Source organism: Pleurodeles waltl, chromosome 7 (assembly GCF_031143425.1).
Source record: "Pleurodeles waltl isolate 20211129_DDA chromosome 7, aPleWal1.hap1.20221129, whole genome shotgun sequence".
Lineage (NCBI taxonomy): Eukaryota > Metazoa > Chordata > Amphibia > Caudata > Salamandridae > Pleurodeles > Pleurodeles waltl.
This window is the reverse complement of record NC_090446.1, coordinates 477,801,596-477,873,684: the sequence shown is the minus strand read 5'-3', so window position 1 is coordinate 477,873,684 and position 72,089 is coordinate 477,801,596. Positions and strand designations below refer to the sequence as shown.

The 72,089-nt window shown below is 45.3% G+C and overlaps 1 protein-coding gene across 2 annotated transcripts; it reads left to right on the top strand.

The window, feature by feature from the left end:
• Positions 1-15,515: 15,515 nt before the first annotated feature.
• LOC138304223 (FMR1-interacting protein NUFIP2-like) lies at positions 15,516-42,536 on the top strand. 2 transcript variants are annotated; one of them, XM_069244104.1, is made up of 4 exons: positions 15,516-16,293; positions 36,255-37,652; positions 38,574-38,606; positions 39,569-42,536. In XM_069244104.1, the coding sequence occupies exons 1-4, from the start codon at positions 16,164-16,166 to the stop codon at positions 39,616-39,618; spliced, it is 1,611 nt and encodes a 536-aa protein (XP_069100205.1). In that variant the 5' UTR covers positions 15,516-16,163; the 3' UTR covers positions 39,619-42,536. The 2 variants fall into 2 exon arrangements, with proteins under 2 accessions (XP_069100205.1, XP_069100206.1); XM_069244105.1 differs by lacking the exon at positions 15,516-16,293 and adding an exon at positions 17,013-17,309.
• Positions 42,537-72,089: the final 29,553 nt, after the last annotated feature.

The window sequence follows — 72,089 nt, the reverse complement described above, 5'->3', positions numbered from 1 at the left end:
CCTGAGCTCAGTTTTATAGAGCCAGGAACCGGAGGAGGAGCACAGCTCACAATCGGGCTCCTTTGTTTATTTACTTGTTCCTTAACTTTGAGGAACTCCATTTGTTAATTGTAACGCCTTGAGTACCTGAGGTGGATTATGGTCCACAGGGGACAGGGCGACAATGACCCCATTGTGAAGAGTTCCAGATCGTTGAACCGGCCCCAAGCTGAGGCTTTGCTTTCATCAGACTCCTTCTTTGGCAATGAGTCAAAGAGGCCCATCTAGAAGTCTGAGTTTAAACTGAAGACTCGTAATGGGCTTTGACTACTTTTCGTTGCAACGATTAGATCTGGGAAGGACGTATAGTCACTTGGCATGAAGAAAACAGCCCCAGCTTAAACTTTTAGAAAGTCAAATTTGTCTGGGATTTTTGTTGATCTGCCACAGGGGAGATTAGCAGCTGCGTTTCCAGACAGCATTGACCTTCACGCTTGGCGTTGACAGAGAGTGGAATTTCTTCTTTTTAGAGAGCTGGTGCGGAATCCTTTTGTGCCATGATCGCATGCTGCGATACATTCCTTAACGGTATAACACTTTTTGGACTTGGTTAGATACTTTGCTTACCTTAGGCTTTCCTGGAGTACTTCTACTTTTACTAATAGTCTGAGTAGGTTGCAGAGTTGATGGGAGAGTCAGAGTTGTGCATCCAAGACGCAAGAAGCACCCAGCCGAGCTGGGCCGATTCTGCGACTGCGGTTTCAACTTATTTAACTGAACCTAGATCACTCTGCCAGCACCTGGTAGATAATCTGGGCAGGAAGTATGAGCAGGATCTTTATCAGGAAATGCTGTGTAAAAGATCCGTAGGACTTGCATGCAACGTTGTAGCTTGAAGGATGCTGGTTAGCTGGCTTAGCTGGGCAGTAGTGCCGCCTTCTCCTGGATCCCCAAGAAGGGCACAAGCACACCTACTGCTTCCAAGATGCAAGCCGCACCCAGTCACACTGGTCTGCTTCCGCAAACCTAATGCTCACCTTATTTAGCGGAGTCTGAATCCCTTTACCAGCACCTGATAGATGTTCCGGGCTGGAAGTATGGCCTGGGTCTTTGCCCTGAGGGCCATATAGGGGAGCTGTAGCCGAGTGCTTATTTTTTCAGAGTTTTAGATTGAGGGATGCTGGTTAGCTAGCTGAACTGGACAGTAGTGCCTCCTTCTTCTGAGTTCCCCAAGTAGAGCACAAGCACACCCACTGCTTCTGGTCGTCTCCTCTTGAAGTAATTTGCCAGGAAAACAAAAAAGGCATGTGCTTAGATGCCACGTAGAGGGATTTTAATGACGCCTAAAATAGCTGATAGGCTAGGCAGGTGGACTGGGCAGGGGTGTCAATCAGTGGTGCTGCCTTCTCCTGTATCATAGAACTGCACAAGGACAACCACTATGCCCTCAACTGCTGTACTGTTCCATCGCTGGATGTGGGGCCTGGCATGTGGGTGAGGTTATCAGGCAAAGTAGTCGGGCAGCCACAAAGTCAAGAGAGTGGGGTGATAGTCATTTTTCAGCTTGGGCCCAGTGCCTTGAGAAACGAGAGCAAGCGGGAAAGCAGTTTTTGCTCATTCACTGTGACGTTCCCGATGCCCAGAGACTGCCACGATCCGCACATCAGCTGGTTGGTGCTGAACGGTGATGACAGGAGACAACAGGAGTCCAAAGGATGCCGCAAGAACCAAGCAGGCCTCAACACGATACCCAGGACTGTCCCAAAGACCTTACCACGGCCTGACGGGCCATGCACTCCTTTGGGGCTCCAGGGAGTTTAACGGCTAATGGTCTGAACACCATGGGCTGTGTACCATGGCCTGCACTATGGCTCCGCCCACAACTTGGCTTCAGCACAGACCAGCGGTGTCAGTCGTGCGGCTCCAAGCTTCATTCATGGCTCCACAGGGTTTGGCGGTCAGGACCTCCTCGCTCTTCTCGCTCTCCTCAGCAATTTACTTGCAGTACTGCAGGCAGGACGTCCAGGCAGAATAATCTAAAATGTTAACCAACTACTGCATGTTATTATACCAGGAGAAGTCAAGGACCGTTTAGTAATTAAAGCCAAGTAGCTGAAGCAGCCACCTAAAAATAATGCTTCTCTGATTGCTGCTAAAGATACTTTATTGAATGTTATTTCAGAGGTCTATTATAGCTAAACCTGATTGGATCAAAAGGACAAAGAGGAAGCTACTTTTGATGTCCTAGGTAATTTGAAAGATGTAACTCTGCTACTATCAGTCATGCTAAAACAGCTCAAGAAGAGGTAGGAGTTGCCTTTGTTCATTGATTGCTATCAAAAGTATAACAGCAATTTGAAAGTATATATATTTGTTGGCAAAACAGAAATGTTCCTGAATTTGTTTCTGTAGCAAAATCACTGTGCAGCTGTTGAAGAGCATACAAAAGAATCCACTGAATCCAAACGTCTGAGCAAAGACAATATTTCAAGGAAATGGTCAGGGGGGGGCCAGTGAAGAATGGGGAGTGAGGCAGAGCCCAATGGAAAGGATAGACGGAAAAGCGGGAAGGGATGTGGAGGGCAGTGAAGGAGACAATGTTGCACTACCTGGTAATTCCATATTTTTTAATTGTCCTCAGGATATTGGAAAAGAGAATGCCCAGTTCTGCCCCAGAATTTTCACGATCAGCCTAAACAATCTGACCATCCTCCCTCTCCGAAATGGTGCTTAACATTTTATGATAGCCCAAGGGAAGTTGACAGCTTAGTACAAGCTTGGATCCCAGGAGACCAGAATATGCCAGAATGTATGAAGTGTTACACCAAAGCCAACTAATGCCTTACTGATGTTGATGCTAGTCGATCAGCTCTAAAAGATCCTATGAATTTCTACTTTTTCTCTACTAAGATAGATGATTGATACAGTAGGAATTTCGAATACATGTTCCTCATACTGTCACTAAAAATGTATCTGTCTTTGGGCCTGATCACAGACCAACATGCATTCCTCTTAAGCCTCATCTCTCCGGGGTTGCTGCTGAGGAGTGACCTACTGAGTAAGGTGAACTACACTGTATATTGTACCACTGATAGGGTTTATTTGGATGTGCCAATTGGAAATGAAAAACTGTGATAACTATGAACTGTGGTCCCATCATGCAACTGATGTAGGTTACATTTTGAGGCCCCTGTAAAAATCAGATTAAATTTATTAAAACTGCTTAGCTAAATACCATAATACCCATTACATTCAAAGGCATCTGCTCGGTTATTGCTGCTCTGTTAAGAATTTGGCACTTGCTGTAAGCATCTGTAATAGCCCATGTCTGCCTATCAAAAACCAAGGTAAGGCCACCGACTGATTTGCGTAGGAGGTGTCCTATTACTAGTATTGTATTAGCAACGTCTCCTATTGTTCCCAATTTAGCATCCATTTTCTGATGTATTTGCTTTTTTTTTTTTTTTTGCTTTCAGGTTCTGAGGGGGCCCAAATAATGTGGACTTGACGTCCTGATGGGTATACACAGTCACCGTCTTTCTTTTCATAAACTCTTGAGAAAGATTTAAACAACATAGTTTTTCCATGTGGTTCTATTCTCGTTCAGTATGTTGATTATTTACTGCTTGCATCTGATTCTTTGGAATAATGCAAACGTGGCTCCGTATAATTAGCCAAGTGAGAGCACAAAGCCTCTAGAGAAAACTGCAATTGCGTCTATCTTGTGTTTGATATCTAGATCATACATTTTGGTAGGAGAAAGCCATATGTCTGCTACCTGCATCAAAACTACATGTACGTTACCCCAACTTGTCTCACAGGTACTCTTTTGAGAATAGCAGAATACTACAGACACTGCATTATGCTAGTATTTTGAAACTGCTGCAAAGTTTTGTGAAACAAGATATTCCTGAATCTTTGACCTAGTCCACAGATGTAGAACAAGCTTGTGTCACTGAAAAAATGCACTTTCATCTGCCCCCACATTACAGATTACACTAAACCCTCCACATTGTACTCTCTTGAGGATGTCTTGAGGGTGTCTTTCCTCCTTGAGAATCATTGATCATTGATAAAAAGTTACTGATCCTATTGCATCAGCCATCCACCTTGTTCAAGTGTCTGAAAACACTGAGGAGTCACCCCTCAATGCTGCCATGTCATATGCTATGATGCACTGTTAACTAAAACGCAGCACTTTTGCATGTCCAGGTTCTCTATGAAAGTGTTGCTCTCTGCTTCACACATCTTTCTGGTACAATCTCCTGTGTTGAACCCAGCTTTACTTTTCCCCACACCTCTGTATGGTGAACAATATTATCATGTCACCAATGCTCCCCATACCAATACAATGTTCTACAACTCACGGGCACTTTGTCTTGCACACAATAGCTTTACAGCCTCTCATCCTTGCTTTTCTAAGCCCCTTCTTGATTAACGAATCGTGCCTCCCTGCTGTCCATCTTGCTTCTTTTGCACATGGACTGCTCTACAAAGCCAAAAACAGGAGGTGTTATGAGAAAAAGCACCAAAGTGAATATTTTTCCTAAGTTTATAGAAATTCAGAGCCTGAAGCACTGTTACTCTAAGAGTATTGTTCACTCACATTGGCATATCTGATTAAATTGGATCTTACTAGGTATATGGCAATCAGGCTCAGGTACGACTACATAAGGACTCATATTGATCTTGTTCTCCTATTTATGTGGTGTCTACTATCAGACATTTCATCGACCGATAACCTGCCCTTTGTAGGAGACCAGCTGGACACATTTTTTACGCTGCTCGTCTTTCTGACATCCTGACAGGCTACAGAATAGGTCTCCCCATGTATGAGATCCAGGTACAAAATTTGACTCCTAATGCCCCTGGGCTGATAACCATTCAGTTAGTGGATCAGCAGATTGAACATTACAAAACATAATGGCCTATAATTTTGTCCTGGCTGCTAAGCGTGGCATGTTTGCTGCACATTAAAGTTGTGGTGTTTTAAGGTTCGGACCTCTGGTTATGGCTGAAAAGCATTTTTGGAGGGTGGAGTATGAAATTACTTCAGGTAATCAGAATCAATATTATTGTCATTCTACTGATTTACATTCTTGCATGAGTATTCATGTGTCCACAAGCACAACTAGAGGCAAAGTTACTTCCCACGTCTTGCCCCCTGACAGTCTCTGATGATGGGCACAATTGTGATATTGATGAAAATCTGAAATTGGTACTTTGAAATGTTCTGAGGAACATGTTGAGCATGAAGTCTATTGAATAAAGAACATTGAAATGAATGAATGATGCAAAAATGAAATAGCTCAAGGAGGAGTCGTTGTAAGGTATCTTAAACACATTTTCTGATGTAATGTAACCGTAACCTGCTTCAGTCTCAGATTTGCTCGTGCTGACATCGTCCATATCATTTGCCCATCTCAGAAATTGAGACACCTATCTTGGCACTCAAGATGAGAAATGCTTACTCAGGTGAAAACAGATTACATTTTTTGAACTCTCGAAGGCCATTTTCCTAGTTCTTATGAGCTCAGCTACAAACCTGCTTATATTCATTGTGAGAATCTTATCATTTGACCAATACTAGAGAATCGTATGTAGTTGAAGTGTCAGTTTGAGTTTAGCTTGTATTTGATGAGCTGCCTCCACAGATGCAGATTTTCAGTGTTAGAAATTTGCCATTTCACAATGGTCACCTTAGTTTTGTTTCCCTTCTTTAAGTACTAAAAGCTATTTTCACTGTTTCCATTGGAAAACATTGGGATACAATACTAAGATTATTAAATGCTATCTCAAACTTTTTTGCACTTGCAAATGGTGCAAATCACAAAAATCGGCCGTTTGTGAGTGCAAAAAAGTGGTCTGCGATGCATGACAGGCATTCGCAGACCAAAAATAAGAAATTGCAAAATTTGCGATTTTTTGCGTTGCGACCTGGTTTTGCGACTCACAATTTGCAATTCAGTATTTCCAGTAGGAAATTGCGAGTCGCAAAATCCAAGTCGCAAATCGATGCATCAAAAAATCGCAAATTGCGATTTTTCGCAGAATGGCATTTTGCACATGCAAAATACCATGAACTGAAACCAGGTGGTAACCAGGTGCAACCTATATAAAGAGGCCCAGAATGCCTCAGACTCTTTTCTACAATGGCTGCACTCTATGTCATGGCGAGGAGGATGAGGATCTTGGCAGGTTTGAGGAGAGGGAGGACTAGAGAGGAGCGCATTTTCAGAGTGCGCATTACACTTTTTAACCAGACAGAGGAGGAAATATATGAGAGGTATAGGTTGAACTCAGCCATGATACTTGATCTGATAGCTGAGCTACAACCCATACTGCAGCGCAGAACACTAAGGACCCACAGCATACCCACCCATGTGCAGGTATTATGCTCCCTCCAGCTGCTCGCCTCAGGGAGCTATCAAGGGGTCATAGCAGCAGCTGGAGGGGTCTCACAGAGTACCCTCTCCAGATTTTTCAATGCATTCATCAACGCCATGCTGATCAAACTACAACAGTACATCAGTTTCCCCCACACCCAGAGGAATTAGGGCAGACCAAAATAGATTTTAACCAGATAGCACAGTTCCCCCACGTCCTAGGTGCCATAGATGGGACACATGTGGCAATCTGTCCATCATCAGCCACAGAGTATGTGTATCGCAACAGGAAATACCAACATTCAATGAATATACAGGTCATATGCAATGCCTCCTACATCATTACTGATCTCGTGGCCAGGTACCCAGGGAGCACATATGATTTGTACATCTTTCGCCACAGCGGGATTCACACAAGACTGCTAGCTGGGGAGTTTGGAGAAGGATATCTATTAGGTAATGTCCCTCTGTACACTGGCGCATTGATGGCGTGCCGATGTCAGATGGCTCAGTTACTCATCATACATCATCCCCTTCCAGGAGACAGTGCCTACGCAGTGCGCACCTACATGATGACGCCCTACCTCAATCCTGCAACACCTGCTGAACCGAGATACAATGCAGCACACAGGGCAACCCGCAATGTGGTGGAGCGCACCTTTGGACTGCTGAAGAGTCGCTTCCGGTGCCTCCACAAAAGTGGAGGGGCACTACAGTACAGCCCAGAGACGACATGTAGAATAGTGGCTACTTGTGCAATCTTGCACAATATAGCTAACACCAGGGGCATACCTTTAAAAATATGTGATACTGAATCTGATGAAGACGATGATCCCATACCACCCCTACATCCAGCAGACAGGACCAGTGCAGCAGAGGGAAGGCAAAGGCGTGCTGACTTCACACACAACCATTTCAGACGTGAGTGTAAATTACACAAATCCTCTGACAACTGTACCTGTAGTGAAATAAATGTATTACCTTAAGTCAGGTAATGTATGTGTGAGTAATAACAAAAAACAGGTTATGTGAGAAACGTAAAAAAATGAAGGACCAGAGTAATGCACTATTACTTCATAGTGTCAACAGAAGTCCACTGGGAGTCATTTTTTGCGCCCACGCACACCACTCGGGTGTCCAGTTACATCACTGGCACCTCTATTGTCACCCTCAGTGGCAGTGCTGTGCCTGGCACTGCGCCGCCTGATGTCCGCTGCTGGTACAGCAACACTGCTGAGGCTGGAACTGTCCTCAGTGTCCCCCAGTGCTAGCTCACTCGGAGTGGCTGACCTTGGTCCCAAGATGTGTTCGATCACATTGGTGATCTGCACAAGTCCATTCACAACGTCCCTGCTGCTGTGTGCTGCCTCCACCTGCGCAGCCACTGCACGACGGGCAATCAGTGCTGTTGAATTTGCCACCCTGTTAGACGAACGACAGAAGCTGCCAAACATGTTACGAAATCAGCGCTCCTGTCTGCGCTGGCTCACCCTCTCATGGTGCAGCTCCTGGCAGAGTTCACGGACAGCACTTGTGAGGTCCCTGGTGTCCTGTGATGCCTGCACCTGTCCCTCACGCAGCCGTACAATGTTATTATTGAGGGAGTCAAGTTGCTGATGCAGGCCCACCATGTTGCGGTTATGTTTGCGCAAGTTCTTATCTAATCCGAGGATCCGCTTATTTTGCAGACGCTGCTGCTGCAACATAGCAGCTTCTAGGCCACCAAATAAGGAGGGACCCTCACCTGCCTCATGCTGCTGTGCCCAGGAATCTGTCACCATCCTGTGTGGTGCTGTGGTCTGATGATACCTGACCTCCTGCATCTGGCTGCGCCTGCCTGTTGCTGATGGGGTACTTGGCCCTTCCTGCTGCTCATCAGAGTTGTTGCTGAGCTCTGGTAGTGGCAGTGGCAGTGCCCTGGGCCTGCGTCAGACAGTCGCAATGTTGATGGACCCACTGGTATTTGAAACGGAGGCCACATGGGTGTCTGTATCGCCTACCCATGCTGATGCTGTGGCTGCTGGGCCTGCCCACCTGCAACAACAATATGCAGCATATCAGTTATGTATGTTACATTTACGGTCAGACAAGGGTAATAAAGGTACAGGTACTTCTCTACACTGTGTTGTGTGTGTTGTGTTCCTCTGGGTGTCACTCGACTTAAATACATTGTATGTGCTACTTTCAGTTCAGGGTTGTGGACTGCCACTCCCATAATGCATTGTTGTGCTGCTTCTAAGATGTGGACTGGACTACTTCTCACACTGTATAACATTACTTGCTAATTCCTAAGGGGCTTTTGTGCATACACATATGGGGTTACAAATCAATATTGCACTTACCTTGGCTGGTACTTGGTGTGCCGGAGGTGTCGATCTCTGTGACCCCAGTCACAGCTTCAGGGAGGAGTGTGGACTCGACTAGGTCCTCCAATGGTGTGGATGGTGCCTCTGAGGGTGGACCGCCTCCTGTGCCCTTGGCCTCTGCAAGTCTCCTTGCCACCCTCTCATTCGCACGGGACCGCAAGTCATACCTGACAAATAGGCCAAACGATTGGAAAAAGAGAAAGATAAATTGCTTGGGCTCCATTAAAAAGGTAAGAGCTGCATGATTCGAGGACTGTACCCCTGAAACCAATTTCTGCCAGCTTAGTGACCATGATCCTATGCAAGATGAATATACAATGACGCTGGGCACTTCTCTCCTCACCCAGGTACTATATAGTCTATTTTTTAAACCACATGTAGGAAAGTACCATCTTGCCTGGCATGTTACCCCCATCTTCACTGTATGTATGTTTGTTTTTGCCCATGTGTCACTGGGATCCTGCCAGGCAGGACCCCAGTGCTCATAATGTATGGCCTGTATGTGTTCCCTGTGTGGTGCCTAACTGTATCACTGAGGCTCTGCTAACCAGAGCCTCAGTCTTTATGCTCTCTCTCTGCTTTTCACAATTGTCACTGCAAGCTAGTGACTATCTTCACCAATTCTCATTGGCACACTGGAACACCCTTATAATTCCCTTGTATATGGTACCTAGGTACCCAGGGTATTGGGGTTCCAGGAGATCCCTAAGGGCTGCAGCATTTATTTTGCCACCCATAGGAGCTCAGACAAGTCTTACACAGGACTGCCACTGCAGCCTGAGTGAAATAACATCCACGTTATTTCACAGCCATTTTTCACTGCACATAAGTAACTTATAAGTCACCTATATGTCTAACCCTCACTTGGTGAAGGTTAGGTGCCAAGTTACTTAGTGTGTGGGCACCCTGGCACTAGCCAAGGTGCCCCCACATTGTTCAAGGCAAATTCCCCGGACTTTGTGAGTGCGGTGACACCATTACACATGTGCACTACACATAGGTCACTATCCATGTGTAGCGTCACAATGGTAACTCCGAACATGGCCATGTAACATGTCTAGGATCATGGAATTGTCACCCCCAATACCATTTTGGTATTGGGGGGGACAATTCAATGCATCCCCGGGTCTCTAGCACAAAACCCGGGTACTGCCAAACTTGCTTTCTGGGGTCTCCACTGCAGTTGCTGCTGCTGCCAACCCCTCAGACAGGTTTCTGCCCTCCTGGGGCCTGGGCAGCCTGGTCCCAGGATGGCAGAACAAAGGATTTCCTCTGAGAGAGGGTGTTACACCCTCTCCCTTTGGAAATAGGTGTGTAGGGCTGGGGAGGAGTAGCCTCCCCCAGCCTCTGGAAATGCTTTGATGGGCACAGATGGTGCCCATCTCTGCATAAGCCAGTCTACACCACTTCAGGGATCCCCCAGCCCTGCTCTGGCGCAAAACTGGACAAAGGAAAGGGGAGTGACCACTCCCCTGACCAGCACCTCCCGGGGGAGGTGCCCAGAGCTCCTCCAGTGTGTCCCAGACCTCTGCCATCTTGGATTCAGAGGTGTTGGGGCACAATGGACAGCTCTGAGTGGCCAGTGCCAGCAGGTGACATCAGAGACCCCTCCTGATAGGTGCTTACCTCTTTCAGTAGCCAAGCCTCCTTTCTTAGTAGCCAAACCTCCTTTTTTGGCTATTTAGGGTCTCTCATCTGGGCTATTCCTCAGATAACGAATGCAAGAGCCCACCAGAGTTTCTCTGCACTTCCCTCGTCGACTTCTGCCAAGGATTGACCACTGACTGCTCCAGAACGCCTGCAAAACCGCAACAAAGTAGCAAGACTACCAGCAACATTGTAGCGCTTCATCCTGCTGGCTTTCTCGACTGTTTCCTGGTGGTGCATGCTCTGAGGGCTGTCTGCCTTCACCCTGCACTGGAAGCCAGGAAGAAATCTCCCGTGGGTCGACGGAATCTTCCCCCTGCCAACGCTTGCACCAAACCTCTGCATCGCCGGTCCTCTGGGTCCCCTCTCATCCTGACGAGCTGAGTCCCTGGAACACAGGAGCTGGGTCCAAGTGTCTCCCACAGTCCAGTGGCCCTTCTGTCCAAATTTGGTGGAGGTAAGTCCCTGCCTCCCCACGCCAGACATCAAACCTGTGTACTGCGTGATTTGCAGCTGCTCCGGCTTCTGTGCACATTTCCAGGACGTCCTTTGTGCACAGCCTAGCCTAGGTCCCCAGCACTCCGTCCTGCATTGCCCAACTCGCTGAGTTGGACTCCGACGTCGTGGGACCCTCCTTTGTGACTATGAGTCGACCGCTGCCCTCAGATCTTCTAAGTGCCTGTTCTGGTACTTCTGCGGGTGCTGCCTGCTTCTGTGGGGTCTCTCTGAGTTGCTGAGCACCCCCTCTGTCTCCTCCTCCAAGGGGCGACCTCCTGGTCCTTCCTGGGCCCCAGCAGCACCCAAAAACCTCGACCGAGACTCTTGCAGCTAGCAAGGCTTGTTTGCTGTATTTCTGCCTGGAAACACGTCTGCAACCTCCAGCACGCCATGGGGCATCTTCCATCCAAAGGAGAAGTTCCTAGCCCTTTTCGTTGTCGCAGAATCTTCTGCTTCTTCCACCCGGAGGCAGCTCTTTTGCACCTTCATCCAGGGTCTAGTGGGCTCCTGCCCCTCCGGACACTTTTGTGACTCTTGGACTTGGTCCCCTTCCTTTACAGGTCCTCAGGTCCAGGAATCCGTCTTCAGTGTTTTGCTGGTACTCGTGGTTCTTGCAGAATCCCCTATCACGACTATTCTGTCTTTCTGGGATAGTAGGGTAACTTTACTCCTACTTTTCAGGGTCTTGGGGTGGGGTATTTTGGACACCCTTACTGTTTTCTCACAGTCCCAGAGTCCCTCTACGACCTCCCATAGGCCTGGGGTCCATTTGTGATTCGCATTCCACTTTTGGAGTATATGGTTTGTGTTGCCCCTAGGCCTATGTCTACCTATTGCATTCTATTGTGATTTTACATTGTTTGCACTACTTTTCTAACTGTTACTTACCTGTTTTGGGTTTGTGTACATATAATTTGTGTATATTACTTACCTCCTAAGTGAGGGTATCCTCTGAGATACTTTTGGCATGTTGTCACTAAAATAAAGTACCTTTATTTTTAGTAACTCTGAGTATTGTGTTTTCTTATGATATTGTGCTATATGATATAAGTGGTATAGTAGGAGCTCTGCATGTCTCCTAGTTCAGCCTAAGCTGCTTTGCCATAGCTACCTCTAACAGCCTAAGCTGCTAGAAACACCTCTATTCTACTAATAAGGGATAACTGGAATTGGCACAAGGTGTAAGTACCACAAGGTACCCACTATAAGCCAGGCCAGCCTCCTACAGCACACACTTACAGGCTGCTTTTACACTGATTCTAAATGCTCCCAATCTTGCCAAAAAGGGAGCAGAGGAATAAGATTGAAAGCGACAATATCACTGTTGTGTGCTCTGCCTAGGTTCAAAGGTATTCATTTCCAAAATATTTTGAGGACATGGTAAAGCTGAGATTCGATGTCACAGGACTAGGTTGTGTGGCCTTAGGTGGTTACTCTGCATTAACTTTGGTAGATACTGATATTTACTATTAAGACTATTTTATTCCATTTGAGCACCTGAATTGCTCTTTGTCCAATGTTTTATTTTAAAAGCTACAGTGTCTAAGTCAATGCTTATTCCAGAGCTAGTATAGGGATTAGAACTCAAATGTAGTATGAATAGTAATTACATTCAATAAACTCAATATCGGGCAGTTATAACTTTTAAAATGGAGGATTTAAAAGGCCCATCCCCATAAATGGGATGCCTCCGCATATGCAAAGTATCTCACAGCATGCAAAGTGCCCTGTGATGCAATAATGGAAAGTTGGTCACCCTATTCCCACTATTTGTATCACCTGAAATCAACTTCTTCAACTTTCCTACCCACATTCCTTTTACGTTCCTTGCTATCTCCCTTCCTTTTACACAATGCACTGCCCTACCTGGCAAGATACTGGCATTTTTTTAAAGACTTCATCAATCCCAAAGCTCAGGCCTCATTCGCTCTGTTTGTCCCATCCTTCTCTCTCTCTTCTGATCTCTTTTTTCCATTTCTCTTGTCAGTCCCCCACACTTGTTGTGACCTTAGGCTACTATAAAATCATCAACGCATTATTGATTGCCTTAACTCCGCCCTTTTTGCCACCCTATTTCCTACTCACCTTTCATTCCCTTTACTCCTGCTCTTTCCTTTTCCTGCACAATTTTCTCAAAGGTCAGTTTTTCGTTTTATTAATTTGTATTGATTTTCAAATAAACATCAAATTACATGATTAAAAAGAAAAACACCATGCAATTACAATGTCCTGTGTGTGTGTGTGTGTGTATATATATATATATATATATATATATATATATATATATATATATATATCCCACAATAGAACATCAGTAATAATAAAACATAGAACTGTGTAGGGTGCGTACTCGCAACGGAGCGTTTCTGTAGCATGGAAACGATGTTTCTGGTTCGTTTATGACATAACAGATTTAAAATTTACAGCTCGCAATTACAGAGCACATGAAAACCAAGGAATTTGATATATGTTGGAGCAATGATAAGTCATACTAAGAACATTACCTTCCGTTTGAAGCAACTCTGATTTTCTACTAATATTTCATTTGACTTTTGACTTGAGCCCTGAAGAAGTCGTTGGGACTAAAGAACTTTCCCATGACGAAACACGTGTTGGCTCGGAGTGTATTTCCATGAAGAATGCTGTAAATTTGAAGATATGATCCAATAAACTTCTGGATTGGATGGGACTTTATAAAGACTGGCGTGGAATTTCAGATTGCGTTTCTTTTGAACTTTACTCACTTGAGTTTTGACTTACTTGATTTTGTGACTAGAAAACTTGGGGTGAGGGGGGCCGCACGTGATGTTAAGTATGGTTGGGTTCATTTTTGAACCTTGAAGGGATGGGTGTTTTCCCTTGTGTAGGCAACCCCTAATATATTTGGCCAATTAGTTTCCTGAGCGCCATTAGTCCCGTTATTACACCCCATTTCACTCATAGAACTGTGTAGGTGTCAGAAATTCGAAGCCATGTGAGTGTAGTCAACCTGTAGGGAACAGCTCCTCATGCTTTAACTCCTATCTCATGTCAAACTCCTTTCAATCCTGTCCCCTTCGACCAGTGCATTCCCTCTTTCACTTCTACAGCCCTTTTAGCACTCGCTCCCTTAGTCTTACTCTGTTCCTTGTCCTGGAATCATCACTCCCCCCTGCCCAGCAACCCTCACTCATTTCTGGTTCCAATAAAGACATAACTGTTTCTAAAATCAACGTAACATATAAGTCGGTGGAAACATCAGGATCGATACTTTATAACATTTCATTATGACACAAAGACATACATGCACATTTTAATCTGGGCGTTCTCAGAACCAGCCAAATGCAAATTATTAGCCTTTGCTTGTTCCATAACAGGGCAGTCCAGCACTTTACCATGCGTCTGAAACATGTTAGGTGTTGTTTGTGTTCTAAGGGTGTAGCCCAGCACTGCGTGCTGTACTATTTCTTTTCGGGTGGGGCAGATTTGTATGTGTTTGTAGCTGATGCTAGTATGTTGAGTTTTCCATCATACTGCACACCTGTTACTCTTCCTCTCGCATATTTTGAAAAGTAATACTTTAGAAGATTTACGTGGGGAATGTAATCAGAAGGGAACTGTACAGTATTCGGGACGCCACACAAAGTAAGTGCGTTGTCTCCCATTCCGAGCTGAACAACTCAAGATGCGTGCTGCAATCGCACCCCACTGGGGAAAAGAAACAGAAGGTATAGTGGCGTGTTAACAAGTAATGCTTCCTACAAACTGCACTGTTAGATCGAGGGCTTTAATCCAGTAACTATGTCCTTGTTTTGATCTCCAGGTTGTGCTCAATAAAACAAAGCCCCCCCCCTTATTTTACTCATTGCAGATGCGAGGTAGCACGCAGGACAGTGCTTCTGGCGCCAGATGTCAGGCGTGCATTGCTATTATCGTCACTAGTTGCCCCTCTCAGTGGGCTTGAACCTGGGCTATCTTAACATACACCCCTCCTTTGCTTCTCTTCCGTACTTCCTCCTCCTGGGTCATCATTCCTATCTCTCTTTACCCGCACGTGACTCTCACCGTCCCGCTTTTCCTCACTTCTATTTCCGCCCAAGCCAACCCTTTCCTCCCGCCTGTGCTCTCCCACCTAATTTCTCCTCCTATGAACCACCGTCGTTGCCTATTCCTTTAATCGCTCCTCTGCAATTTCAGTCCCATCAAGTGTTCTTACCCATACGGTCCTTCCATTCGCCCGTCCACCATTGCTCGGGCACCCTCTCACCGCAATGGGCCCTTTCTATTGCGCTCTCCTTTCCTCAGTTTATCACTTCCTCTGTACCTAATCTCTAGCGTCTTCCTTTCCAGAGTCACAAATACAATATAGAGTACACTAAAGACTGTATTAGTGCCCATTTCTTTTCTTCGCCCGGTTACCTATTCTCTTCTCCTCTCTGAGCCCCTAGGCATCATTACTCCACTTACAGAGTCAACAAAACAAAAACGTATTTCAATCCTTACGAATCTCATCTTCCTTTCCCACTCGCACTCTTCCCCTTTCCCTGAATCATCGCTCTATTCTTCCTCCACCCTCTTCTCGCTCCTCCTCTTCCTCCACCCTCTTCTCGCTCCTCCTCTTCCTCTGCCTTCCCCCACCGTTCTCTGACGTGACCACCACACCAAGGCTCTTCTCTGTCTCTCTGTGTGTTTTGTCGTGTGTGCAATCTGCTTCCCTTGAAAAACCGGCCACATTTACCAGGCAGGGAGAGGCTTCTATTTAAAGTTGTCACGTGTTCTTTTTTTTTTTTTTGGGCCAGTTAGAGAGAAAAAAAACTCCTATTTTTTTCTCTCGTTCTCTTTTGCAATCTGCTGAGCTGGGATCCAGAAGGGCTGAGCTGGGCCCCTTCCTTCCTCCGTCAGGCCCTTAAGGTGTGGTGCCTGTCTCCTCTCAGCCATTTCAAGGCCTTTGCAACATTGTGTAACCTCGGCTGCAACAGAACAGTAAGGCTCCCGCAGCCACGGGGACAAAGAAGCACTAAGAAAACGAGGGAAAAACGGACGAATCCCACAGAACTGCAATCTTAAATAGTGGCGGAACAGAAATCTTAACCGGAGAGAACGGAAACGGCCCTGGAAAAAAGGAAGGACCCGTATTTTTTCCTCCCACCCGGACCGCTGAGCCAGAATTCAAGAAGAGCAGATTGCGTTTTCTTCTGGGTAGTTTCGAGAGGATTTTTTTAACGAACAATTTCTTATTTTTTAAGATCTTTATATTTTCTACTGGTTTTCTGTGCGATTTTATTTTTAATTTGAGGGGCAAGACATTATGCAAAAAGAGAATATAGCCCGTGATGAAAACAGAAACCCCAAGGATATCCTCCCGATCAGAAAGGACAAGCTAAGTTCTGGGGAACTGGAAATGAACCAGATCAACAGCAGGATTGGCAACAAATCAGGTGAGGAAAAAATACAAGTCAAGGTTTATACAGATGCTCCGGAAACCAAGATCCTTTATTTAAATGAAGTAAACAGATCCAGGGGCTTCAGTGTTTTTTTAAATGTTATTTTTTCCATTTGACTGTTATCTAGGCCTAGGTAGGTTTCACCTTGGGTGGATTATTGTTTCCTGGTATACACTTTAAGCGGAGGGCGTAACCCCCAAATTCTGATAAATGGAATTCAAAGTTTGTGCACCAGGTGCAAGTGTAAATTGATTTATTGAGGTTATGGTGAGTAAGATTTAGGCATTTCCTTGATTAAACCGTTTTTTTCTCGATTTGGGGTGTGCTGGCGGGCAGTTGTAATACCAGAGGAAGGGGGGTCACGAGGCCTCTTTAGTGGGTATGGGAAAAAAAAAAATCAAACGTTGATGTCCTTGCTGCCCCCGAGTGATGAGTGGAAGGAAGACTTGATGTTTTAAGACATCGCCACGTCTCCGAATGGGAGAAAAAAAACGTAATAAGGGGGGGTAGTTTAATATCCAAATCGTGTAAATGGTATATTAGGTACGGTCCTTTCTCCTACACGGAAAGCGCGTCAGATTTGCCCGCTCTGTGGTCAGTGGGGCGGTAGCAGACGATAAATGTGTGTGAGCACGGGCTGTTGTACCCCTGGTCCCCACACTTGGGGGGTGGGGGGAGCGTAGGTTCAAGAGTCCCGATGAGTGCTCGCCGCCTAACCACATGGGGAGCTGCAGCCATTTCCTGCTCGCAGTAGTGAAGCCTTGCCGGCTGGGCCCCGAGTGCCGAAATGGCTGCAGGGAGCCGAAAGAGAAGCATGTGACTTCTCGGCAACGCCGAAAATGCAGCGGGTGTGTTAGGTAGTTGGGAGCTTGCTGGGCTGAGGGATTTAGTGTTTTACAGCGGATTGGAAGGTAGTAGGGCGGGCCTGTCGGATAGGTGGGTGTAAGGCTCATAACGGCTGGGGACGGGGAGACAGTTCCGATTCCTGCCCCGAGACGGGTGGATGCAAGGTAAGAGGTGGGGGTGTCTTACATTTGTAGTTGAGCGCTCTGACCTTGGAGAGAAGAGTTGGGGGGAAAAAGGGCACAGTTGTAAACTGGCAGTCTTAACCCCTCGTCGTAGCACAGTTGGTATACGAACAGGATGCGGGTTCCCCGAAAGTAGTGACGTCTCACATGGATACAAGGAAAGATAGCTGGGATCCACTAGGCGCTCACGTAGGGTAGAGTGTGGTGAAATGATCCTATTTAATATGAGGCTCTGGCGACCCTGAGATCGATCCAGAAAAACGCAGAATGCTCCTAACCATCCGCGTGTCCTGACGCCTTCCCGCGTCAACCAGGGTCACCGCTCCCTGCGGCCCAGGCATTCAGTCTCGCATACATGCTAACGTTTTAGAAGATAAACGTGGGGGAGATTTTTTTTAAAAGATAATAGTAGGGAGAATGTATTCTTGCCCCGCCCCCAAAAAAACAAAGGTAGTTTCATGCGGGAGACATTCAAAGTTAAGGTATTTTTTACTTGAAAAATGGGGGGTCTTCCCCCCCCCCCCCCCCCCTCAACCTTCCCTGTTTCCTAGCCTGCGGTCCGGGCAATTTTATCATGTTAACCCCCAATTGCCAGCGGTTAATGGCACCCCTCCGCCTACCCCATTGCCTTTCCCAGCCTGCTGTCTGGGCAGCACTGTACAAACTACCCCACCCCCAGTCTGGTCAACCTTTCCTATCTGTTTCTTGGCTGCCCTCTGGTCAGTCTTAACCCCTCTATTTCCTGCTTGTGGTCTGGGCAACTTTAACGACCACTTCCTTACTGGGCAACATTTCCTATCTGTTTCTAGCCTGTCTGGGCAACTCCGCCCCCTTTGTGTTCCCAGCCTTACAGCAGGGCCTCCCCGTCCCACTCCCATTGTCATTCTTGGCCTGTTCTCTGGGCAAACTTTACTATATGTTGCTTGCCTGCAGTCTGGGGAACGTTTGCCACCCTATTTCTAGCCTGTTGTTGGGGCAGTCATTAGCCCTCAACTGGCTTCTTGCTTCTCTTTCGTGGCACTCTGGACTGCTCGCCCCATATCCCTCCTAGCAGCTTATGCTGATTTCCCAACCACTTTCTGGCCTGGTAGTCGGTGTTTGCTCTTAGCCCAATAGTTAGGGCTGTTCACCTCCGCTCCTGGCTATGCCCTGCTTCCAGCCTACCAGATTTGGAAGCTTGTCTCCCACCACTACTTTCTAGCCCCCCTGGCTGGGTAACTTGTTCACCTCACTTCCCCTTTTTTTAGTCCGCCAGTTTTGGCTTTTCGCATTCCAGGCTGGCCAGGCTTCTTCTCTGCCTAGCAGTCTTGCCTGAAGGCCCTGGTCCAGCAGTCTTGTTTGCTCATACCACATGCTTTTCCAGCTGTCTGGGTTGCTTGTCACATGTTGGCTAAGAAAGGTATACAAAACAAAAAAGATTGGTTAAACCCAGATCTGTGATTTGGGGTTGAGGGGGTGACTGTGTTTAATGTTGGACTGTTCTGCATTCTGTCCACCATATGTTCTTTTTGCATTTGTCGCTGTAAGTGGGGAGGGTATGCCCAGGTGTGGGTTCAGTGCCTGCTATGCTACTGGATTTAAGCTAACCTGGCAGATATGGGGTGATACCCTGAAACCGGTCCCAGGATGCTTTTTTAAAGGTCCAGGGAGGACCTGGCCTAGCCGTTCAGGCTGGGCTATTCCCTTGGGGAGCAAGGTCAAGATTGATTTGCATATGACAGGGTCTAAACTGGAATGGGATTGCAAGCAAAAAAAAAAAACAATGTATTAAACCTAGACCTGTAACTGGGGGGGGGTGAGATTTGTTCTGCATTTTGAACCCCTCAGCAATCTGGGGATGACCACGCATCTTCCTAGCCCTGCACTCTGGGATGTTCCCACTCTCCCAGCCCAGAAGTTTTGGGAAGCTTATCGCCCCCCCACACACACACACACAAACTCTGGCACGCTGAGCTACTCACTCTCTCATTCCATTTTCTGGCTTGCTGGGCTGCTCCCCCTTCCCATTTCTTGCACATAGGATTACTCATTCTCTCGTCCCCATTTCTGGCGCTCAGGGGTTACTCGGCCTCTCCTCCTTCCCATTTCTGGCATGCAGGGTTACTCTGCCTCTACTCCTTCCAATTTCTGGCACGCGGGGTTACTCGCCCTCCCCTACTTCCTCTTTTTTTTTTTTTTTTTTTTTTTTTTTTTTTTTGCCATATAGCAATTTTTATTACAATATGTTAATCCAACCATGGTCAGGCATGGCCGGCCATGTGGTGTGACCAGCCCCTGTTGCCAACCCCTATAAATCACAAAGCCGACAGAGAGATAAACTGAGAGCTTAAGAGAGAGATTTAGGCTTTGATGAATGACACACTCGGAATGAGATATTACCAGACAAATTGAAAAGAAAAATGGTTTTGGCAATTAAAAAAAGAGTTAGATCACCTTTCACTATGCAACTTAAATATTCATAGCTGAAAAGAAACTAATGCAGGAAATTACCACAGACTCGTCTAGGCTAAGAACCCATAGCTTTTAGTATGCATATCTGATACCTTAACCACCATGCCAGAGGTGACTCCTTACTGTGCGGTGTCCAGACTTCGCTATGGCATTCAACCCAGGGTGAAAAGCCTTCATTGAAAACACTCAAAAATAAACACACAATACCAAGGGATATTAGGATTTGAACCTTCAGCCAACTGAGTGACAGCACAAGACCCTGGCAATTAGGCCAGAAGTGACCATTCTGCTCTGCTTTCATACGTAACTTTTTGAAGTCATTGTATGCGGAGACCATTGCAACAACACACTCTCTCTTCCATCCCTTTATGGAATGGGATAGTGACAGGACCTTGCAGGGTTGTCCTGGTCAGCTCTCCGTGTCCTGTGGGAGCCAGCATTGCTCCCAGAATCAGGGAGCTACTTTAAATAGCATCTTCCTGCTTGTGGTAGCAAAGTTTTCATATGTTTCCCTGGGCACATATTTGGAGGCCTACATAACAATAGAAGTTGTGCTGGAGGGGGGTAGTAGTCCCTGGGGCTATGGGTGCCCCAGGGAGGTGGTGGTCTTTGGGGCTCTTTGGTGATGCTGGCCCCCTTGCCTTCAGAATGTCAGTGTCCCCATGATGCGAGGGCTTTGAATAGTTTCCTGTGAATTTGCGACTTCATGGCAAAATCAATGCTATATATATATATATATATGTATATATATATATATATATATATATATATATATATATATATATATATATATATGATGGCTGCCAACGCTTCTGGTTTAAGTATTGGCAGCCAGTCAGAGCTCTGCAGCTCTGTGCATGAGCCTTGATCCCTGGCACTAGATACACACACTTATTTTCCCTTTCCTCCTATCTCAAAAACTACTAGACTGATTTACATCTAATAACCAAAAGCACAATCTGCAGAACAAAATCTAGCTTTCTGCCACATTTGGTGTAATTGTGTTCAGCAGTTTAGGCTGTAGTCTCCCCACCCCCTTTCTCGGCTCCGCTTGACGGATCATCCTGAAACTTCCCAATGCTCAACAAGAATCACAGGGGAGCAGGTTTTTTTGGGCGAAATTCTGTGATTTGTCAAACTGTGCCAAAGTTATAGGCAAGTCAAGAAACACTTTCTCTATAGAAGCATGGTCCTAACTATAACTACCCAGTGGCAACCACCACTAGGTTTATATTTAAAATCACCGAAAAAATCAGCAGTTACGGGGACATTGTAGTTGGGTTCAGATTTTACACACAACCATAGAAATTCAGCAGTCCCATGAAACTATAACTCATGCCTTAAGGGAACTATAACTCACTCCCCTGCCATGCAAGTTTTTTTGATCCATAATTTTATAGCAAATGTTGCAGTGATATGATCAGGAACGTCATAGAAGATGTCGGTATTGATGTGTGGGGTAATTAGCAGTGCATGGTGAGGGCAAGAATTGTTACCTTATTGCATGGATTTTTGCTTCTTGAGATAACTAGAGCTACTGACTTTTTATGATTGTGATAGATATAAAGTAGCAGACAGACCCATCCTATGTCTACAGTATGCTGATGGCATTGTTCTACTCGGGCAGACCCGGTTAACCTACAGCATTAAATTAGCACAATTTATCCAAACGCTGGGATTGGAGCTAAACCACAATAAAACTAAAGTGGTATGCTTTTTAGCCACAGCCAGGAGTACTTACTCTAACTTCAAGAGGAAAGTCTTTGGCAAAACCTTAGAACTGATGAAGTCTTACAAATATCAAGGTGTTCTAATGAATGCCTGATTATCGTTTAGAGCACCTCCCTTCCAGAAGAGCCATTGCAAACCAGCTACAGTTTGCATTGAAATGACTGTAAAAAAGAAAGGCATCCCTTGCTACACGTCACCAGAGCAAGGTTTCTCCCAGCATTAGCATACTGCTCCAAATAGCTGAAAGGGAGCAATGCATCCACACTAAATTTGCTCGAGTCACCACTCTTTGCGCGCCTATTCCACAGCATACATCCCAATCTCAGGTCAGACTGGAGTTTGGTTTGTTTCGCCAAGGCTTAGTTAGGAGTGACGAGGCAGAACTTGCCCAGAATCTGTATGCATGGGCAGTTTTGCTATCTTAGGCTTCTTGGAGCCTGCAGTCATACTTGACAACATACATTGCAGCATCCATTCAAAATGCACTGCCACTATTTCGATAGGGTGAATTTCCTCAAAGGATCTTGCACCCACCTGGAAGCGGCCGTTGCTGTACAGCCAAGCAAGCCTACTTCACTGTGTCTGTGTCCTGCGCTTTAGGTGGAAACTGCTACGCTCTACATTGAGGGCTCTTCGGATTAGGTCTTGATGCACTGCACTAATGACACTTATTTGAACGGCCAAAGCATTGAGTTATATAAGACTACAAGGTTTCTGCCGTCTTTCCCCAATCAACACCGAAGAATGAATTCAAGCCTGAAGCAGCCTCGGCTTAACTATGTGTAAGCCGCAATGAACAGTACAAAGCCAAGTACTGTAGCAGAAACTGAGCAAAAGCATATCATGTACCCCATACTTTTTTTGATATTAGCTACTGGTGAACGCCATGCCTGTGACAATCCTCAGCCCCAACCCCTTCTGCAAAAAGGCATTCTGCTTCCCATTAATCAAATCCATTCCTCGTGAGTAAGCACCTATCACTTTATTTCATAGGCACCTTAAGCCGCCTAAAATACAGAAACATTCCTCCAGCTACAATTGTCATTCTGCGTTACTACTTGTGCATTTTTGTTGCCCAGTTGGAATTATTGTAAAGCAATCATCTCTTAATGGAAATTATTATTCTAATGCAATCATCTGTTTTGATCTGATCCTCTGCGGCCCCCAATGTGGTCATGCCTAAATATTTGAATATAGTCAGTTGTTTCAACTCATCACTTGCCAGTCTTATTAATGTTTTAATTTATACATCTGTTCTTACATTGAAATGTTTTTAATTCATTGGTAATGCAGAATTTTTCCTTTCAGTTTCCTGGCACTGCCTGTTCCCTCACTAATGGAACAGCATGTTCTGGGTGCAGTGACATTATTTTCTGCTTGGTTGTGGCCACGCTTCATTTGCCCAAAAACTAGGAAAATTGTGAACCTTTTAAAAGCTGTTATTTCACCATGGTTTCTAATGCACATATTAGCACTGTATACTGAAGTGACCAGTGATTGTTGAAAGAAATGTGTAGAAATTGTACTTTATTGACTGTCATCTATAGAACATTGTAGTGGGAGTATATGCAGAAGTAGTTTATTTGTTAGAATCGAGCTAAAAGATATGTTGGTGGAACCATCACTTGTCATGAGCATAACCGTAGAAAATTGAGCACTGTTCTGTCTGTTAGGCATGAAGGGTGTGTGGTAAAATGCGTACACTGTATGCATCATGCAACAGACAACACTGAAGTTTGTTTTTGCATACTGGCTTTTATTATTGCGCCATTTTGACTAGCGTTAGTTTTAAAATATCTAAACAAAAGTTTGCAAATTATGGAAATCATATCCATTTTTGGAAATTAGTAAATGTTATCCTTTCTGCATAAATGGGGAATATCTTACACATTTTACCAGCTCTTATACAAATATGCTCTACCTAATGGGTACATCCACGGACACTAATAATCCCAACTTCTGAAAATCACGGGAAAATAAAAAAAATCTCTTGGTGAGGGCATTGCAGTTATAATAACCTCAAACCTCCCTTACCACAATACAGTGTCTGTCAGTGTCGTCCTATGATTGACATGCGGGCCTATGCCCCATAACACCACACAGGTGGCGAGACTGTCCAAACTAAACATGCCATCTTGGCCCTGGCCGCAAGAAGTTTCGACTATGCCTAGCGTTCTGCCAAAGCAGCTCTGCCATTGTGTTTTTCCCTCCTGGTTTTGACCAACAGTGGTCCTGTGCTAATTGTTTATTTTTTTTTTGGGGGGGGGGGGTTAATTTATTTACCCAGTGTCACTCGTTTTTTAGCACCATAGGCCTAACTTCTTTCACTCAAGAAGGAAATAGGACACCAAATTTTCTTCTTTTTTTCTCTTTTATTGAGCAAAGAGGAACAACATTACATAAACCAGTAGATGACGAACACTTAGTTAAGTGCAGCAGTACCTAAAGTGCGGGTCAGTACACAAAACATTATTTCAGGGAATATACAGTACAGGGCAAACAAAAATAGCTGCATTATCCCCCCTATTGAACCCTCAATATCTTCAAAACGTGGCGCATTGAAAGTTGATCTTATTCCCTCACCTTAAACAGCTAGCCTCTCTCCGAGACCCAAAAATAATATATTAGTTGCAAACAGTATCGGAGTTAGTGCTAGGCATGCTTGTATTTAAAAACCTGCAAGAACATAACACTCTCCTAGAAGCACCTTGACCTGTACGCTCACTGTTAATGAAAGAACATTTTACGATCTCAGCCGTAGGGCACCCTGTCACTAAATGGAAATAGGGACCAATCCAGCCCAGGGCTGCAAATCAAGATCTTATCAAGGCTTTCACTAATTTAAAAGATTTTCCCAGCTATAAGAAGCCCTGTCGCAGGATAAGGAAAGAGCTATCCAGCCCAGGACTACGGACCTGGGTCTGGGTCATCAGGGCTGTTACTGGATGGAAAAAAATTATCGCTTGATGGGCTGAAAGTAAGCGGTACAAATGCCGTCCATATTGCCTCAAATGTCTTCACTGCCCCTGCCCTCTTGGCGTATGGCTTGCGTCCTCTTCATTTTAATAAGCCACTGCATAAGCTGCGTGGCTGCAGATGTTTTCCATCCCTGCAGAATCCAACATCGAGCTACTGCGACAGCAAGTGATACAAAATACTGCTGATACTTGTGTAAGCCACGCAGGTTTTTCGAAAACCCAAAACAATACAAACATCGGGGTCGGGACAATCTTAATCTGGACGCTATACTATATAGCCTCAAAGACTTCGTGCCAAAATGTCTGCAGGCTGTGGCAACCAAAGAAAACATGAATCCACCCACTACACCTCACCTCACTAATTGACCACAACATTGATCGAGTACTGAAGAGTACATCTACTTCTCAATCCTGGCCGTTCGTTGTCATCCTGATCCTGTAAATCGCCCGTCACAACCTGCTGCTGTCCCTCCCCCCGTACTATCCCAAATTGCCGATCCATCCTGCCCATCCGCACGTGTTTAGTTGGCTGCAAACTGTAATCACCGCCACCAGAAAAAACCGCCAAGGGTTTTTCTGCCCCTCCCCTGTTCCCCGACCTGGGATCTTCAACCTCAAGATCTTATGTCACCCGAAACAACGCCTGTAAAAATTCCTTCAAATTCAACAAATAAAGTTCCATGCCGACGAATGACAAGTGGACTCCGTCGTCCCTAAAGAACTCTACATCTTCAAAACAAATGTCTCTGCTCCATAAACGAAATGCCCTTATCCATACAGAACAGCCGCAGCTCCTTATTCACCTTCCGTCTCGCCCTTTCCACTGCCCCTGGTTTCCTCGCCCCCCTCCAAAACCGACGCAGAACAAAACCCGTAACCACAATGTGAGAACCACTCCACTGGGCTCGGATAGTCAACAAATCCTTCTTCATTGCCTTTAATAAATCTAAGCCCGTCCTCCGCACCATATCATTCTCCCCAACATGCAAACACAACACATCTGGGCAAGGACCTGCCCCCCGTATCCCAGTCAAACGTGCCAGCAATTCGTCCCACAGCATGCCACCCCTCCCAAACCACCTAATGTGATAATGTCGTAAGTCGAAACCCAAATTCTCCCCCAAAGAAGTCCGCTGCACTTGGCGATGAGCCCATTTTTACGAAGGAATGCCCAACTATCCATATCCGGACGAATTCATCCTCTGGGCCCGCCACCACACCTGTAAAAGAAAAATAACAATTAGCGCGCTCTGAGCGCCGCTCTCGCTTGCGTCCTAACGTACCTCCTAAAACAATCCGATCTCCACCGTCCCAAAGACATAAGGGCCTCCCTTGACCAACCCTGCATCCCTGCTTCCGTCGCTATCCCTATGCGGAAGGAGTGGGTGCCAAAACGGTAAGGTTCCTCGCCCACCAACGATAGCCCTTTATGAAGTACTGCCAGTAGTTGCCCAGCTGTAACGCTCCTGCCCTCCACGTGCTGGAAAACCACCCCGGAGCCGCATGCAGCCTGCCCGCGGCACTGCCGCGCCGATGCCAGTGGGCAAATGTCGGACACTGGGTACCTCCGCAACCACACTACCACCCCTTTCGACCTCTGATCTGTCTTCGAACTGTGTATTCTCACAGCCACACCTTTTTGAGACAACTGGACGTCACTCCAAGACAGGCCCGGCTTGCGTGGGGAACCCAACAACTCGGAAACACGAAACGCCCCAAAGAACATCCACGACATTAGTGTCCGAAAGAGCAAGGCCTCCCTGATAGTGTAACATATATCGGGTAGTACCCGCACCACCGCCTTCAACAGAGGCAACAACAAGGGACACCGGGGTCTACTTACTGCCCCCTTCTCTCTCGCCCAGCCTTCCAAGATTCGCTGTCCCAACTCCCCTGCGGTCGGTTGGTAACCCCACAAACACTTACCCATGAACCCCAACGCTGCCAGCTTGCCTGCTATAGTAACGCACGACTGACCTTTTTCAATCAGTAACAGTATGAATTGCACCACGTCCTCAACAACCTCGTCCATGCTGGACCTCCTGCGTGCCCCCGATTGTGTAAACTCTTCCCATGCCTTGATATAAGCCCGCCCCGTGGAGGGGGCAAGGGACTGTATTACCAGGTGAAGCATCCTCGCGTGCCTATGGTCCAGAGAGAGCCGGGCATCACCGTCCTGCACAACTCCGTGACCAACCCATGGAATCTGTCCCACTGCGAATGAGACAAAGCATCGGCAATGTCATTGTCCACACCAGGAACATGCCTTGCCCGAAACGAAATATCATGCTTTAAACATTGCAAAACAAAAACCCGAAGCAAGCAAAGCACCTGGGCGTCCCGTGCCGATGGCCTGTTAACCAAATGCACCACTGCCAAATTATCGACTCGAAACAACACCTTCTTATGCGCCAGTGCGCCTCCCCACAAACACACTGCGACCACCAGCGGAAAAAACTCCAAAAAGGCAATGCTCTTCCCTCCCCGTTTCCATGCCTCCGGCCACGCCTCCGCGCACCACCGTCCCTGCCAAAAAATTCCAAACCCCGCCGCCCCGGCCGCATCCGAGAATATCTGAACATCCCATTCCCATTCCTGCCAAACCTTCAACGGAATGCCATTAAAGTCCTCCAGAAACGTTAACCACATCCTGAGGTCCTCCCGAACGCCAACCTTAAGACGCACATGGTGATGTGGCAATTGCGTACCCGCTAGAGCCAGCGCCAAACGCCTACAAAACGTCCTCCCCGCCCGAACCACCCTGCATGCGAAATTGAGATGTCCCAACAAAACTTGTATCTCCTGTACCGTAACCTTTTCTTTCCCCAACATTTGTGCCGTCCTGTGCAACATATCCACCTTCTTCTCCTGCGGGAGCCGAGCCATGCCCGCCACCGTGTCCAGCTCAATACCAAGAAAAGACAGCGCCGTACCTGGCCCCACCGTCTTCTCGGGGGCCAAGGGCACACCAAGGTCCCCCATAAGTTGCTGAAAAATGTTTAAAACCCCTGCGCAGCGCGGAGAGTTAGCTGCCGCCGCAAAAAAGAAGTCATCTAGATAATGCGTCACCTGCGCATGACCAGACACCTCCGTGAAAATCCATTGCAAACAGGAACTAAAGCATTCAAACAATGCACAGGAACTCGCACAGCCCATGGGCAGGGCCTTATCCACAAACCAGCATCCCTCAAATTGTATACCCAACAGCTCAAAGTCCGCTGGGTGCACCGGCAGCAAACGAAACGCCGACTTTGTCAGTTTTGGCCATCATTGCCCCTGGCCCCAGCCTTTCGACCATGTCAATCGCAACATCCACGGACGCATATGAGACCCGTGAGCGCTCCTTCGGAATGAAATCATTAACCGACGAGCCTTCTGGCCAGGACAAGTGCTGAATCAAGTGAAACTGCCCTTTTTTCTTTCTTGGGCACAACCCCTATCGGGGACACGATCAGATTGGGCAACGGCCACTGGTGAAACGGGCCAGCAATGCGTCCTTCGGCCACCTCCTTCCTCAGCTTCTCCCTTACCAAGCTTTCCTTCCCCTTCACCGAGCGTAAATTCTCCGCCCACCGACGCAACCTCGGCCCCTCGTACCCCAACCGAAAACCTTGAGCAAAACCCTGCCGTAGTAACTCCGCATCCTGCCTGAAGGGATAACGAGTAAGCCAGGCCACCAACCTCTGAACATTAACCGGCGGATGAGCCCTTTCCCGCAGAGCCTGTACGGAAACGCTGCTCCCTCCCCCCAGGGCCTGACTGCTCCCGCCCCCAAGCTCCTGGGGTGGAACCCGACGTGGGCCCTGCTGCAGCCTGTCCTGAACAGCTAATGACTGGGTGTCTTCCCGCGCATTTCGAGCACTCATGCCGAAATTTACAATATTCCCGGGAGCAAATTCCTTTATTGTAGTCTCAACACGCCCCCGACGTTCCACCAGTGGTGGTTGAAGTGCCGGACTGGTTGCCCCTGGCGTTCCCCACCCCTTGAGTGGGGCGCTCCCGAAAGGGCCGATAAGTAATAGGAAGGCCGCTCGCCGTAAACACTGTCTTGCCAAACTTGGCCGGACCCATAGTATGCTGCCAAAGGTCGGCATCAATTTCTCCCCATTGTACGTCGGAATCCGCCGCTAAACGCGCCCTAAATTCCTCGTCGTATATAAGCCATGCATAGCCCCCAAAATTGAGGTGAGCCTTGCGGATAATATCCATATATTTAAACAACGCTACTGCCCGCTCCGGAAAGCGTTGGCAATAAACGCTGGCAAATATTAAAAAAGCCGCCGTCCAGTTCTCGATTGTCACAGGCACCCTAGGGTGCTTAGAGAGCTCCAACTCCTCCTCTTTTTAACCCTCCTTCGCCCGCACTTCTCGATGTAGCAGTTTAAAAACCTCTACATACTCTCCTTTCCAAATTTTTTCTTTAGTGGACTGCATGGGATGCGCCCCCAAAGGTTTTGCGGTGCCCATATACGGCGAACTGGTCCGCTTCGCTGCTGTGTGCTCTGCCTTGTCCCCTGTACCTTGATCCCCTTGCTTGTTATCTGCCTCCTTCTCCCCTTTAACGGGCTCCTGCGCTGCAGTCCCCTTCGTACCGCCCCCCTGCGCTGCGGTTCCCTCTGTGCCAACCCCGCGTCCGCAACATATACCCCTTTTAACAAGCGTGCCGCTCCCAGCCCTTTCGCTTCTATCGCCTCTACCGCAACCGATACCATAGTAAATCTGGCATCCTCACCTGCCGGCAAATGACGGTGGCCGCTCCTGTGCCTTCCGCCGCCTCCTCTGGCCATCCTCCCACTGCTGAACACGCGCCCGTGGTTGATCCTGTAACGACTTAGACAACGCATTAGCGGGCCCCATCCCCCCCCTGCTCCCACCAATTGTCCTTCCTCCTCATCCACCAGCTCCCCCTCCTCAATGCTGGCCTCCTCATAATCCAACGTATCGTCCTCACCCCACAAGGCGCTACCGGAATCCCGCGCTTCCTGTGCCCACCTTGAAGACTCACCCGCGGTCATCCCAACCTTGTGTCTCTTAGGCGCCTCTACTGTGACTTCCAAAAGGCCCGAACGCCGCTCCCGGGAAGCGAGGGCGCCGGCGGGCGCAAAACCCCTGCCTCCGCACCGCTCCCCAGGATTGTCCGCAGCCTAACACCTCCATGTCGTCCCTCCTGGTGATGTGCTTCGGCCAGTCGCCCTAGGCTCCGCCTGTCCTTCCGGCCAGGGTGCTCGAGCCGCTCCGCGCTCGCCTGGCTCCACTCGCCCCCCACGCTCCCCCTGACAAAAAAGGTCCGGCGTGCCGTCCACCTCAAAATCTCCCACCGCACGGAAACAAGGCATCCCTCGCCCCCTTGAACCCCCTGACTCTGCCCCACTTGCTCTCCCTGTCCCCTTTTGCACTTGGACCCCATACACTTTTTGCAGGGCACCACGGCGTGTAAATAAGTTAGGGAAAACCCCACCCTGATCATCCCCATCGTCCCCCGTCCCCCCCCCCCCCTTTCTGCCCCGTCACTGTCTGAGCCGTTCCACTCCAATATGGTGGGCCACTTTTGCGACACAGGAATCAATGAGTCACCCTCCCCCACTCCCCCCACAGCCACCGCCTCCTCTCTTTCCCTTTTTGATGCCTCCCCCATCTGACTGGGGTCCAAATCCAATCCCAGCCCCACCTGCACTTCAACTTCGCCTGCTCCTTGAAGATGCTCACCCTCCCCGTCGTGTTTGCCCGCCCCCTGCCGGTGACACGATACCCGCACCTTGCCGCACTCAGCAAGCTTGTGCTCTTTATACGGAGCCGCCCGCCCCTCCTTTTCCCTGCTGGCATGAATATTTGTTTTCCTAGGCCCGCCGGCCTAGCCACAATGCGTCCTCGTTTCCCTGGAGAGGAGCGCCCCCGCCCGCCCCCCCTCTCCTCACCTGCGAAGGCCTCGCTCCTGCCCGCGGCGGTGAGCAGGCCATTACAGCCGCCGCGGCCCCTTGCGCGGCCTTCCTCGCCGGGCGCGGTGCAGGCAGGGCCTCCTGCCGCACTAAATCCATGCGCCCGGCCTTCTCCAAGAGTGCTAACGCCGCCTGCACGTAATCTCGCTCCATCTCTCTGCAACTATTTCCCGCCGCACGACCGATAAGCCCCGAACAGGTAAATTATGGGCTGATCTTATCCGCTCGTCACCTATCAGCTCCCCTTTACTCCGATCAGCGTTATATATTTTTTAGAAAAAACCTCCCTGCCTCAACCTTCTACACAATGAAATCCAGCTATGGCTAGGAACAAAAAGATATCAAATTCACCAGTAATTTGGAAAATTTGAAAAAATTTCTGCCCTGCCAAAAACGAGACCGGCCACCGTGTCACCTAAGACAAAATGATGGCCGGTCTCAAAATGGAGGCCCATATATTCCCCGCCCCAAAAGCCCCGGGGGGGAGACCTCATTCTTCGGCTGGTCCCCCCCCGGGACCCCATTCTAAGCGGGACACTGCGAGGATAGACATCGTAACTAATGCGACCATGCCGATCAATGAAAGAGGCAAAAGGGTCCACCTCTGCCGAAGATTTTTAACTTTTGAAGCCATTGCCCCATAATTTAACCAAAATATTTGGGAATAACTATTTGACCTGAAAATTCCAAGATACCTAATCGGATGGTTAGGAATAATCTGCAAGCTTGAAGGGAGCACAGAACGAGCTGTATCAAACAGAAGAAGCTATCTGTTGGCTTGATTAACTTTGTAACCACCAATTTGTGTGAATCCGGAAATTTCATCACTGGCATTCTGGAGATTTTGCAGCTCTGTAGCTCTGTCTTTAAATATAGGACTGCATCATCGACGAACAGCTTGTTCTTAGCCATCCCACCTCTGAGGCAAAATGGGGGTTTTAGCACGTAACACCTCTTTACAAAGAACAAAAAGTAACGGGGACAAGAAACACCCTTGCAGAGTCCCCTGTTTGTTCTTGACAACCTCCCGCTTCTTTGGCATCAGTGATGATCTTAGCTTCTGCACCATTATATAGTTCTCTGCATCGCCACCAGTGAAGGTGGGAATCCAAATTTTCCCAAAATGAGAGTGCCCGCGAGTTTACGTGATCAAACGATTTCTTGGCGTCCGTCATCAATATTGCTTCTCTCTTGTCATTGATTGTGAAATAATCAATAGTCTGAATCAATAAATGAGTATTGGCAGCCATTACCTTATTTGGCAAAAAGCCTTTTTGGTCCTCATGATTTTTTTTTTTTTTTTTAAACAGAAGCTGGCTGTTAAACTGCTTCTTTAAACTTCTTTGGAATAGATGTAGCTTCCTTTGTTACCATTGAAAATAATAGTGAGAAATGGGAGCAGCTCTACCAGAAAAGCCTTATATATTTCTGCTGGTATACCATTGCTACAGCTAGCTTTAGCCTTTACTATGCTTTTGAGGGCAGATGTTATGTCTTCAGCCCCAATCTGTTTCACAGGACATTCTTCTGGTCCCTAGAAATTTGAGGTAACATGACTGGGTCTACTATTTGGTTGATTGGCTGTCTGCTCTGCCAAATTTTTGTTGACCGTGCCAAATGCTTTTCCACATGCTGTCTCTCTTCATAAAGCTTCTGTTGAAAGGCCTTGCTCCCAGTAATTATCTCTAGGACAAAAAAATCTCTTTGGCCTTGTTTGCATACTTGGAAGCTTTTATGAGCTGATCTTGTGCTGTCTGCCTTTCGAGCGGACCTACACAAAACACACACACACACACAATAATTTCTTAAGCACACTACTCACCCGGTAGGGTCTCAAGGCACGGGGGGTTACTGATCGAAAAGCCATGTTTTGAGGTGCTTTCTGAAGGTTAGGAGGTCCTGGGTCTTGCATAGGTTGGTGGGGAGGGAGTTCCAGGTCTTAGCGGCGAGGTGGGAGAAGGATCTGCCGCCAGAGGTGGTGTGTTGGATGCGGGGGACTGTAGCGAGGACTAAGTCGGCGGAGTGGAGCTGTCGAGTTGGTTTGTAGAAGTTGATTCGTTCATTGAGGTAGGCTGGTCCGGTGTCGTGGAGGGCCTTGTGAGCGTGGACAAGGATTTTGAAAATGATCCTTTTGTTGATGGGCAGCCAGTGTAAGGATCTGAGGCGGACGGAGATGTGCTTGTGGCGAGGGAGGTTGAGGATGAGACGTGCGGCTGCGTTCTGGATTCGCTGGAGTTTTCTCTGAAGCTTGGCTGTGGTCCTACTGTTCTTGAGGCTCCCTTTATCACTATTTCTACAGCAGCCTGTAGAGTCTGTATCTTACAGATCCGAGCCCTAGCTAAGCTTGCATTATAAGATTTCACCTGTCCTTTTAAAATGCAGCCTTAAATGCTTCCCAGACCAGGAAAATGGAGACAGTATTTAAAATAATCTCAGGCGAAATCGTGTATGAATTGGCGCATTGCCGTTAGCCATGCATGACTGGAAAGTAATGCCTTATCAAATTGCCATTGTGTTCTCTTTAATTCTCCACTTCCCAACCCACCTCCAGCTGAACTATTGCATAATCTGAAAAAGAATTTGCAAAGATATCAACCTTACTGTTTTGCACTGCCTTAGATAATAGTCTAGGTAGGAGGTGGTTCAAAACCAGGCAGAGTGGCGATATTGTGTTTAAAAAAAAAAAAAAAAAAGGGGGGGGGGTAGGACATATCCCTGCTTGAAAACTAGGGGGCAGTAGAAAAACTGACTCGCTCCTGAGAGTCAAGAATGGGCGAAGCAAACATGCCTGCCTTCCGCTTGGGTCTACCTGCTGTGAGTAGATCAAACACTGGCAAGGAACGTGGCTCTAATTCAGACTGGACACCACAGGAAGAGTCTGCTTGCCGCAGTGACTGCCTATGCTCTCTGCTCGAGTGATTTAACCAAAAAGGTGAGACAACAACCATCTCTGTTGGTCCAGAAGAATGACAACCTGTCAACACTGGGTGATGAAGGGAGCACGCTGCCCATGTCATGCTCTTCACCCATCCTGGCCCACTTGCCATGCACCCCCGGCTGAGACTTCAGGGCCGCCTGTATACACAGGCTACAGAAAACAGTACTTGCCCTATATAAAAGTTGACTCGCCTTGCATTCTGAAAGTTGTCCCCCGACGAAGCCAGTTTCTAAGCTCTAAATGCCTGTATTCACCTGCACCAAAGGCACTCCCTGCTGGCAGGGTTGAGGCTGTCAGCCCCCAAATGTGTTCCCTGCACCTGTCTCCACCAGATGTACTTACTAGTACCTGAATAGAGTTGCAGATCTCTTCCAAGTGGGCAAACTGCAGCACCCTGTCTACCAGCACAGAAGTGTTGAATTACTGCTTGGTGAAGACATGAAATGCCCTATCACTCGAAGCACGTCCACCACAGAATTCACTAGGGAGCCACTGAAGGCACCATAACTGCCTCCTTAGCAGCACGTCTTCTAACACTGCCTGCAAAGCGTTCCTACTAGCTAGTACTGGTTTGTGCCAGCTGAATTTGCTTCCATGAGTACAGAATAAAACCTCACCTTAAGTTGCCCACCTCTTAGAGATATCAGCGTTTTTTCCAAAAGAGCAGAATTACAACTGATAAAGCAGGAAGAGTAAGAGCTAGCCCATCTGATGTGCCTGCACTATAAGGGCCTCATCACAGTAGATGTGAAACCTACAAACTGCATTCTTAAAGGCATTTGGGGAAGAGTTTGCCATCCAAGGCTACTTGTTTTCCCAAATCTGCTCCTGAAAACCTGCTCAATCTGACCCTTTGAATTTTGTGGACCAGTCTTTTGGAAGGGCTAAACAGGGGTCAACAGTCTTTTCTGTAATAAGAGTTACTTATGGCTTTAAATTTTCTTTTTATCTTGTCACATTTGTTGTGCATTCAACGTCAGAGGTCAGATTTCGGGCTTTATCTTCCAAATGAGCTTAGTTTACTTTTCTTCCTCTGATTTCAAAGTCACAGGATGTATCTGATAATCCAGGATTGTGAATAGAAAGGCTTGTTTCTAGCACACAACAACATTTAAATGTCTCTAAATAAACTGCAAAAACTTCAGAATGTAAAAGAATTGGGAAAGCACAAATAAAGCACTTTTTTTGTTGTAATTCTGAATTTGTGGTGGAAACATACTTCAATACGATCAAAACAAATCCATGCACTAAGTGATGCCATTTCCCCACACCATCATTTGTGCACTGTATAATTTTATCAGTAAAACTGTGTCTATGCAAATGTAATGGTCATTTCAATTGAAATGTGTTGTCTGCCGTCCACTACCACACCATGCATACTGCACTCTACTCAATGCCACTCCATTTTATACTTTCCATTCTGTCTATCTCCAATCTATCCTACTTCCCTCTAGGACACTCCATGAGACCCTACACCAATTTACTCCTATGTATGCAATGCAACTTTACTGTACGGCACACTATGCCACTTTATGCTGTCACTTCACACAACTTTATTCCACCCCATGTCCCACCAATGTATTGTACACCACTCCACCCTACATTAGTCCACTCTACGCTGCACCACTTTACTGCAGTCTGCCACACCACTTTCCTCCACTCTAAACCATTTTATTCCATGCTACTCTAACCACTTAACTCCACTTTACCCCATGCCAAACCATGCTACGCCACTTTATGCCACGCTACACTGCTTAATACAACTTTGCGTCACACCACATTAACTTTAACCCCGTACACAGTCGCGATCTATTGCCTTTGTCAATGTTTGTTTAGTTCAGCGGTAGTTGAAGCCATTGGCTCCGTTAACCAGTCATTGTGAGATAATCTTACACTGGTTTGTGATTTATATCTACTGGTGTGAGCAGTGTTTTAGCACATCTGCCTGTACCTTTTGTCACTTACTGATGCTCAGTACCCTTTTCTTTAAATATTGACCTTCTTTTTATTTATTTGCTTTATTAATGCCTTTTTGGTATGGCGTTTTTTTTATTCTTATTTAAAAACTCTTTGTTGAGCAGGAGCGAGTTGTGTACAGCCACACCATTGTATTTTACTTCCCAAATGTCCTTGGTGAGAAAGCTCCTGTAATGTTTGAGATAGCAGTTTTAAAATTCGTAGATGTTTGTTCAAAATAACACTCTGGACACTGGCTGAAGTTTTTATAGAATGGCAAAAATCTCGGAATGAACGTGACTCTTACGATGTTTGCGCAGTGTTGCCACACCTGCACGTTCAGTTTGTCTTTTTGGCTACAATATTTGCTAATTTTAAGATTTTTATACTTTAATAAATCTAGACTAGGCCCTGCTCAAGACCATGTCCTTGTAAAACGGGATTTCTAAATGTAAAGATATCGTAACAAAGTCGTTAATTTAACTCTAAAACGCTTCCTTGTCATAGGAGGCAATAAAGGAGCCATAACTCTACCAGAATCCCTCATGCCTCCAGCTCGAATTTCTAGTGTCTGCAAATCAGTCCTCAGAGAGGCTAGCAGTGGTAAGGTACTAAATACTGCCTACCAAATTTGAGGAAAACTTGTATTTGTGAGATGATTATTAGTGTGTGAAAAGCATTTCACTGTTAGATGTAAGATTGCTCAAGGACTGTGATGCTGTATCCCACAATGCATCTTAAAAGTGTGTATAGGTTGTTCTGTGGTGGTAAACCATTACTCTGTTTCCTACTTTGTTTCGTGCAAATGAGTTTTTGACACTTTTTCTTCACTTCTTACATTAAATGAACAACCCTGAATTCTGTTTGGTGCCTCTCACTCTTGCCTTCTCGTGCTTTCCTAACCATATTTGACAAAGCCCTGCATTTCTTTCTCCAGGTTCTTGGGAAACGAACGGCTATAAAGCAGATTTGGAGATCGAAGCTATGCCGAGCCGCAGTGAAGACAGCGTCCCTTTGAGTCCATCCAACAGCTTGAACATCCATCATGTGCGGGGCTCCGAGCGGGAGCAAGGCTCCAGGCCCCAGCAGAGACAAGCCACCCATTATTACAATCAGCACCACCAGTACCACAACCAACACCACCAATACCAGTATCAGAACCAGCACTACTACTACTCCGATAGGCCACGACCATTCTATCCAGGCTACCGAAAAAACTACAGGGACTATGATCGCAACAAATTTGTCCGAGATGGCAACAAGCGGCCAGAGCGGAAAGAGTGGGCCCCTCGTCCAGGAGGAGCTGTGAATGGTTATGGTTCTCACCCAGTAGGGGAACAGAAGAACTATCCAGCACGCAGCACTGAGTCATTGGCTAGTCTAGAGGAAGGGAAGAGCACACCGCCCCCTGTGCAAGAGGGCGATCGTCCCCCATCAGCAGATTATAACCGGCCCTTTCGGTCTGGGACTGTCAAGCCAAATGGGCGCTATGCCACTGCCTCTCCTGCTCCGCCAGCTGAACCTCCACAGGCTGTGGAGGACAGGAAAACTCTTCCTGCAACCAAGAAGGAGGAACCAGCCAAGGGGCGACCTCCTGGCACTTCAGAGGATACCTGGTCCCTGTTCAAGCCATTGCCTGTCTTTCCTGTGGACAATAGCAGTGCACGCACACAACCGAAAATCAGTTATGCCAGTAAGGTAAAAGAGAATCTGGAGAGGCGGCGTCAGGAGCCACAGGCCAGTGTGCAGGGCAAACCTACCCAAGTGCCAGCTTCTGCTGTACGGACTACCAGCAGCTTGCCCAACTGTGTTTTGTCCAGCAGCCCAACAGCCCAGCAGAATGGTGGGGTGCTCCCAGGTGCTTCAGAGGTCTTCCACTGTACTGTGGCATCCACCCTGTCCTCTGCTGCCCCAAGAACTGAAGAGCCCACCCTTTTGCACTCCAACTCCTCCTCATCCTTCTCCTCTGCCGCATCTTCCTCTTCTTCTCCGTCTCCTTCACCATGTCATGAGAATGGGCACCCTGCTGGCCAGAGTCAAGAGCAGCTAGGTGCCATTTTTCAGAATGAGTGGGGACTCTCTTTTATCAATGACCCCGGGCAGGATGCAGCTTGCGTACCTATCACAGAGGCCCCAACAGCATCTGTGCCTATTCAAGAGTTGGTTGGACCTGCAGGCACAAGTGGTGGGGTTGGTGAAACAGTCAAAGTGTCTGAATCTGCTCAACATGGGTTCTTTGTTGGGAATGCCACACCACAGGAAAATGGACAAAAAGAGTTCTGGGATGTGGTGGACATGAAGGAATGGGAGGCTACTGTTCATTACCATATGCAAGGTAAGGCTCTTGGCTCGAATTGTATTTTTGCCGACAGATGGTGGTTATGACAAGGTTGCATGTGAGGGTAAGATCTGATCATATCCATTAAGGCTATTTTGCCATTACAGATCAACCCAACATGGAACGCATTATTCCAGTGATGGGACACACATTTGCACATGCACTTTACTTCTACCCTAATGCACCACCTCCTAGTCAATTACAAGGACCCACTCACATCTGTTGCCAGTGCACCTCAACTCTGATATACAGCACCTGTTGCTATTTCAGTTTTAGACTAACACACCGTCCTGTTTTTGTTTTAAAACCCTTGATAAGGCACACACTGCAGTAAACCATGTTACGTGTGCAGTAAAGCATATTAGCTTCAAAACAAGGGTTATCCAGGATTCAGTTGTAATTAATGTTAACTTTTGCACTTGATCATGTTAGTATTCCTGTGTAGACACAACCTTTTATGTAGGAACGGATTCCTTTTCATAAGGCATTAATAATGTTCAAATTGTAAACATGATCGTTAAAATAGGTTTTTAAAACCAGGGTGGGATTTTAATTAATTGTTTTGAAATCCTAATTTGCAATTCCATTAAGGGTTCATTTCAAGTTAATTTATTGTGTGTTGTGGTGCTGTGTTTATACAATGCCTTCTAGTTAACTACAACTTAAAACAACAAAATTGTGTTAGAATTCAATTGTTAACTGACCGGCTTTTGGCCTGAGGGTGTCTATTAATCCTGGCAGAAAAACATGTATTCTAAATTTAACCCTTAAAAGCAGGAAACAATGTATTGTGATTTTTGAATCCTCTTCTTTTTTTTTTTTTTTTTTTTTTTTTGTACTGTAAAATGAGTGGACAAATAGTATTTTGAATTGATGGGCATTTCTTAAGACTAAAATTGTTTTTATTCCTTTCTCTAGAATGGGATCATATCTGGAAACTGCACAAACAGGGTACGTAAGTCTGAAAAAAAAAAAAAGAAATCCTTCTCCTGACTCCATGACAATTGCTACATCGCAGCAGATGGAATACTCTGTCACAAACGTTTCGGATATCCTGCCTGCCGTATTACAATCGCCATAGGAAATAGTGGGATCGTAATACAGCAGACAGGATATCGGTCACATTTGTGACTGAGTATTCGCTTCTTCCATGATCTAAATCAGGCCCTGAGTCTCAATGCCTTTCTCTAGCCATCCAAAACAAGAGATTGTCTTCCATGCCATCATGTTGTAGCCTGTTGAGCCCACTTTCAGGCTTAAGTATGTGTGGTGTAGCTTTCTTTTTTAACCCTTTAAGATACACCTTTACTGTTTCTAGACTATAAAACCTAGCTGTGCATATGGTGCAGATAAAATGTGACTCGCGTAGAAGACCCTCATCAATTACACAACTAACCAGACAAGTATATGTAAAATTTTATTTGGAGATCAGCAAAAACGCCATAGGTTATGTATGTGTCTGTGTGTGGGATATTGCTGCACTGTGTTTCTTGCAGAAGGCAGAGGTTAGACAAGTGTGGAGTAACAGAACGGGCTTCCCGTAAGCATGGGGACTGGTATAGAAACCTAATTCTTTCAAGAATTTGTTTCTCAAGGTGCAATACTGCTTCTAATCCCATCAGCCTTTGCTTTTCTCTATCAAACTGTCACCTGCTTCTGCTCTCTCCCCTTTTCAATTTGCTAATATTTACACCTTCAAGAAGATGGATAACATCAGTGTTCTCTGGAGCCCCTCATTAATGACTTATATTGATGCTAACCCAGCATTCTCTGCTCTAGACTTTTTCTCAAGGCTGGAAGTTCCTGCTACCTTGGCTAGAGAGGACTTAGTGGTATCTCCCTATGGGTGTATTTGGGGAAACATTTGAAGTCTGTATAAATGTAAACTCTGACTTTCCTTTCTTTTTTTGCAGATCCCACCAGAGTCGTCATCTATTCAGAGTCCATGGATGGAAAGGGTTAAAAGGACGTCTCCGGGTAGCTAAAGAGGGCAGACCTCTTAGGCTCTTTGTCGTTTACCTCTTCAACACACAAAAAATAAAAAAGAAAACTAAGGACTAAAAAATCCCCAAAACTCTTATTTTAAAAAGCGTTACAAAAAGTTATCCACAAGGGAGAGCTGGCTGCCCTTGTGCAAGTGTGTCTATGTGTGTGCACACAAGGCTGGCGGTGGTGTGTACGCCATGCTGATTGGGAGGTAGTGCCATGCCCACTCCTTGCGCCCTTTTTATGCAAAAGGAGTTCCCGGCTGTGAAATCATACCATCGAATTGAAAGAAAAAATTTAAAATACTAAAAAAATAAATAAAAAAAATAAAATATAGAAAAAGGATTTAGAAAAGTTACTATTAACACCGTTTCCGGAACAGTCATTTGCTGTACCTTTCCAGAGACCGAAAAAAGTGCTTGATGCCCTAGTTCCCCCACCCCGCTTTCCCCCTTTCCTTAAAGCACTTTTTTTTTTTAAGGAAGATTGTAATTAACTTTTTTTTTTTTTTTTTAATTAACCCAAAAGAATTTTATAATTCAGTGACACATCAAGCAGCTATTTTCATGTCATGGTTTAAAGAAATCTATCTATTTAATTTTAATTTTTGTTTATTTTTTTTTTTTGTCCTTCATCAATGGTGTTTTTTTTTTTTTTTTTTTTTTTTGCTGGAAGCACTGCAACAGTCTTTTAAAGCAGAGACTTTGGTGTGTTTTCTTCTCTCCTTTTCAGCGCTGGGCTCTGGGTTACTGTTAAATATTTCTATTCCCTGCATCGGTTGCAAGCTATGTACAATGTTGTAGTAGTGCAGCAACAGGAACATTTGTGCAAGGTAGGGAAAAATACCGAAAACCCTGTTACTCAGTGCGGTGGAAATGGAGTGCTGTGGGACTGTCTACCACTCAGTGCAAGCGTGCTAACTAGAACTGTAGTAATATTTAGGATTTTTAACTTTTTTGTTTTCCTCAGTCTGTAAAGTTCAATTAAAATGTTTAAAAGTCAAGATTTAACTGACAATGGTGCCCACATATAAGATTTTTCTGGCTGGTTCCACGACGCAAAGCTAGTTTTTTTTGTGTTTTTTCTTTGTGCGTTTGAGGAATAAAACCCCCCAAAATCTCAGAACTTTCTTTGAGGATATTTTTTGGGCCCTATTCCTATTCTTTATTTGTATCTTAAAACACATTTGGTTTCTGCTGTATTTTTTCATTCTTTTCCAAAGCTGTATTGTCATTTCCACCATACCTGTTCTCCTGTCATGCACTGCATGCCACCTCCCCACATCCTCCCACAAACCCCTCCCAAAGGCACTGTCTAATATGCTGGGGTTTGGCCTACCGGACTTCTGCTATGTTTAGTCTTAGAGATTGAAATTTTCGATAACTGTGAAAGAAAGGTCATGATCTTGCAAATGTAAGCAAAATAGAGGGTTGAAGTATAGGAAGTAGTGACCTCTGGTCGTTCCTTTGACAAAGGTGAATGGTTCTCTGCAAACGGCCCTTTTCTGACTAACACCGCAGAAGCATATTATGAATCTGATGCTTGGAATGTTTTTCTCCATCTACCTTATTCTAATGGTTTGGTTCATGTTTGAACAGGGGCTCTGTAATTTGGAAGAGTACACGTCTTCTGTTTTGGGCAGACTAGAGTAAATTGGGCCTAAGGTAGGTAGTTCTTAAAACTCCCTTCATATATAATCAGTATGGTGGTGATACCATGCCTAGTCTCCATACACTTTATTGTGGCCATTATTCTTGTGTTGGAGAAGGATTGTGAGGCAGGAGAGACTTGGTATTGCTCACAACGAGCTCCCTAAAAGTCTTCAGCACCCTGCATTTCCTTTCTCCTTTAGCCATGAGACTGCAATTTGCACACTAAACATTTTTTCTTTCAAAAATTATAAAGATGTTTATATATTTTGTCAAAATAGTACAGACACATTGAAGCTACAAGCATTATTTTTTTTTTTTTTTTTTTTTTACACCAAAGCAAAGTTCATGTTTTGTGTTCACCTATTTAGGCAAAATGCTCAGCTTCTTGCTTTGCTATGTTCTAAAATGTAATCCTTCCTGGACTTTGCGTGGAACAGTTTTGTTAATTCTTTTCCCACCTACTCACTTCATGTTAAGTAATCCAGTGGATGTCCACAAGATGGAATTTGAACGACTCCTGATGTCTTTTCTATCTGCAGCCTTACATCATATTCAGGCATGTGTAATGATACCTTGGTTTGGGTTAAACCTACACATTTGCACTCGCTTCCCAAATTGGACTTGCCTCTGGTGTAGCAGAGTAGTGGGCTGAACCCATTTTTTCTACTGGGTTGGTGGGATGGAGGTGGTTACTGTGTATTTTGGGGTGTCTGCATTTTTGTCCTCTAGGGAGATTGTTTTGTGTGTGTTTGTTTTTTTTTTTTTTGTTTTTTTCTCCCCCCCCATGCTTTTGTGTACTTTTTTTTTTTTATCACCCACCCCCTTTCCTCTGCCCTTTATACCACTCAACCAGAGTTCTCTCAAAAGGATTTTCTGAATTGAGAGTTTTATCAACGAAGAATGGCAACCCCCCCTTCAAACTGTCTTTGTGTTGTAACTGTGCAAACATCTCTTCTGCTGAGAAGAAAGGAAGCAATCAGACCCTCTCCCACTCAGTGAGGAAACCTATGGACTTTTGGAGTACTTGCTCTCTAGTCCCTATGCTGTTGGGGGAAAAAAATCAATAATAAACAGGGAAGTTGGCTGTTGGCATCCCAAAACAAACCACGCGTCCTTCCCACCAAAAAACTTGCAAGATGGACAATGTATGCAGGGTTGAAATACGTTCTGGCATTTGAACTGAATTCAAAATGGCTCCCTCCCAGTGAGTGAACTGTGCAATAATAAAAGGACAAAAAAAATCTTCAAGTTTATTTTATTTGTTTGAACCGTTAAAATGACTTCTGATACATTATGCTACTGTGGAAATTCAAAATAGGGAATAATAAACATGGTTTTAATTTATGATTACAAAAAAAACTTAGACATGCCTAATGGTATCTATTATTATCATTATTTTTTGAAGAACTTGATTTGTTTAAAAGTGAGTTGGTATTTATAATTTCAGTTGGTAAACGATATTGCTTTGACTGGAAAACAGCCAAAGTTATTGCTTTTATAAATGTGAGTATTCTATTAGTTGAGATGAAGATTTGCATTGCTTGACTCAGGTCCGAAAATGTTTCTCCTGCGTTTATCATGGTTCGAATTTTATATTTTGTTAAATACGGATCCCGCAACAAAGCAAAGTGCTAGGGGACTCCAAAACCAGTATGCAGTGCAAAGAAGGCTAAAATCGGTGTTACATTTCCTCAAATGTTTTTTTTGTTCCTTTGTTTGTGTTATATCTGATAACAAGCATGGCCTGGATTGTGAGCTTGTTGTTGACAGAGGTTTGTTTTGTGGTTAAAGAAGTATCCTCCATAAATGTGTGGTGTGACAAATGCAGCTTGTGTGAAAGCTTGATTGAAAGCAGTGCTTAATTTGTAAATAAAGTGCTAGGGCTCTTGTTAGTAGGCATCTGCAGCGTGCAATCAATAGCACTAGTGTTAGAACTGGCATCCTTAGGGGTGGTCTTACCCCAGACTTTTTTTTTTTTTTCCTTTCCCTCCTGGTTTGTTGGGGTATCTTTTTGTGGGGCTTACATTGGATTACCATGTTGGGAAATTGCACAAATACTTTACTCACTGCCTTCTATGTTTAACCTGCCTGCTCTGCACCAAGCTACCAGAGGGTGAAAGCAGATTAGTCTGAGTTGTATTTCTGACTAGAGTGGGTGGCTTCTGCTTGGCTGAGGTACATACCCTAGCCAAACAGAGACCCCATTTTGAACATCGGTGATTAGTGGTGAAGATAAGACTTGTTTGTGCAGTACCATCTAGTGTTTCAGTGCGGACTACATCCCCATACTTAACTCCTCCCACTTTTTATGCCTGCTCTATACCAATTGGCATTTTTCATTTTTGTTTTCCATTCTCTCTTAATTGGCCTTTTGGATTTTTCTTCTATATTGTCTCACTGGAGAAGCCGCACCTGCTGTAGCTGACTTTGCACTGACCAGGTTTGAATCATATACTGAGCCACAGATAAAGCCCTTCTGCAACGGCTTTCAACTGCCCATAAGGGGTTTCACCAGGATGGTGGAACTACAAAGGCTTTGAGGGCCTGGGGAAGCCATCCTCCTAGAGGAGGACCCAGAAATCCCACAGGAGGAAGAGGACCTGATCTTGGATTCCCATGAGAAAGGGGAACCACATGTGGAAAGGGCCTGCAATTTTGCAGGAGTGTTCTACTCTGCTTCAGACTGGGAGTAAATGGAATGAAAGGAATGCAGCACTCTTACTCTTTAGTTTATTATGGGACTTCCCAAGTGTGTCATAGAGGAAAATAATAACAGGCGCTTTTATTCCAAGTGCAGCAACATGTGCAGTTCTCAAAATAATCACAGCAGCAGGGTAATAATGATCTATGAAACACAGAAAATGCAATATTTCAACAACAAATATATATATCTATAATCTTCACACCATTTTTTCAATTGAGTTAACAATGCGGCACTCACAGGATTTCATCAGACATTTATTCCATAACAGGACCCCCAAACAAACTAACACCAACGCGTTTCGACCTTCCTGGTCTTGATCACTGTAATGATCCAATACAATTCAAGCACTATTTATACTAATCCTCTAAGCCATGCCCTTATGTGGCATTCTGGAATATGTAGTAGTTTATTTTACAGTGTATGCTATTTCTAAGGCATTTCAGGACTTATGTCTGAGTGATTTGGTAATATAAAAATGAGGACACTACGTATGCAATGACCAAACTCCCTCAGGACTGGATTGGTTGTCCATGAAATAGTATGGTTTTGCAACAATACAAAAGCATGAACGGGGTGGCGATAGGGTTCAAAGATTGACATTTGGAGTCCAGATATATCATTAGGTTGAAGATAAAGATGCCATTTGGGATCAACTATGACGAAGAATTGTATTGTCCTCTTTAAGCTTGGTTGTATAATACGGACTAGATTTCACTGTCAATGTAAAAACCAATGAAGTAAATTAATTGAAATAAGTGAAATAGCTTTAATTAAGAATAATTGGGAGTTGGATCCCTACAGATAAATGAGGAAATATAGGTTGAAAGATTGTTTGAAAAAGTTACATTGAAAAATGGAAACTGATATTTTTGAGGTGCAACATAATACCAAATTGTAATGTTGAGTAGAGTAGCCGTTATGTTTGTATATTCTTTATGTGCACTAAATTTTTCTATTTTTTGTGTTAGCAGTACACATTGGGGTTTAAATGGCTATGGGTGTGGCTTTAGAAATAGCGTACACTGTAAAAACTACATATCCCAGAATGCCACATAAGGGCACGGCTTAGAGGATTAGTATAAATAGTGCTTGTAATGGATTGGATAATTAACGTGTTCAAGACCAGGAAGGTCGAAACGCGTTGGTATTAGTTTGTTTGGGGTCCTGTTATGGAATAAAAGAAGTCTGATGAAATCCTGGGAGTGCCGCATTATTGAGTCAATTGTCAAACTGGTGTGAAGATTGACAGGGGTAGGTCTTTCCCTGATGCAGGCACAGACATGAGATTTGTGCGTCTCTTTGGACCAGTTGGAGCTGACGATATATAGATATCTCGACTCCAACATAATCCCTTGTCTGCCACCTGCAGGTTGTGGAATCCTGGACAACCGAAACAAGATGGAGATTTCCTCCCCCCCCCCCCCCCCCCCCCCCTTTTTTTATTTTTTATTTTTTTTTTTATTTTTTTTATTTATTACATGGGATTCTTTTCTGGGCAATGGCTCCACTCCCAGTGAGTTCCTCCTTCTCCCAGTTGTTAAGCTTTCCCACCTTATATACTTTAAACAAACGTAAGAGAAAGGTTTTAGAAGCCCCCCCCCCTCCCTTTCAGTAAGTTGTTCAAAAGCTTGCCATACCAGTCAGTGTTGAATAAACATGCTAGAGACAGGCCAGATCCCAAAGTGTACTTCTAAGCCTGAGCTACACATTGCTCTATCATAAGCATTCTGAGCCTGGTACATCCTTATTTCCATCTTAGGAGAGAAAACTTAACAAGCTGTGTGTGGAAAAACACCTGCACCACCAATGTGACAGCGTTTGGAGCTAAGCTAGGCACAGACTGGAGTCCATGGTCAAGATTGAGCCGGTGGTTAAATGTAGATAGCATTACAAGGAGCAAGAGTGGTTCTGAGACAAGGGAGCAGGGTCTCTTCCAGAAAGATGTAATTGGATGAGCTGGTAGAGAAGAGGGAGGAGAGAGAACTCAAACTGGAGCATGCTCGATTGGAGCAGGCCAGTGAGAAGAAAAGGCTGTCTCTTGAGGAAAAGTAAATGGCCCATGAACTGAGTTTGAAAGAATTGGACATAAGAGCCCTGGAAGTAGGGTCCAGCAGTGGAAATGGTGGTAGCATACCGGAAGTGCCTACTCGTGAACCCAGTCCACATCCCAAAATATGTGGTGCCCAGTTTCAGTGTGGGGGCTGATGTGGATAAGTGGCTAGCAGCCTATAAAGTGGCCCAGAAGAATCCTGGGGAGGTAGTATTTGGCAGTACATGCCCCGGCGGGGAAGGATACCCTCCTTTTAGAGGTAAAGGACCAGATCAATTACCCTGTTATGTAAGGTATCCTAATCAAGAAGTTCGGTCCAACACCTTAAAGATACCAACAAAGTGTCAGGCCAGTAGCAAACTCAACACGCAGAGCTGGGTGAATTTTCTAGATCATGCTGGTAAGACAATGGAGGGCAGCAATGTGAATGTTTTGATGGGCTGTACAACTTGTTTTTGAAGGAGCGCGTGCTTGATAGTTGTTTTACAGAGCTGCACCAACACCTGGTGGAGAGCAAGCGGACTGATCCCAGGAGGCTTGCTGAGGAGGCGTATCCTGAGTCCGCACCAGGGTGTCCACAAAGCTATCTTGGGGGTGGGAGGGGGTGTGGGGGTGGGAGGGGGTGTGGGGGGGGGGGGGGGGTGGGGGGGGGGGGGGGGGGTTGGGCAGGGTTGGGTTCCCACCAGAAGAGAGAAGGGGAGATACAAAAAAAAGTTCTCCAAAGGCCCCCAAAACCATTCACAGGGGGAATGGGTCTAGTTCAGATTCCCAATCTGGCCATCAGAAAACAAGCCACTCTGACAAGTCAGCAGCCCAGAACAGCCAAGTTCTATGAGTGCAGTGAGTATGGATGCCACAAGGGGACCCCAAGTGTCCAAAAAGAGCACACCCTCCGATTAGCAGCAAGACCATAGGGGTGGCTAGGATAGTGCTGGGGGTGAGGAGTTTGTCCTAGTTAATGGAGTTAAGTAGGGTTACCCTAGTGTCTCTGGGTGACCGAGAGATGGTTCCTAAGATTCATGTGCCACCTAATACTGCCAAGTATGGGCAATGGGTCACCATCAATGGGCAAGGTATTGAGGCTCTGAGAGATACTGGCACCAGTATGACTATGTTAAGGAGTCCTATGGTGTCCCCAAAGGAGATAATTCACATGTATTTGTCCAAGTTGTGGAGGGTCACTATCCAGTGGTCCTGGTTCCATTTGAGTGGGGAGGGGCTTCAGACCATCTGAGAGTTGCTATAAGCCCTGCTTGGAATGTTTGTTGGGTAATGACCTAGAGTCTTCCGTCCGGAAGGAGGTAGAACTTCAGGCTCACATGGAGAAGTTGGGGGTTATCTGGATGGATCTGCTACCACAAGATCCATGGCTGCCCTGGAGAGGGGAGTCAAGAAGGCCTGGAGCAATGGCCCAACCAGCTGATAAAGAGGAGGAAGACCAATTGTATGGTAAACCAGCCCCAGAGTACCCTCAGTGAGATGGATTGGGTGCCCCCTGAGGACCTCCTAGGGTCAACTGAGGAGGGTACTGCTTTCCTTGGTGACATACCTGCCCCTGCAGACTGGCTAGTGAAAGGAGGTCCTAACAATGAGTTCTGTAGGGCACAGACATAGTGTCCAACCCTTGAAAGCATAAGGCACAGGTGGAAGCCCAAGCATCAGGTGATGCCGCTGGAGGCTATCACATTTACTGGGAGGATGGCCTCCTATATAGTGAGCTAAGGCTCCTGTGCATGGGAGAACATGGGCCCTAGTAGTCCCCCAATGCTACAGGGGTGCACTACTGGGATTAGCTCATGAGATAACCCTGGCAGGACGCCTGGGCCAAGACAAGACCCTTGCAAGGATTGTCTACCACTTTTATTGGCCTAAGATAAGTACCTCCTCAGACACATTCTGTAGAACCTGTGAGACCTGCCAGGCTCGTGGGAGGACTGGCAGAAGCTGAAAGCTTCCCTATAATCCTTGCCTGTCATTAGCACCCCCTTTGAATGGGTGGGCATTGACATTGTTGGACCTATGGGTCCCCAGGCTGCTTCTGGTCACGGGTTTATCCAGGTTCTGGTGCCACACTGTACCCAGAGCCCAGACCTCTAAGGTCCACCACTGTATGGGGATTTTCACCCGGGTAGGGTTCCCCAAAGAAGTGGTGTCTGCCAGGGACACCACTTCATGTCTGCTTATATGCAGTCCATGTGGAGGGAGCGTGGGCACCTTGCACGTTCTCCACCCCCAAACCAATGGGCTTGTTGAGAGGTTCAACAAGACCCTGAAAGGCATGATCAGGAGTCTGCCTGAGGAGAAAGTGGGATATCCTCTTGCCCTGTTTTCCTACCAGGAGGCACCCCAGAAGGGATTGGGCTTCAGCACCTTTGAGCTTCTGAATGGGCACCCTGTCAGGGGACATCTTAGCTTGGTGAAGGAGGGTTGGGAGCAGGCTCCCAAGAAGGTTCCCCTGGATGTGTTGAACTGTGTTGTGGCCTTCTGTAGCCATAGGGCTAAGTTGGTAGGCACAAGCTTCTGACAACTTAGAAGCTAGCCAGGCTGTCATGAAGGAGTGGTAAGACCACAACCCTACCACTCTACCTGGGCAAAAAGTGTGGGTGATGAAGCCTGGGGCCCTCCAGGATTGTAGATCTTGCCCCTACGAGGTGAATGAGAAAAGGGGAAGGTCACCTATGTGGTGGACCTCAAGACCCCTAGCCAACCCTATAGGGTGCTGCATATCAGTTGCCTCAAATCCTACTCTGAGAGGTCAGAAGTCATCATGTTACTGCTGACGGATAGGTCTAATGAGGAAAGTGAACCTCTGTCTGATTTCTTAGCCTCTAAAGCAGAAGTCTTCAAACTTTTTGACGCCGGGACCCCCTCTTAAAAAAATTTAGGTGTAAGGACCCCCTTCTGATAAAAAATTCTAGAACCTGGTACACCTCATCATCAACAATAATAAACGTCCCCATTTCCCACAGCAAATCATTTTTACTGTGAGGAAATAATATTAAACAGTGTTTAGCAAACCAAAGGTCAGTGAGTGTGGGGGTGTGGTCAAGGGTGTGGCTAAAAACAAAGGTACTCATTTATGAGGATTTGGCATAGGAGAGTGCCACAAGTCTTCTTGCTACACTGCCCCACGCCAATACAAAAGGGCAGGAATGCACTGTATTTATGAAATACAGTGCTTTCCTGTCCTTTTCCCCCGCGCTGGAGCACAATTGTTGCCTAGCGCCAATATAGGCAGGATTGTATTTGTGCAGGAAGGGGCACCTTCTGGCGCAAAAACAATCCAGAGAGGTATTGTACCTCTTTCTATATGTGCGGCAGATAGCAACACACATGGAAAGAGGAAAAAACAATGAGAAATGAAAACATTTCTCCTCATTATGCCTCTCTGGGGAGGCGTAAGGTTTTGGCACTGCTCCAGTTTACGTGATTTTGTAAATCTGGGGCAGTGTCAAAATCCATGCGTGTTGCATGGGAACACCCACCACTACTCCCATGGAACGCCTCCTTGAGTCAAAGTAAGGCAATGCAGCAGCTTGCGCTGCTTTGCCTTTCTCCATATCTACAACGCCATTCAAAGCCACTCAGGAAGGCTTTGCGTCACCTCATAGGTATGATTGAGAGGCCTGTGCCGCCGGAGCATCAAAAAGGTGATGCTCCAGCAGCGCAAGCCTCTCATAAATAAACTCAAAATATTCTCTGTTTTTTTTTTTTTTAGGTCTTTCACTGTCAGATAGCTACATATAAAATAATAGCCAGCTTAAATGAAAAATAAATAAAAGAAAGTTGTTACTTATTGGTAAATGCACTGTAGTGCATTATGAAACCTCTATAAGTTAATGCACTGCAGAGGTCTGCGTGTAACCAGAGAGCGACAGAGCGAAATCTTGGTTAGTGCAGTTGAGAATAGTGACTTGTGTATTTTTAGTGCCATGAGGTAACAGTCTGTGACAGAAAGCACTGAATATGTGAGGCATTATTTTATACTTGCATTACACACAGTATAAGATAGGCCACTACAAAAAGGTTTAAGACAAAACTGTGGTTCCAAAATGTAGATTTAAGTAATACCAGAGCATATGCAATACCTTATTTTTTTTTAAATAGCTGTCCCTTCAACACCTCCAGGTGAAGTAAGCACTGTGAAAATACAATTACAATTAAAAGCAGGCACTTCACAGCCCAGTTGTTAACTCTTTGCACTACCCTCAAAAAGAATAAATATTTGTCGTCCCAAAGCTTTGAGTGATTCCATCAATTAAAGGTGCTCCCAAGCACCCTTTACATTTGCAGATGAGCTCATAGAGCACATTTGCAATTCATTCAGGAAGCAGACGCCCTGGGAAGGCCTCAGTTGTCTGTGCGGCTTTCACAGCACAGGAGACTCAAAGTTCAGCTGAGGCATTTTGAGGATCGGCTGGGGGACTGTGGGACCCCCTTTCCAGGACTCCACGGCCCCCCTGGGGGTCCCGACCCCCAGATTGAAGACCTCTGCTCTAAAGAGTAAGATGGATCTGTGGAAGGAGTGAGCCTTTCCCCACCTTAACTCCTGAACAACAGAAGGACTGCTGCCAGATTTTGGACCAGTGCTCTTCTCCCTTATCTCTGGAATTACCCGCTTGTGCGCCCATGATGTGGACACAGGAGACAACTGCCCTGCCAAGCACAAATCCTACAGGTTGCCTTATGATGTGAAAGCCAGCAGCATAATCTATTTACGAAGATGCTGAATTTGAAGGTGATAGAGCCCTCTAATAGCCCCCGGTCCAGTCTGTTGGTTCTGATGCCGAAAGCTACCCCACCGGGCACCACACATGAGCTAAGGTTCTGTGTCGATTACAGGTGGCTCAATTCTGTAACTAAGACTGATGGTCATCCCATCCCCAGGCAGATGAGATGATTGATCAGTTGGGAGCTGGCAGGTACTTGAGTAACTTTGATCTCAACTCTAGATACTTAACTGATGGAGCTAAGGAGAGGTCATCCTTCTCCATCCCAGAGGGCCACTACCAATTCACAGTGATGCCCTTTAGCCTCAAGAACTCCCCTGCCACCTTCCAGAGGCTGGTAAACCATGTACTCGCCGGGTTGGAGGTCATGTCTGCTTCCTACGTATGTCTTCAGTAGCAGCTTGGAAGACCACCTTAGGCCTTGCACCTGGCAGGCCTGAATATGAAGGCCAGTAAGTACCAGACTGGGCAGGGGTCAGTGATGTACTTGGGACACCTGGTGGGCGGGGTTAAGCCTACAGGCCAAGATCGAGGCTATCATGGCCTGAGAGTCCTCAAAACTCAGACTAAGGTCAGCGCTTCCCCGGGCCTCACTGGGTACCATAGATTTGTCACCATTGTTATTCCTTGTCTGAGTTGACCTCTACAAAAAACAACCAAGAAAGGTGATTTATACCAAGGTATGCCAAAAAGCATTGGTTTCCCTAAAGCAAGCCATGTCCACAGCCCCTGTGCTCAAGGCCCCTGACTTCTTTCAGGAGTTCATTATACAAACTGATGCCTCAGCATGGTGTAGGGGGCAGTACTGTCACAACTCAATGAGGAGGGCCTGGATAAGCCTGTAGCTTTCATCTCCAGGAGGCTACCCCCGCCCTGCCAATGTCATACCAACATAACTTCTGACCAACACACCCCTACAAGTTGACATTTCACCTATAAAATGGCTTGAGCAGCAGGTATTAGTCATTCTTGATGTGTATTTAATTAATAAACAGCTGTTATGCTAGTTTGTGATTTAGACAGCACCACCATGTGGCATACTGTCATAGGTGCTGGTGTTTACAATTAGGTGACTGTGCCAAGTACTGGAAACCACCAGCTCAAATTAAACACTGAGAAACAGTCTCATGATTTCTGAAATTCACAGTCTCTGCATGGCTGGCGAATAGTTTTGTGTGGTTGCATCTAATACTAAGAAGTATTTCTGTTTGATTTTCTTCATTTTTGTTTCACTGTTTGGTGATTCATGCCAGACCAAAATCAAGTAATGCTCCTAACAAATTCTCATTTGTGTGGGTAAAAGAACCATGATATATAGTTCTGATATCTACATACTCCTGGCCAGATTTACAATTTGGCACCCCAGGCACTGGTTTGAGAGTGGCTGCCAGCTTCCTTCATTTTGGGTGAGATTGGTAAAACAGAAGGATTGTGAGTCATGCAAGTTTGAGTTGTCCTAGTTTCATGCTCCCAAGAAACCCCTGAAACAACTGCAGCTTCCTTAACCGTCGGCCATAAGCTTTACAGGCAGTTCATGTCAATAAAATAAGATGGCCAGTAATGTGTATGATTTATCTTTCCTCACTTTGTCTTCCCTCCCCTCGAATCCCCCCCCCCCCCCCCCCCCCCCCCCCCCCCCCCCCACTCCACATCTTGTGAGATAACTGACAATCTAATTGAGAGGTGCAGGTTTGGACATTTTCTATTACACATCTCAATATCCGTGGCCATTAGGAAAAGTTGTTGGCCTGTTATGCTAGTTCTGTTCCCTGGGTATCTTCATCAAAATCATAAGCACTGAATGGTCCCACGCTTGTGAACCCTGGAGCACCTATATAATACATGTACGTTCATCAATCTAAAAAATGTACACTCAACAATTGGACTCAATAAACAGGCTAAGAAGTAGATACTTTATCTTCAATAAAAAAAAAATACTTATTTATAGGTCACTAATGTGTAAGTGGAACATAATTATTCTTCAACATAACTTTTGTTAAGGGGATAAAAAAAAGAATAAAGGACACAATCAGCTAACAGGCTGCAAGGAATATGTTCAGTTAATACAACTGGCACTGTGCCTTTTTAAGAACCTCACAGTACCCTCAGTACTCCATCATGCCCCACAGGCGATAGGGCAGGTCACTTTCACACAAAAATAGAGGAGCCTGGGTCGAAACTTAACGAGGACTAAAATATTTCTTGAGGAAGGAGGGTTGCTTAAAAGAACTAGGATTACAGTTAATCAACATTTCCTTCTGTTTCAAGGGATCCTATTCAAACATCATAAGCACTGAATAAAATAGCATGCCCATGCATCAAAGAACAGATAAAAAACTGTCACATTCCCACCAATTAGCCCAGAAACGTTTTCAGTGATGTCTGCTCTACTTTAATATTTTCCTGTAGTCTGAATCTAGGCAATGTCTAGTGAAAGTATAAATAGACCTCCAGATGGCACATTTGCAAATGTCTGCACTGGGACATTTCTAAGAAGAGCTATATTAGCCACATTACCTAGAGTTGAATGAGGTTTTTGCCTAGCAGGTACACGATTCATCACTAGTTGATATGCAAAGACTATACGAGAAACTATCCTTGCTTTAGATTGTTTTGAATAAGGCAAGACAATTCTCATGGGTCCATAATGTATGTAAAGCCTCTATAAATTTATTATGTCTCTAGTTTTGTCCAAATACAATTTCAGCAGCCTTGATACATCAAGGGAGTCCACTCCATACATCTCGCCACTGGAGTTGAAGGATTGGGGAAAAAAGTAGGCAAAGAAATAATTTGATTAATGTGGAAATCAGAGACTACTTTAGGGAGAAAACCAGGATAAGTTCTCATTACAGCTCTGTTACTGTGAAATAGTGAATATGGTTTGTTTGCATACATTTAGATGTTGCTAATTGCGTGCTGAAGTAATTGCAAGGAACAAAGTTGCTTTCCATGTAAGAAGCCTTGTGAATAGGTTCAAAAGCAGGTCTAATTAATTTAGATAAAACAGTTTTAAGCTCCCATGGGTGAGAAGATTAATTGGAGTGAAAACCTTAATACCCTTCAAGAAATTCTCAATTATAGGAATAAAAAAAAAAAATATATATATATATATATATATATGAGATCTGTAAAAAATGTCCTATGATCAACATTCTTTTGAATACACTGTCGAGACGGGGCCACTGACCTGAAAAGCAGGATGTCTGCAGGGGTGATGGTATGCCCCCGACCTCCTGGAACACCTCTCAGTACTTCCTGGTGGACACAGAAACCCCGGCAGGTGGCCCAAAAGGAAAGGGGGAGGGGAAAAGAGGAGGGGAAAAGAGAGAGAAAACACTGCTGCGTCTTGCCTGTCCAGCCAGGCACCATGTATCTTCGGGGGAGGCAGGTCGGTGTTGACAGACTGATAATAGAGTTAGTGCACTCAACTTCCTTGAAACTGAATCTCTCTTTCTGATATGGGCACGGGAGCGATGGAAGAACACCGGGATGCTCCAGCACTTTTCTTGGATAATAATAACTGTTGGCACAATTACTAACACTGCATTACCAAAAACCCAAACTGAGGCCAATATTTATACTTTTTTAGCGCCGCATTTGAGCCGCTTTTTGACGCAAAAACAGCACAAATTTACAAAATACAATTGTATTTTGTAAGTTTGCACTGTTTTTGTGTCAAAAAATGACAAATCCGATGCTAAAAAAGTATAAATATTGGCTCAAGTATCAACAATAAGTACTGTGACACTAGGGCTGGCTTCACAGAGATTCACTGTTGCACACTACAATTAGAACTGTGGTTGCACTTACCATGCACAAGAATGACAAACAAGGGCATTAATGATATCACATATAACTTTCCTGCATGTTTAGGGTTACACTAAAAGGAACAAAAACAATCCAAGAAATACAAATGTCCACTCTGGGTTCAAACAGTTAGGGTGGTACAGTTTGGTTTGGTTTCACTCTGTGTGTGAAAAACCCTTCAAAAAGCAAATTCCTCAAACCTGAAACAGGCATGAATGACACAATTGAAATCCAAGAGTTCTGCTATTGGAGAAAGAAAAGTCACGTAAATGCTCTTTCAATATTGCACTGTCACTTTTTGTAGTGCTTCAGCTCAAATAGATTTCCTGAAGCACATTTAGGCAAGTAACTACAATAATAATGTAGAATGTTCAAATATGCATTTGTCTCTTTAAGATAAGCACTCTGCCAAAATATGAGGTCTGAAATACACCAACTGCTCTAGGAAAGTGTGGCGCTCAAAGAACGAACTCCCTGAAGAATACTAGTCACTTAGCTGCAGTCTTTTCTGGAGTGCTGGAGGAATGCCTGGTGTCAGCTGGTACAGGAACGAAGAAAAGAATTGCCTCAAAAGTCCTGAATACGAGGATGACAGCAGGGGCTGGACTGCCAAATCAGATGCTGAGATCAGGAAGCAAAACAAAGCCAAGCAGGGAGGCATGCTTCACTCTGCTATTGATAGCACATGTGGATGAGTCACCACACCCAATTAGAAGCACTTGTCTACACCTGCTCACATTAGCAAACAAGCATTGATAAAACCAATTGTGTAACACAGCACATTATGTTTACTTAGAAACATGAAGGTTTAACCAAGAACAGAGATATGATTTAACCCTAATCCCTGGGGATGCTGACAGATAATGCAGGAGGCACCTTGGGGATTCCTGACAGTCCTCCCCACCAAGGACCCTCTCAGAGGTCGGGGCTTGGAAGGGTGCAGGAGATAGAATTTTTTAGTAAGACGTGGAGCATGAACTGTGGACTTGGGTTCCCAGGAATTGTCCGCAGGCCCATAGCCTTTCCAAGCCAATAAATAGTGTAGAACACCATGGACGCGCCTGGAGTCAAGAATTTTGGTCCCTTCAAATTCCCGGTGCCCGTGTACTTTTACCCGGGGAGGTGGTGGGGCATCGCGGGTATCAGGGGAATAGGGACGGAGTAACGACACATGAAACACGGGGTGTACCTTGAAATCATCTGGCAATGTGAGTTCTACTACCACAGGACTGATGATATTAGCAATAGAAAAGGGGCCTAGAAATCAGGGGTTTAATTTTGGGGATCCTGCAAGATGGAGATTTTTTGATGAGAGCTACACCTGATCTCCTATCTGATAAGAGGAAGCAGGTCTCTTTTTGTCTGCTTGTTTTTTTACTTGAGCTTGGTAGAGTTTTAAATGGTGGTGTACTTGTTTTTGAATCTCCTGTAACTCTTTATGGTGTGTCTGTATTGATGGGACTCTTGTGGATGTTTGGGACACAGTTATAGGTAGCATTCTTGGGTGCAGACTAGACAAACAGTGAAATGGGGATACTCCTGTAGCCATGTGGACACTGTTGTTATATACAAATTCAACAAGAGGTAAAGCCTTATCCCACTCAATAGACCATGTGTCAATGTAGCATCTCAGGATTTGCTCCAGCGTTTGGTTGGCACGTTCCGTCTGCCCATCTGTTTATGGATGATATGCAGAGGACAAGCGGACGTCCATACCGACAGAGGAACAGAAGCTACGCCAAAAACCGTGATATAAATTGGGGATCATGATCGGAAACAATTGTAGTGGGCAACCCATGAAGCCGTACAATGTGTTGGACAAAGAAATCAGAGAGCTTGGAAGCCGTAGGGAGGCATTTTAATGTAACAAAACAAGCCATTTTAGTCAGGTAATCTACAACCACCCATATAACAGTGTGTCCATTGGAAGCTGGGAGATCAGAAATAAAATCCATACTTATGGTATGCCATGGGGCCACCGGAATTGGCATGGGAAGTAACAATCCTTTGGCTGGAGTATGTGGGGTTTTAGCCCCGAACACAGGTGGAACAAGTCTGGACGTCGCTTCTGACGTCCTGCACAAGTGTGGGCCACCAAAGCCACCTTTGACAGAGATCTAACATCTCACCCGGGTGACCTGAGAGGACAGAATCATGTCCCCAATGTAACACTGTATCCCATAATTCTTTGGTAGGGACGTAGAACTGTTCAGCATGGTATAGTAAACCCTCTTTTTCATACACATCAGTTGAACAGGGAACCTTGTGTTGGAATACCAGTATTTTCTCAAGGAACTCTTGGGAAGTGCAAATTCCTCAAACCTGAAAAACAGGCATGAATGACACAATTGAAATCCAAGAGTTATGCTATTAGAGAAAGAAAAGTCACGTAAATGCTCTTTTAAAATTGCACAGCCACTTTTGGTAGTAGTTGAGCTCAAACAGATTTCCTGAAGCACATTTAGGCAAGTAACTACAATAATAATGTAGAATGTTCAGAAATGCATTTGTCTCTTCAAGATAAGCACTCTGCCAAAATACGAGGTCTGAAATACACTAACTGTTCTAGGAAAAGTGCGGCCCTCAAAGAACAAACTACCTGGAGAATACTAGTCACTTAGCTGCAGTTTTTTCAGGAGTGCTGGAGGAATGCCTGGTGTCAGCTGGTACAGGAACAAAGAAAAGAATTGCCTCAAAAGTCCTGAATACGAGGATGACCGTAGGGGCTGGACTGCCAAATAAGATGCTGAGATCAGGAAGCAAAACAAAGCCAAGCAGGGAAGCATGCTTTACTCTGCTATTTATAGCCAATCAGGAAAGCAGCTCACATTAGCAAACAAGTATTGGTAAAACAAGCATTGATAAAACCAATTGTGTAACGCAGCACATTATGTTTACTTAGAAACATGAAGGTTTAACCAAGAACAGAGATATGATTTAACCCTAATCCCTGGGGATGCTGACAGATAACGCAGGAGGCACCTTGGGGATTCCTGACATACACCACATATGAAACCTCTTCCATTTAGACGCAGAGGATTTTATTGTAGAAGGAAGCTTGGACTTATTCTTATGGTAGATTTAAATAAACATATTGTAGGAATTCAGGAGCCAAGCAGTCAATTGCAGTGATGGAAAATTGGGATGGTGAATCCTTTCTCCCAACTTGTAAAGGTTCTGTGTGCATGGCATTGTCTTGGTGTGCTCAGAGATGTGAAGCAGATCCATGAACCACCACTGGCGATGCCATTCCAGAGCTATCCGTATCATTCTGGTTTTGTAAATATCAATCACACTTGTTTAGGCAGTCTTCATCAGAGGAAAAGCGTAGAATTCTGGAGATGCATTCTTGCAAACAAATCTATTGGGGGTAGCCTCTGCTCTTGAAAAAAACATTCTCCAGTACTTTGTTGTTTACAACCCAGTTGTGGTTGTCTTAAATAGCACAACCGGGGGAAATGGATTCTGTATTTTGAACACATGGAAGGTGTACTACTGTAATTGTTAGGTTCCTCGCTATGAGCCGTTTCCACATGGTCTGTGATTTGAAGGGGGGGGAGGCAGAGGTCTGAAATGTGTGCCTCCCTGCTAGTTCAGGTAATATGTTCTTGTAGTATTTGTCTGAAGCAACAGAGTTTGCCTTTATCACAGGAAAGAAGGACTTCTGTGCTTTGGGAGAGCCTGAAGTGCAGACTGCAATATAGCTCTTTTCTGTTCCCAGCTGTTTAATGACTCATTCAGCTGATCCTCTGGACATTGTTGCAGTGGCCCCATGTGAAGCCTGGCATGGGGAACTATAAATATACAAGATGGCGTTGACCCAAGAAGTCTATCGAGCTTGAGGATGATGAGCTTGCAACAGACTGAGACACTTCAGATAGATGACAATCTCTCTGAAGGATACACTCTTGCCGACTGGGTATCCAAAATACAACCGGATAGTGAATCTTTTGAACCAGAAAAACTATTGATTTCTTCATGTTGACTGGTAGACCTAGTTGTGAGAACGTGTCTAGGAATATTTGGAAATGCTTTAGAATTGTTTCTGAGGATAGACACTTTATGAGCCAGTCGTCTAGGTAAGGTTAGACAAGTATGTTTTGCTCTCCTAGCTGTGCTGCAATAACAGCTGTGCATTTTTTAAAAAGTCCTGGACACTGACCTTAGCCCAAATGGTAGAACTGCGAGTGGAAGATCCTTAGAGCCTACTATTAATTACCACAATTTAAGAATTATGTAATTGTAAATAATATATTCATAGCATGTGTTGGCCGTACATACATATGCTTAGCATACTCCTGTCATCTAGTGTTGGGCTTGGACGTTTTCAGATTGTTTTTCTTCAAAAAAGTCTTAGGAGTCATGAGGTAGCGTGACTCCTCCTTTAGTGCATACTGCGCATGGTCTTCGGGTCCCTTGTTAGCTTGTGTTTTTCCGACACTCTGCTTCAGATGTTTATCTCGGAGTTCCATGGCTGAAGCTTCGATCCCAGCCATGAGGCATTACTAGCGCTACATTTTTTCTTCCGCCTTCGATGGAAAACTCAACAGTGTTTACTACCTACTGATATCATCTTAAACAATTCATTCCAGCCGCTCGAGCCGATCCAGTTCCAAATTTCTTTTTCCGCCTCCAGCTTTCTATACTCCAAGAACTTAAAGTGCTGGAAAAAACACCTTTTAGCTTCTGTCTTAAGTGCCACGCCAAGTACTTCAGGCAGGATCAACACTCTGTCTGCAACCTCTGCCTAGCCCCTGAACATGACAAGTTGTGTGAGGTGTGCCAAGCATTTTGATAGAAGAAAGCACTTTGACAGAGTAGAGTGTGCCGTTTGGCCCACTCTACCTTGCAGGCACAACAGGCAGACTATGTGCCCGATATAAACTCATGTAACAGCAGTTGAAATCAGAAGAGGAATACTGCGATGCCAAGGCACAAGATGTGCCCATGGACATCCATACCCTGTTTGCAAGTAGCAGTGACTGCTCCGTCTCCAGTCTGGATCCTTCGGTGTTGAAAGACACATGAGTATGACGGCGGAAGCTGTACATACACCAAAATGTACACCATCCAAGACTGTCTACAGCATCCCACTGCCCTTGGGTCAGTGTGGTAGCTGTGAAAAGGCAAAGGAGCAGACTTGTCCTTTCTCCTAAAAAGTCTCTAACAGGTGTTGAAAAGCCAGTGGTGTCAAAAACTGATTTGGTGCCAGTGCTGGAAGAACTTGTTTCCACGTTAGAGAATCACCATAAGACATCTGAGTCGTATTTGCCACCCCATGCTCCAAAAACTTCCTTGGTGCCGAAACAAACTTGGTCTCAAAAGACTCTATTGACATCCAAACATCCATCTGCATCGAAAAACCTTTCGGTGCTGAAACCATCTTCACTGTAGTTGGAGAAGAAACAGCGGTCTGTGGATCCTATCCTTCACAAGGCATGATTCATTAATCCGGACACTGGCAGAGTTGTAACAAAACTACCTGTTCCACAAGTGTACATACTTCCTCAATGGAAGAAGACTTTTGAGGAGATCATCATGGGGCCAGATACACCTAAGTCTTCAAAGAAAAAATGCAGGGGCAAGTGCACTAGCCCTAATGTTTTCCCTCCAAGTCCACTACCTCTTTCTCCTACTCCAATACCCATCCCTTCTATTTCTCCCCCTATCCTTCCTGCATTACCATCCAGTGATACTAAATCCCCAGAACATGTGTCCTTTGAGCAGCCACAGGCATCACCTACACCAGCATCAGCACATGGCATAGACACGGGATTCCCAACAACATGACACTGCATACATCCCAGATCCACAGGGAGATCTTGTTTCCATCCAGGAGCCAAGGGACCACTATGACACAGATGTTGTGGATGATACTGATTAATAAACTTCTAAGCCCTCTCCGCCAGCTGACACCAAAACGTATCAATAGGTCATTACTAGAGCAGCGCATTACCAAAAAGTAGATCTCCATACATTAGCGAATGAGGGTGATTTCTCATTGGAAACACTAAGTAGATCACATAGGACTGTACAATTTTTTGCCCATGCTCAAAGGAATGAGTACAAATAGGGTAGAAATGTTTAAGCAGCTAGTCAAATCTAGGCCAGTTACCCCAAGAGTGGACAAAAAATTATAAAGCCAGACCCTACATATATAATAGGTCAAGCACCACCTGATTCTCTGGTGGGTCACACTACCAGGAAGAGAGTAAATTCCCAAGCACAGGGGACACACCAACAACTGTAGAGTTGAAAAGATTATGCAGCAGGCAAGCATGTCACCGAGCAAGCAGCCAACCACCCACAAATAGCTAATTCAGTAGGCTTACTCTCAAGATAAAACAGAGTCTAATGGGACAAGATGCAGGAGCTCACCCTGCATCTTCCTGTGCAGTTTAGACAGAGGAACACAGTTACTGGAGGAATGGAAAGTCTTTTCCAATGCCTGTATACAATCCGCTTTAAACTCTGCTGATACCAATGCATGGGAAGTAAACAACAGCATCATTAGAAGTCACACGTGGCTTAGAGTCTCCAACTTTAAGCCTGATGTACAGCAACGTATATTCTCTCTACCTTTTAATGGTGAACATTTGTTACAGCCACAGGAAGATAGAATGTTTGAAAAAATAAAAATAAAAAACCAACACTGCTATGGGTGCAATACAGTCTTTCCAAACCAAGACTTCCTTTGGAGAGAGCAGTACAGAGGTACATCTGGACTGAGCACATCTGCAGATACAGGCACTGCTCAAAAGCAGACAGGTTCCCACCAATACAATAAAGGAACATTCTACAAGACACAGTACAAAAAGAGGGTGAGAGGTAGGGAAACTGCCTCCAAGTCCACCACCCCCACTAAACAGTGACTTACTAAGCCTCCGTCTCTCAACATAACACACCGGTACGCGACAGCTACAGCACTTACAATCAAGGGACACACATTGCAGCCAATCAATGGGTCCTGTTTATCATAAAAGACGGACACTCATGAACTTACCAGTACCTCACTAACAATACCATCTTGATCTCAAAGTATGTCACCACAACACTTTACACTTCTACAAGATGAAGTCAAAGCATTAGTTCAAAAACAGGCTATAGAACCTGTCCCACTACAACATCAGGGTCGATGTGTACTCCCTATATTCCTCATTCCCAAAAAGCGTGTGAGTTTAAGTCCTATGCTAGACCTCAGGGCACATAACAGATACATCTGATCAGAAGACTTTCATATGGTGAGACTTTAAAAGGCAATGCCACTGCTACAGCAGGTGATTTCATAGCTGATATAAACCTCACAAATGCCTATTTCGATGTTCCAATACACCCAGCGCATCACTGCCACATGTTTTCAAATAAATGGACAACACTACCAGTTCAGGGTTTTGCTATTTGGAGTAACTACTGCCCCATGAGTTTTCAAAAAATGCCTTACAGTGGTAGTAGCTCATCTCAGAAGGGAGGGCATACACATCTTCCCATATCTCAACGACTGGGTAATCAAGAGTGCCAATTATCAATGCTTACAGGATATTGGGAGGATAGTTGACCATCTCCACAAGTTAGGCTTCACCTTAAATACAACAAAATTGCACCTACAAAAGTACATCCGTTCTAGGTGCAACATTAAAATCCGTAACAGTCAAAGCTTATCCCACTCCAGACAAAGTACAAACATTTGTAGTTGGCACTGCCTCTTTTGCAACCACATCACCTCCAAGACAACCCAATCATGAGTCGTCTAAGCATGATGGCATTATTTATCTCCATAGTGACACAAGAACGTCTACATATGTGCCCCCTACAGTGCACCCTTCAGTCACAATTGTCTCAAGCAGAGGGGCACCTAGAAGATCTAGTGCTGGTTGGACCTGTGACCCATCGCTCTCTCAGTGGTGGAAAAGCAGCAAACTGTTGAAGGGTGGGCCCGTCAAAGCCCCAGTTCTGAAATTACCGTAATGACGGATGTGTCACTTCAGGGTTGGGGGACACATATGCAAAACCTCACAGTCTGCAGCCTCTGGACTTCAGCTAAGAAACATTTTCACATTAATCTTCTAGAGCTAGCCATTCATCTAGATCTGAAAGCTTTCCAACCTTCACAACAAGGTAATTCTCATTATTACAGACAACAAGACTGCGATGTGTTATATTCCAAAACAAGGGGGCACACACTCCATACATCTATCACTATTAGTGGGGAAGATAAGGGTTTGGGCCATATGTCACAAAATTCACCCCTTAGCAGAATACGTATCGGGTGGACAATGACTTTGCAGATATGCTCAGCAAATTGCACCAACAACTTCACAAATGGGAGATTGATGTACACTTCTCTTCTCATACTTTTAGTGGTAGGGAACCCTGGAGATAGATCTCTTTGCAACCCAGGTGAATTCAAATAAGCTTTGCCTTCAGATTTCCTCACGCACAATCTAAAGCCAATGCAATATGGATCAATTGGTCAGGGAAATTTGCTTACACTTTTACCCCCTCTCCTACTAATTCTGTATTTGGTACACAAATTAACACAAACATCTCACATTGATCCTGACAGCCCAAACATGGATGCATTAGCCATGGTTCACAACACTCCTACACCTCTCACAAGTACCACATGAGAAACTACCTTTATGGCCACATCTTCTAACTCAGGAACAAGGGAAAGTACTACATCCAAATCATAAACAGCTTAATCTGGAGAGTTGGCTCCTGAGATCCTAAAATGTTGTCACCTGAATCTCCCACTGGAATGTATGGAAATACTAGAGTAGGCACACAGACCAACTACGTGAACCTGTTATGCAGCCAAATGGAAAGGATTTGCACGTTACTAACTAAGCAAATTCAACCTTTATCACTTATGGTACAAGACCTCATTGGTTATTTTTATCATTTACAAAAGGCAGGTATTGCATACACATCTATTAGATTTCACTTAGCAGCTTCAGTTGCATACATGCAAAACAGGCGACATCTGTCACTCTTTAAAATTGCAGTAATCCAAGCACTTAAGGGAAGGACTCAAGTCACTCCATCCTGTTCACCAGCTCCAGTTTGGAATCTCAATCTTGTTCTCATGAGACTCATGGGACCACCCTTTGAACCACTACACTCATGTGAACTACAGTTTCTTTCAGAAAAGGTAGCCTTTTTAGTTGCTATCACTTCTCAGGCAAATAAGTGAACTCCAAATGCTCACTTTAGAACCACCCTTCTTCCAAATAGGATAGTATTGTGTACTAATCCAGAGTTCCTACCTAAAGTAGTATCTTTCCATGTCATTCAGTCAGTAGAGTTATCACTATTCTCTCCAATTCCTGACTCAATAGTGAAGAGAGCTCTAGACACACTAAATGTTAAAAGAGCATTACTATACTACACTGAAAGAACTAAACCCTTTAGGAAAATACAACTTTTTTTGTTGGACTTTCAATCCCTCATAGGGATCCCTTATCTCCAAAGCTGGGATAGATACATGGATAGTAAATACGATCAAAATTGCTTCAGCAAGGCAAAAACGGCACTACCCACAACTCCAAGAGCTCATTCCACCTGTAAGAAAGGAGCCTCTATGGCCTTCCTTCCCAATAGCTCACACTTGTAAAGCGGCTACATGGAACATCACCAGAAGCTACTGGTGGATGTACTTAATTCTTTGGTAAAACGCTTTACCTTACTGTATCTTTACTTGCATGTTCATTCTACCTTCTGCTACTAAATTGCTGTTATTCTACACTCACCTGATGAGTGAAGAAACAATCTAACAAAGGAGTCGAGATCATGTGAGGTACGCACTACAGGAGGAGTCACACTACTTTGTGACTCAAAAGACTTCTTTGAAGAAAAACAAGTTGCAAATGTCCGAGCCCAACACTAAATGGCAGGAGTATGCTAAGCATATGAATCTACAGCACTACACACTATGAATAGATGCTTACAGGGTAAGTGACATATTCCTCATATATCACTTACAACACAAAGGACTTTGCCGCAAGTAGTGTTCTGATCCAGAAGCCAAGATTAGCGGTTAGTAGAATAGTATTTTCTTTTCCCTTTATACATTAGTTGTTAGGCTTGTACCCTTGATTTCTTATTTGTTTAGTAGTGCTAATGGATATAATGATGAGAACAGATTTGAAAGGGAGAAGTAGTAAGTAGATTTTTTTTTCCGTGTGTGCATGATAGTTGGGTGACGTGACTAAACAAGCATTGACAAAGCCAATAGGTTTTGCCTTTGTTCTTTCTTTTGCATTTTGTCTTACTACCTGGATCATAAATATTAGAAAATGTTATAATAATGTTTGTTTTAAATTTGATAAACCGTTAATAGTTGTTTATGTTGTGATGTATACTGAATTAATATCCCAGGGTTCCAAACTCGTAATTTGTACCTTATTTAATATGGCATTGTATTAGAGTATAGTAATGTGTAGTTAGTAAAGTGCCACTTCACCTGCTACACCATTCAAACCATGCCTCTTTTAACTGCAGGGTAACCACAATTGTGACTGCCTGTTTATCAGTAAAATATAGCAATATTTGATGTTAGGTGGAGCTATGACAACTTTTGGCCCGAGCACTGCACCTGCTACACCATTCAGATTATGACCAGAGTGTCTGTAAGATAACTGCACTTGTGACTACCTGTTTGGTAGTAAAATATAGCAATATTTGGTGTTTAGGGGGTTCCTAGAGCTTTTGGCCCTGGTGTTAATGCACCACTAAAATCATGGCTCGGCCACTCCGTGCTCTTCTTTTGTGCCTGTCCTTTTGTGCCCCTTGTCTTGTGTGCCCCCTTTGTTGCTCTGCCCAGTGACTGCAAGATAACTGCACTTGTGACTACCAGTGTAGTTGTAAAATATAGCAATAATAAGTGTTTAGTGGGACGCCTAGAGCTTTTGTTCCTAGTGCCACTGCACCATTGAAATTTTGACTCTAGTACCTGCCAGATAACTTCACTTGTGTCAGCCTGTTTAGTAATACAATTTAACAATAAACTGTTAAGAGGTGTTTGGTACCTCCGGTGCCACTGCACACACCTGCTCCACCATTCAAATCATAACCCTAATGCCTGCAAGGTAACTGCACTTGTGACTGCCTGCCTAGTAGTAAAATATAGCAATATTTGTTTTTTAGAGGAGTAATGACAACTTTTGGTCCTGGTGCGACTGCACCATTCAAATCACAACCTTCGTGCCTACAAGATAGCTGCACTTGTGGTTGTGTGTTAATAAGTCACTGAGAGAATAACAATTCGAAATAAAACGTCCAAATTAATTTTCTTTAAAAATGAGTGAGTGGTAATTTAGGAAACAAATACATAAATACTTGTAATATTTTCAACTGTTATTCATCAGTTATGTAATTATTAAGTATTGAAAAACACAACATAATGAGCCTGCTCGCTTCTTGCTTTACATCTTCACTCGATACTCCATTGCACGGTGGCCAACATGTTTACACACATGTCTATGTGAATTGGCTTGCGTTCAGTACATCTTTTCACGTATAAACACAAGTAAACTATCACTAAAAATCAGAAAGTGTATTTCGGCCATGCGATGGCAAAAGCAGAACAGAAAGCAGAACAGAAGAGCAGAGAGTGACCAGCTAGCCAATATAAATCAAGAAAACTCAAGCAACATAGCAGCACCGTTTTACCATATGGGAAGTTAAGGTAAGTAAGGGGTGAAGTAGAGGTGGTTTCCAGGTCCCTTAAAAGAATCAACACAAGACTTTGCAAGCACAGCTCAAGTGAAACCTAAAAAAGGAGGGGAAAGTTTGAGAAGGATGTATGTGGGTTCATATAATGGTTTGGGATGAGTCCGAAGAGAGATGGGACAAAAGTTGAAAGGACGATTTTTAATTTTCTTTTATTATACATGCATATATATACATTACACTTGGTAGGGCGTTATTGGCTGGGGAATATTCCTATATGTAAATACCCATATGTGCATAGAAGCAGCAATATTTACATCGTCTGATGTGCGCATTTATCTTGTGGTGAAGTACGCAATTATTTATGACATTCTTCAGGTTTTAGTGGCAAGCACAAACTCCTAAATATGCAGAGCGCCTATATGTACATAGAAGCAGCAATTATGACATTGTCTGATATGCATATGTATCTAATGTTGTAATATAAAATGTTTCCTTCATATTAATTTATCTGCTTATAGCAGGAAGCATAGGTCAATGTATAGTGACACATGTATAACAACATTTTTATACTGTAAGAAGTATAGATAGACATGCCAGATTATAATGTTGTGTTGTGAGTGTAGTTGTTGTAGGGAAGAGCCAGCCCTTGGCTAATCTTATATTTAATGAAGATTTGTATAGTGCAGCTTATCACCCGTGAGGGTATCCCGGTGGCAGAACAGGAGTGTAGCTCTGGAGATGCTCCTAGTTGAACAGTTTATTGCAAAACTCGAGTAGTGGTGGTCCTGATACGTAGAGGGAGTTTGTTCCAGCTTTTGGCTGTTGTGAAGGAGAAAGTGCAACCTTCTGTCTTCTTCTGATGTGGGAAGATTGGCACAAGGGAGAGAGAGGTGTAGCATAGCTGTCGGGAGGTTTGGTAGAGTCTGTTGTTGAGGTAGGCTGGTCTGCATGTGAAGGGCTTTGTAGGCATGGATGAGAAGCTTAAATTTGGTGAGTTTCTGGATGTGTAGCCAGAGCAGTTCTGCGAGGTAGGGTGTGATGTGAGTGCTTCTGGGGATGTCTAGGATGAGTCTCACAGCAGTGTTCTACGTGGTTTAAAGTCTTTGTGTCAGTTGGCTGGAGAGGCAGACATATAGGTTGTTGCAATAGTCATGCCTGCTGGCAATGGGGGCTTGGGTGAATGTCTAGTGTGGGTGGGGAGCCATTTGAAGATATTTCAAAGCATTCTGAGGATGCGGCAACAGTATGCGATTGACTTGCTTATTTATTGAGAGCGTGTCGTCAAAGATGATGCGAGGTTTCTGGCGTGGTTTGTGGGGGTAGGCACAAGACCCAGGTTGGGTGGCCAACAGGAAGATTTCCAGGGCGGAGTTCTTAATTCCAAAGATCAGGATCTCCTTTTTATTCATGTTGAGTATGAGGCAGTTCTCTCACATCCAGTTTGCCTGGTGGTGGTGTTTGTGTTGGTGAGGGAGAGGATGAGCTGAGTGTCATCGGCATGGGAGACTATGTTGAAGTAGTAGGTTATTATGATGTGGGCAAGAGGTGCCATGTAAATGTTGAACCGTGTCGGACTGAGGAAAGCACCCTGGCGGACTTCTCAGATGAGCTGCTGCAGTGGAGAGTCTGACCCGTTATGTGTTGTGTTGGAGTGAAAGGAGGCGATCCAACTGAGGCCAAGTTCTTGGACTTTTGATGTCTGGTGATGCGGGTTCCCTGTGACATGGTTTTGAACGCTGCAGAGAGATCAAGCAGAAGAAGTGCATCGGTCTCTCCTCTGTCCATGATTGAGTTGATGTCATCTGTTGCTGCCAGGAGGGTGGCCTCAGTGCTATGGTTGTTGCAGAATCCTGATTGAGTGGAGTCCAGCAGGTGGTGCTGATGAAGGGGGAGAGCTGCTCATTGATCTTTTTGCAGCACATTGGCTGGGAAGGGTAGGAGTGGGATGGGCCTGTAGTTGCTGAGATCCTTGGGATTAGCAGGGTTTCTTCAGCAGAGCTGTGACCTCCATGTGTTTCCAGCTGTCCAGGAAGTGTCCACTGAGGATGGAGGAGATGATGATGGTGGTGAGGTTGGCGCTGATCAGTGTGCTTCCCAGGTTGTACATGTAGTTACAGCATGGGTCTGAGGGGGACCCTGAGTGGTGAGTCTGCATGATTTTGGGGGAATCATCTGTGGTGAGGGGAGGCTCCAGTTTGTTAGAATATGGGAGGTTGCGTGACGATGCCCTTTGTGGTGGGTTTGAATGTGAAGTCATAGCAGAGCTTGAGGATTTTGTTGTGAAAGAAGTCCGAAAGTTTGTCGCAGAGGCCGCTTACCAAGCTTCTTTGATCTGTGCGTGGTACCTTCAGAGAGCATATTTGTAGGTGTCTCTGGAGGTGTTGTCTTAGCAGGTCCTCCATTTTCTTTCCAGCTGCTTGCAATAGCGCTTGGAGTTTCTGAGATCCTTGGTGTGCCAGCATGCTTGAGCATGAGTTTTGATGTCTGATTTTTTTTCCAATAGGGGTCATGTTGTTGGCACAGTCTGAGATCTAGTTGTCTAAGTAAAGTGTGTCTTTCTGTACATCACCTGTAAGGATTTGTTGATTTGATCTGTGGGCGTGGGACCAGTATGCTTTGTTTATGTTGCTGTATTTGCTGTTGGTGTGTTTAGGTTTGTTAGGGTGGGGTGCATTTATGTAGAAGTGTATGATGAAGTGGTCTATCCCTGTGAGGGGGGAGATGTGGCTGAATGTGATCCTGTTGCTAGATGTGAAGATTAAGTCATGTGTGTGTTGGTGGAAGGCATGAATCAGGCCCTGTACAAGCTGTAAGATGCCCATATTGTTGAAGTATTCTATAAGGTCTGTGGCATTGTGGTCGGTGAGGTCATTGTGATGAATGTTGAAGTCACCAAGCAGGAGGAAGTTGTTGGATCTGATGATGAGGAGGGTGATGAAGTTGGTGAGGAGGTTGCTGAAGGTGGAGCAGGGCCCTGGCGGTCAGTAAGCAAGTGTACGGGAGATGGTCATAGAGTGGCCGATCTGCAGTTACAAGTGCATGTGTTTATGAGAGCGTTGGTTCATCCAAAGAGGTCAGTGCAGGTTATTGTTATCATTGTGGATTATTGTGAGGCCTGTTCTGGGGCCTGTTGTGGTGGAAGACAGGATGAGCTAGGTCTCGGTGCTGGGAGTGAGTGTCAGTGAGGCCCCAGATCTCGGTGGCATGCATGCAGAGGGATCTGATGGGTGTTGAGGGTCATGCAGGCAATGTGGGGTGAGGTGTGTGTGGGGGGTCACATGAGAAACGACCTAGTGGCAGTGTTTGGTGTTGAGCACTAGCCCGAGGGCTGAGCTGCAGCGGTCCTACAGACCAGGGTCTGTGGTGCTGGGTGCAGTCCAGGCGCAGACAGGCTTTCCTTTGTCGTGGTCACGCAGAAGCTTCCATGAAGAAGGTCCTCAGAGGGGAGGAGTGGGTGGTGAGGCTAGGCAAAGGCAGGAAAGCAGCAGAAGTATAAGGAGAGGTAGAAAAGAGAAGCACAATTACGGGCACAAAGACTGAGCAGAGGAAAATGGACACAAAAATAGGCAAATCACACAAAAGACCAAGACACAAACGACAATTCGGGCACGGAAGAAAGAGAGAGTACAAAAGACCAATGCAGAAAAAGCAAAACTGGCACAGAGGTAGAACAAGTAGAAGAGACCAGGCATAAAAATGGGCACAAAAGGACTAGGCAGAGCAACAAAGGGGGCACACGCAACAACAGGCACAGAAGGACTAGCACGAAAGAAGAGCGCAGAGGGGCCAGGCCTCTAGGCAAGATGGCAGAGAAAGGAAGGGCCTTAGCCTGCTCGGAGTACTAGTCCAAGGTAAGTGGGAGATGGGCCTAGGTACCTGCTCAATGGAGGTGGTGCAGTGGCTGCATTAAGTAGGTACTGGGGCGACGGCAGGGACGCTAAGGAGGGGTGGGAAAGCAGCAGGAGGAAGAGGTAAGGAGAGCAGGGAGGCGGGAATAGCGCGGGAGGGCTCAGACTGGGCAGAACAAAATGGGCACGAAATGCATAACGGGCACAGAGGAAAGAAAGTACAGAAGAGCAAAGCACTAAAGGTAACAGGGGCAGAGGCACAACACGTGCAAGCAACCAGGCATAAAAATTGGGACAAAAGGACTGGGCAGAGCAACAAAGAGGGCACACACAACAACAGACCCAGAAGGCCACGCACAGGGACAGAGAGGAGGAAGAAACAGCACAGAGAGGAGGGGCCTCAAGGCAAGACAGCTGGGTCTGGAAGTGCCTCAGGCTGGTCAGATGACCAGTCCAAACTAAATGGGAGCTGCGGCCTAGGCATCTGCTCCTGGTGGTTAACATCTACATACACATCGTGAGCCATGAGCTCAGATTCACTAAAGTTGTTTCTCCACTTGATATTAAGAAAAAGCGGAATAATTAATTCATTCTGTTGTTCACAGTAGAACAAGACTGCCAGAACATCTACATTTCAGAGGCTTTTCTGCCTCTATCGACCCTAGCATAGCCTGTCTAACCTAAAAGGCCATCCGCCGCCCCTTCCTTGGCTAACTACAAAAGAAACTAGAGCAACTGACGGTTGTCAGAGTATAGTGTTGTGGCACACCGTTCGGTGGTAGGTATGGTCACGTAGGGAAAAATCGATCCTTCAGAAGCTAAGATGGCTGCTGGTGGATCTTATGTGTATGAGTAGTGACTTCCATAAGGAACATTTTCACCAAGGACTCCTTGTCCCAGTCACCAAAGGGGCTACGGAGGCGGCCCCTACAACACCGCACCTGCTGCAAATCTGTTGCTGCCACAACCCCCAGATAGCACATTTTGAGGACCAGCAGCTGTAGGAAAGTACCATCTTGCCTGGCATGTTACCCCCATATTTCACTGTATATATGTTGTTTTAGTTGTATGTGTCACTGGGATCCTGCCAGCCAGGGCCCCAGTGCTCATAAGTGTGCCCTGTATGTGTTACCTGTGTTATGACTAACTGTCTCACCGAGGCTCTGCTAATCAGAACCTCAGTGGTTATGCTCTCTCATTTCTTTCCAAATTGTCACTAACAGGCTAGTGACCAATTTTACCAATTTACATTGGCATACTGGAACACCCTTATAATTCCCTAGTATATGGTACTGAGGTACCCAGGGTATTGGGGTTCCAGGAGATCCCTATGGACTGCAGCATTTCTTTTGCCACCCATAGGGAGCTCTGACAATTCTTACACAGGCCTGACACTGCAGCCTGAGTGAAATAACGTCCACGTTATTTCACAGCCATTTTACACTGCACTTAAGTAACTTATAAGTCACCTATATGTCTAACCTTTACCTGGTAAAGGTTGGGTGCTAAGTTACTTAGTGTGTGGGCACCCTGGCACTAGCCAAGGTGCCCCCACATTGTTCAGGGCCAATTCCCCGGACTTTGTGAGTGCGGGGACACCATTACATGCGTGCACTACATATAGGTCACTACCTATGTGTAGCTTCACAATGGTAACTCCGAATATGGCCATGTAACATGTCTAAGATCATGGAATTGCCCCACCAATGCCATCCTGGTATTGGGGAGACAATCCCATGATTCCCCGGGTCTCTAGCACAGACCCGGGTACTGCCAAACTGCCTTTCCCGGGGTTTCACTGCAGCTGCTGCTGCTGCCAACCCCTCAGACAGGTTTCTGCCCTCCTGGGGTCCAGCCAGGCTTGGCCCAGGAAGGCAGAACAAAGGACTTCCTCAGAGAGAGGGTGTTACACCCTCTCCCTTTGGAATAAGGTGTCAGGGCTGGGGAAGAGTAGCCTCCCCCAGCCTCTGGAAATGCTTTG

What these genes read in the sequence shown, in the direction of transcription:
- LOC138304223 (XM_069244104.1), top strand. Translation starts at nt 16,164, where the DNA reads ATGCAAAAAGAGAATATAGCCCGTGATGAAAACAGAAACCCCAAGGAT. An exon ending in CAGGATTGGCAACAAATCAG is followed by an intron (nt 16,294 to 36,254) that starts GTGAGGAAAAAA and finishes TTCTTTCTCCAG; the next exon opens with GTTCTTGGGAAACGAACGGC. An exon ending in TGTTCATTACCATATGCAAG is followed by an intron (nt 37,653 to 38,573) that starts GTAAGGCTCTTG and finishes TCCTTTCTCTAG; the next exon opens with AATGGGATCATATCTGGAAA.